Source organism: Micropterus dolomieu, linkage group LG23 (assembly GCF_021292245.1).
Source record: "Micropterus dolomieu isolate WLL.071019.BEF.003 ecotype Adirondacks linkage group LG23, ASM2129224v1, whole genome shotgun sequence".
Taxonomy (NCBI): domain Eukaryota; kingdom Metazoa; phylum Chordata; class Actinopteri; order Centrarchiformes; family Centrarchidae; genus Micropterus; species Micropterus dolomieu.
Genome location: NC_060172.1, coordinates 22,029,044 through 22,096,058, shown reverse-complemented (window position 1 = coordinate 22,096,058; position 67,015 = coordinate 22,029,044). Strand labels below are relative to the sequence as shown.

Genomic DNA, 67,015 nt, shown 5'->3' with positions numbered 1-67,015 from the left:
CTTTCTGACAGCAGCCCAGTATTTTGCCAGAGCATATTTGTTGTAATTGTTGTTTGAAATATGAGCTGCTTACATTAGCCAGCTGCCCTAAAACTCTCAGCTGGGGTTTCTCCTGTTTTGATAAAAGCGATCGCCCTCCCACTCTGCAGAGGACTCTGGTTCAGATGAGACCTCAGATCATAACGCCTTTAACACCGGGATATGGTGGCATCAAAAGAATCACCTCCCCAGGGTTTTCAGCTGTGTAACATGGTGTAACAGCTTCATCCCAGCAAACAAGACTGGATGGGAGACTACTTAAATCTTTAGCTTGGTATGTTAAAGTTTGGCCAACTGACTTCTAGGTATATCCTCACAGTCTGGATAGATACAATTACATGCCCATGCCAAGGCATATTTACAATTTTTCCCATTTTCTAATAAGCCACCTTTTATAAATGTTGTTATGAGCTGTAACTAATGGTTTCGTTAATAAATCATTCTCCTGTCTCTTATAAAACACAACTTGGCAACCCAAAAGTTGCTCTTATTAATGGCGGACTGGAGTTTATTTATGAACCCTTATTGTTGCCATTTGTTACAACTTACAAACAATAAAGTGGGCCTACTCGAAGGAGTAGATGACAGAAACTGGACATTTATGCATTACAAATAAAATACAATTGTCATTATTATAATAGTTTGCAAAACCAGATAGAATAGTCCTATTAATAGTATAGTGAAATAATCTTGTCAATTATTAGTTATTTAATTGACTCTATTTAATTGTCTTTTTGTTCAACTTTTCTGATGACTTTGATGTTGTTGTAATCGATTGCATTATCATTTTCAGGTATATTTGTCCTCAAGAGTCAAAAGGTATACTTTCCTTTAAGGAATATTTTCAGATATGAGGTTACAGGTTTCATTGAGGTGAAACAATGAAATGACATCCTTTCATCCTTCAATCCTGTTTTATTGAAACTTTAGGTTGTTCAAAGATGCAGTGCAACTCATACAATATATGCTTTCTTCCTTTCCCTCTCTGTTTTTCCTTCTCCTCCACCTCCTCCTCTTCAATCGTCAATTATTGGTTACAATCCTCCTGAGTTTCATGGTGACGGATTTGATGGGGTGAGGGACTCCGTTATGTCTCCATGTGTCCCACAAGATGTGCGTCCTTTGGCCCCTGTTCTGCTCTGCATCTGCAGGAGAGCCATTGAGGTTTGCCAGACCACACTGGTTGAACCACCAACCCGTCTGGTTGTGCTGAGTGCTGCAGCTCTCCACCGTGCGGTTGTCCATGGAGCAGAAAGGATTACAGCCGTCGTTGTCCACATCCGAGGCGCTGAAAGGAGCTGTGTCCTGGTTCTGCTTCTGCTCGTAGCCTCGAAATGCATCGCCTATGCAAAACAGAAATGCACACAGGTAGATGTCAACGTGAACATATAGGCTACGCAGTACATTTATAATTATTTTGCAAAACATTTGTTACTGAGGGTTAACTTGATTTATTAAGTTTTACCTGCGCTGCCCGCATATCTGCCCAGGTGTATACCGAAGAACTCGGTTTCGCTGTCCAGGCTGAAATCATCATATGATGCATAAGAGGTGATGTCATCAAGGGAAACCAGAGCGATGTGAAGTTGGAACCGAGTATCTTTCTGGTTTGTTATATAAAATACCTTCTTCAGACCCAACCAGTGTTCTCCTACACACACACACACACACACACACACACACACACACACACACACACACACACACACACACACACACATAAATAAATATGGAGATTGTGCCGTTACTATAATCAATGAAAAGTGCAAAATAAAACCTGAACATTTGCAGGGTTTGTTCAAAGTGAGACAGTTGTCAAGCACATCTTAAAATGTTCTCTTGGATTAAAGGAAGAACTTATCTGGCCTGCACAGAGCCCTAACCTCAACCCCATCCAACATCTATAGGATGAACTGTCAGGTGTGCCTTGACAGTTGACTGGGTTGTTCCAAACACCTCAACCTCCCCCTTATGTTGGTTTTAAAGCTTGGACAGACAGGAAGTATGCCTCTGTCGCTGTTTAAAGAAACTTCATACAACCTGCAAGGTTTCCAAAGCCATCAACATAATCAGCCCAAGGTCGTTTGAAGTCAGTCAATCCATCCGTCCTCCGTTGCATCACCGTCCATCCCCCTCCCATGTAGTCCATCTCGCAGAAAACCTGCAGCACATGTTGTGTTTTGAGGGATGACTGATGATTGAGCGACAGACTTTGAATGACTGAATCAATAATGTACCTCAAATGAAGAGTCGGTATTCTCTGGGTGGACGATATAAATGCCACTGGGGATCTTGGGGACTACTGATACAAGGTTGTCTTTGATGTCGCTGCAGTCCCGTCCTAATCAAAGCAAAACAAACCTCTTTTGCCATCAGGAAGAACATTAACATTCACTAAAGCAGCTACTGTTTAGTTGTCACTGAGGACAAATAACTTTCTAATAATTTTCTTATGATCTGGAGATAACAAAACTTTAACACAGGGGTAGGCAGGAACGTTTCTTAATGGTAATTTTGGTAAGGCTAATAGTGTTACTGGTTAGCTCAGTTGGTAGAGCACAAGACTCATATATGAGTCTTGTTTTATGGTTGCAAGCTTGACCCTCACTGAACACAAACCTTTTTCTATGTCTTTTTTTTCATAATCCTCTTCAACAAAGTTCTTATGAAGAGACTGTTTCACATGATCACAATAAAACACGTGCTGGACTGTGTGCGTCCCGGTGATCAAACTATGGACTTTTCATTTCCCCATCATTCCCAGGCAGAGGAAATTCCTGCGCTTCTCATTCAGTGGAATCCATTTAACTTCACACATTTCCTGACGGCTATTGCGCAACCTTTGAAAAAGCCGTCGGGAAATGTGTGATTGGATTCCCCTGAATCTCTTCATAACAACTTTGCTGAAGAGGATAATAAAAAACACACAAAAGAAGAAAAAAAACTAATTGAGAGAAGGAGTCAAAAACACAAGCCTTGGGTTATGAGTCCTGTGCTCTACCAACTGAGCTAACCAGTGACACTGACAAGACTTCTGAAATTATCCAAAAGAAAAGCACCTGCCCACCCATGTATTTAGCTATGGTTTGTTATCTCGAGATCACGAGAAAATTATCCCGCTATCATGGGAAAACAGAGTAAAAAAATATTTAAATGGAGGGCCGCTTAGAGCTTCCATAGAAATGCTCCTTTTTGGGCTGAGAATTTTCTCCTACTTCTTAGGCTGAAAAAAAACTTTAAAAACAGTCTTAAAAACAGGTCATGTTCTCATGAAAAGATGACATTTTGGAGATGCAGACGGGCAACAAATTAAAGGGGCACACCAACAATTTAATACTGCACTTTCATAAAGTTTGGAGACGTGCCGAGACACTTAACACACAGATCAGTTTAACCCGTAAAAACTTTATTGAAATGTCGTCTGTGTCTTTGGAGAAAATAACATATTTTCTCAGGTTGAGAAAATAACCCTGAGGATGTTACTTAAACTTTATGATAGAAAATCTGTGTTATAAACTGGAAGTGTTTGAAAGACATGGTTGTTTACCAGGCAGGGAGTGTCTAACAAAACGACACTACTGAGTTACATTATGGGACTTAAGGATCCATTGTTCCATCCGTCTCTAGAAGAACTGTCATCTTTAGTAAAATCTTCTGCAACTGTAGAGTAGACAATCCACTTCCTGTTTACACCAGCACCTGCATGCCCAGTGTGCGTAAATTGACCACTTGATGTGCGTTTTCAGTCGTTTTAATATAGACGGAGATCATTTCTGATGTGCAGCTAAAATGCTGGTGTGGACGGCAATTGTGTGGATGTAGCCTTATTTGTAAAGCAGGCTTTCGTTGTAAAGTCTCAAGGCCAATCAGAGATGATCCTAATGACATCATCTGGGTTATTTGTCAGACATCAGAATGCTCCTCCAGCTCCTCAACCACAGAAGACATTATACAACTGGACCTGTTCACACAGGCTGAGCTGAACGCCTCATGGCTAGTTAACCAACATTCATGTTCACATTTGGGGGAATGTGTGTCCCATGTATGTATTAATGTTGTGTCATCGCATGTGTTTGTGTGTGAGTTACCGTGGGACTGCACAGGTTTGATGGAGTACATCTCGGTGTTGCTTCTCTGAACCTCAGAGCTGAGCGTTTGTACTTTGGTCATCAGATCTGTGACCTGGGAACATAGTCGGCCAATCAGAAGCTTAGAGACTCTGTTACTAATAATAAAAAAGAAGACTCCATTTCACCTGACTGCTGAGGATGTCAAGGGCCCTCTGCTGCTCCTCTATCGCATCTCTGATCAGCTTCCGGGTGCTGCGTCCAAACGTCAACAAAGACTGCTGTAACTGGCCTACACACACACACACACACACACACACACACACACACACACACACACACACACAAACGCACACACATGAACATCCTGAGCAACAGATGATGAGAGATATAACAACAAGGAAAGAGAAAGATGTTTTTACCACAGATTGAATGTTTCTCATCTCGTAGCAACTTGACAGTGATGTCACACGGGATGGAGCATGTGTTCCAACCTTTAACCCCTCCCACAGGTTTCTGGTTTCTGGCAGGATCGTCAGGGAAGGCCTCAGTGACTAATTCTGATTGGTTTAAATGAGTGCTGTTTCCTGTGTCCTTGCAATCAAGGGAGAATTAGAGTGAGGGTTTAATCCGCAGATGGAAATCTGCAATTATATTATGTACAACTAGCCTGGGACTTCTGACTTCAGGCTTTTCAAAGAGCAAGACACAAATTTGTGACCAGTGTCTGTATCTGATCCTGACCTCTTTACCACGGGTGGATACATGAAAGCATTCAGTCTTATCTGGGGAGCAACAAACTTTTAGGTTAGACATCATGATGGGCACAAACACACACAGTGTATCTGTAATATCCTGTCTTTAAATCCTGTAAAAACACTGTGGTGGAGTGTAACATCTCCCTCTAATAAAGGAATTTTAGCTTGGAATGAAGTCCTTAACAGTTTTATATTCTTCTTTTTAAAATGTGTTTTGGTGAGCTTTTATTTTGATAGAATAGCTTAAGAGAGATAGGAAATATTGGAGAGACAGGGGCAGGACTTAGCCTTGTTTATGGGGCGCATGTTAGCACGAGCTAACTTCTGCCCCAAAAGATTAATATTCTTATAAAAAGCAAACACTTTTTAAACATAGTATGAATATTTATTTACCCCATTTGTATTCATCATCACAAACAGACCGTCATTTCTTGAACATTGAAATATTCTGTCTGTAGCCTACTACAGAATAGACAGAAATGACTTTATAAGATTTGAAGTTTTTGCAGATCAAACAGCCCAACACTATAAATCAGCTTCTTTTCAACCACTCACAACTAAAAATGCTTCAAACATCAGTGATAATAATGATGTCAATAATAATAATATGTATGTAACACTATGAAAGGGGCTTTTTTACATAACAAGTACTCCTGTTACTTTAAGTACATTTTGCTGATAATACTTTTACTTACCAAAAGTACCATTTTGAGTGTTTACTCGTTTACTCATACTGTATGGAGTACAGTGGAGTATTTTTTACTTTGAGGTATTCCTTACTCCCCCAGTTGATAAGATGTGGCTGGTTGTTTTCTACGTTTCACACAAAGCAGCTCCTACCCCACTCAAAATCTCGTATTTCACAAACCCCACAAAATAATTTCTAATAAACGTTTAAGCAACAAGCCAGGTGAAAACTTTCATGACATGCACATCATACATACTGTGGAGGAAAGCAGGTGAGGCAAAAGCAGCAACAGGACAGTTGTTGTCCACATCATGTCAGTTTCGTCTGACTGTGGTTATTTCCTCCAGGAGCGAGGGGGCTGAACTCTGTCTACTCCGTCATCAGCAGCCACTCCTTCATTTAGGCTTTACTTTTCCGCAGCGTCTGCTCTTTTCCCTCACATGTTCATCCTTCTTCCCGTCTCATCTGCATCTGCTCCTTCGTCTCACTTGTCAAACTGCACTTTCTCCTTGCTTCCTCTCTGACTGCCTCCCCTTTTCCACCTCCATGAGTCACTCCCACTCTTTCTTGTAAATCCCATGACAACATCCCCTGTAAGAGGAGGTCGAATGTGTAAATGGGTTTAGTGATTCTGACAATAGCTGAATCTGCGGATTCCAGGTTTATGGTAAAAAAGTGACTACCTTCCCCCTCAGTGTGTCTATTACCAGGTATAGTTTTTTTACAGGTTATATCCTGCCACCAGCATGAGAAACAGATGTGGAAAGGGAAATGGGCAGCTTGTTTTAATGTAGGAACACTTTCTCTCTGCTTGTGTCTTTGCGTATAGGAGCTGCAGCTAAAGGTGGTGTGGTGAAGTCAGGGTGTCTCTGCCTCTTGTGCTCATATTTCCCCCCTGTTACACACCTCTCCTCTCTCTCTCTCTCTCTCTCTCTCTGACCACTACCTCATACATCTGAAAACAGCCTCCCACAGGGTCAGACCAATTACTACCCTTAGTTGGGCAATAAAGGGCAACAGCACATTCCAGTCAGGGTCCAGCTGGAGCCAGCAGGCTGTCCTGTTGCTTCCCTGGAAAACTTTGCTGAAGGACCCAAAGAAAGGGTCCGCTGTTGTTATGAACTTGTGTGCATTTACAGCCATGGTCAGTTAGAGGAATGTGAAAAGCCTGGTCCCACAGCCTCAGGGCCCCCACATCTGTCTGTCCTATGTTACAGACTCTTGTAAATCAGTATGCGAATGACACACCACTACATCTGCCAGGCGAGATAATGAGAACATGCAGACAGTTCTCGTGTTCTTGCATGTAGGTACAATACATTCAAAATTGTCCGATAGTTAAAAGTAATAGTCTGTATGCTAAATATACCAGGGAAGCTGTTCCCCGTTTCCAGTCTTTATGTTAAGCTAAGCTAATCAGCTGCTGGGTGTAGTTTATGTTTATCAGACAGTTATAGGCTAAGGAAATAACCTTGTCTCCAAAAATGTTGAAGAGGGAAACAGCTAGCCTCTGTCCGAAGGTAACAAATCCACCTAACAGCACCTTTAAAGCTCATTAATTAACATGTTGTATCTGGTTTGTTCTGGCATCTAACTAACTCCCCATAAAACCATTTTTACAAGTGTCAGGGACCAAGCGGCAAGACACAGGTTTTTGGGTTGCAAAAATAAGAAAAGGCTAAGAAATAATTTAGTCAGTTCCTCAAAGAGGTCGACAAAACAGAACTCAACTCAAAATGCAGTAAACAGAACTTCAACAGAACTGAGTGAATTTACTGACCTCAACAAAGACCAGACTGACTTAACTGACAATACATGAGGGGAACATATAGACTGACTGGCCAAACCAGACTTCCCCCGGACCAGCAGCACAGAAGAAAAGAAATTATATTAATGCTTGAACTTGAAGATATCAGAACTTACGTGTTGACAATGCTAAATTAAATAAATGTGCACACTTAATCTAGTATTGATACTACATTTCAAAATCCAAATCGAACATAGCCTGAATGCCAAATCAATGGTTTAATTATAGAGTGCTGACTTAACTCAATCAGTAAAAAGGTCAAATTAAAGTGAAAGTGAATGTAAATTTTACATCACCTTGTGTTTGTCTGCTGGTGAGGCTGTGGGTGCTGCATGATGCTTTGTTTGTGGTGTGGATTGGCACCTGATAAGTCGCCTTTGTCATTGGTCTGGTTATGCCCTCTGATATGGTGGTGAAACAGCATTGATTGTGGAGATGGTTTTGAAGATGATTGTGTTCATAAATACAACAGAAAACTAAGACATGTTACAGGTGTTGAGGTATGACAGTGCCATCTACTGCGCTTTGGTTTGTATTACATTACAGTTATTCTTATAGTGACCTTTTGCATCTGAATTCTCCACACACAGAAACATGTGATGCTTTAGATACAATTACATACTGTCACATATTGTCGATGATGTTTAACAAGACAGTCCATACATTGCACTCCTCATACATTGATTTAGCTGTAGTACAATCGACCAGTACATTTTGTTGTAGACTAAAACACATGTCTAGAATGAAATGGAAGTTCAGAGTCAAAATCATATAATTTTCATCTTATATGGTAAATAAAAATGAATCTGAATGTACAGTGCTGATAAAAAGCACCATACCTAGATAAATAGACTCCAGCTAATACAAAGCTTGCAACAATAAAAAGGGCTCAAGTAACCACAGACACACACAAGCTGTATACTGAATATTTGGTTTCAATGTGGACAAGGCAGCTGCAAATATCTGCTTCCCTTGTCTTCACCTTTGCCTAATGCAACTCTTTAATGTATACAGATAGGAAGCATCGCCAGAAATGTATCAGTCATATTCAGGTAAATGTTTCTAACAAAACACTCCAGATGAGAATGATTTTTTGTAATTGGTTGAACCGACTATTTAAAACAGACTGAACATCAGATAAGATTTTTGTTGAAACATTTATTTAACACTAAAAAGTTGAAATTTTTAAATGTGCACACAAGCTTCAGTTTCAAGCAGAGCTCTTGTTACACTACACTCAAGGTAGCTAAATTTTGACAACACCCCCGAGAAGCATGTAAATCATGACAGTTGGCGAAGGAAAAAATAAATGTACAACCAACTGGTTTTAGTTCCTCAACATCCAGTTTTCACCTTAGTTTTTAAGCAGTTTTAAGTTTGTTAAAAACATCTGATTCTACACCATCTGACAGCAGATTAGATTAGATTAGATTCAACTTTATGTCATTGCGCAAAGTAAGTACCAGAACAACAAACACTTGTTTGTTTGTTTACGCCATTGTAAATAAGAACGTAAAAATAAAGAAAAAAATGCAGTTTAGCATCTTACCAGATGCAAACAGTTGCACATATAGAGATGTGCAAAATAAAGGTAAGCAAATATACTGGATGAAAAACATGATACTGGGGTAGAGATAATGAGAAGGGATGTAACCGTGATATATACAAGATAACAAATTCAATTCAATTCAGTTTTATTTCCATAGTGCCAATTAACAAATAACTTCACATAAATTATCTCATTATACTTTTCATTTAGAGCAGGTTTAAAGAGACAGAGAGAGGTAGGGAGAGAGGGGAAAAGAGAGCAGGAGGAACAAGAACACACTGTTGCATAATGCAAGTTCAACATAGAGACTATAATAATTGTAGCAAGGGGTGTTGAGCAGTAACACGGGGGCAGCAGGTGGCCTGCAACCACAGATCCAGACCCCACAGCTCCGAAACAGCTGCAGAAAGCAACAGAAGGAGAAGGGAGAGGGACAAGAAAGCACAAAACTAAGGGAGAGGAAAGAAGTCAAGTCATGCATTAATAGGATAAGAATGCAGACAGATGGAGAAGAGGAGGAGGAGAGAGGAGCTCAGTGCATCATGGGAAGTTTACCAGCCTTCTAGGCCTACAGCAGCATAACTAAGGGATGTTGAGGGCTCACCTGGGCCAACCATAACTATAAGCTTTATCAAAGAGGAAAGTCTTAAGCATACTCTTAAATGTGATGATAGTGTCTGCCTCCCAAACCCAAACTGGGACCTGGTTCCACAGGAGAGGAGCTTTACAGCTGAAGGCTCTGGCACCTATTCTAGTTTAGGAGACTCTGAGAACCACAAGTAATCCTGCATTCTGAGAGTGCAGTCTAGTAGCGTAATAATGTACGATGAGCTCTATAAGATATGATAGTGCCGAATCATTATGGTGTTTGTAGGTGACGAGAAGGATTTTAAATTATTTTCTGGATTTTACAGTGAGCTCGTGCAAAGAAACTAAAACAGGAGAAATATGATCCTAGTTCTCGTCAGTACATGTCCTGCAGTATTCTGGATCAGCTGGAGAGTCTTACAGGACTTGTTCCAGCAGCCTTATAATAAGGAATTGCAATAATCCATATTAGAAATAACAAATGATTGGACTAGTTCTTCTGCATCATTTTGAGGACATGTCCTGATCAAAGATGACTCTGAGATTCCTTACGTTGATGCTGGAGGCCAGGGCAATACCATCCAAGAAACTATATCTTTAGATAATGCATCTCGGAGTTGTTTGGAGTCAAGTACAATAATCCTAATCTTATTCTACCTAACAATGGAGATTTGTGGAGTATTTCCTAATAATATTGCCTGAAGGAAGCATATAAGTGAATAGAACTGGTCCAAGCACAGAACCTTGTGGAACTCCGTGACTAACTCTGGTGTGCATGGAAGATTCATCGTTTACATGTATTATAATCTGATATATAGGATGTGATGGCCATGGAGGCCGAATGCAGCACTAAGAAGAACAAGACAAAAACAGAGACAAGTCTTTTGTCTGATGCAATTTGCTACTCTAAATCCTGACTGAAAATCCTCAAATAAACTACTTCTAAAAGACATGCGACTGGTTGGCGATTGCTTTCTTAAGGATCTTAGAGAGAAAGGGAAGGTTGGATAGGTCCATAGTTAAGCTAAAATCCCTGGATCAAGAGTGGGCTTTTTAAGAAGATGTTAAATTACAGCTACTTTGAAGGTCTGTGGTAGCCTGTTAATAAAGATACATTGATCATGTCTGTGTGCTAACTAGCTGTGAGAAGCTGTGATTGAATAATAATCTATCACAGCTTCTTTTATAGCAGCTTAATTGGGATGGGGCCCAAGAGACAGGTTGATGTCAAAACAAGACAATACACAAAATGTATAGTACAAATGAACAGTATCTCCACTAGACGTTTAACTAAACTTCTGTGGGGTTGAACAATATTGGGCTGCACAGCATGAGTTATTAATCAGGCACAATCTGTAGGCACAATGAATAGGCACAATGTCAGCTTCTTCTAGTCCCTTTAAAAACCAATGACAAATCCGACCAAGTACTTAGATTCATAATTTACTTGGTAATATTAATTAGTAATAGTAATATTTTTTTCGTTGAGTGAAATCAATGCATTTGTCAAATCTTTTATTTTTATCATCCAATTAAATATCCATTTGCTATTTTAGAAGCATTTGGAAGACTCTCCATGTCCACTACAGCCCATATTAACTCTGATGTATTATAATAGCGAAATAATTGAATGACTTATTGGATGCAGGGCAGATAATAACACCAGTCCAGCCAGACATTTTTGTCTGAATTCAATCAGCTGAGCTCCAGCTCGCTGTGTGCATGTTTTCCACTAGAGGGCAGGACTCTGTGGCTGTGGCTGCATGGGACAAACAGGCTCCGGCTGGGTTGGCCTCTTCAGGGGCGGATGTTTTCTCAGTGCAACTTCCCAATCTCCCCACCTCCCCCCCACCTCTAAACCAGACCAGGCCCAGAGTCCGAAGACTGAGCCCAGCAAGCAGCCCAGTCTCATCTTTGACTGTCACCTCTGTCTACACTTAGCCCTCAGCCTCTGTCCTTCAGCAGGAGAAAACCAGACAAACTGGAAACTAAACAACGGCCAAAGACTTTTAAGTTAATTATAATATATCACTAATTACTAGCCATCTTCAGGGCTGAAAGTGACTTATTTGATACATTTGGAGCTGTGATGAAAACACGACTAACGTGTTACATAAGCCTTGTGTTGATGGTTTCTGTCTGTGCTTGGAGTGAAATATTTCCCCCTGCAACTGCGGTAGCTTTAAACCCTGCAACCCCGCCCCTCAGCACTATCACATGAATCTGGACTGAGCAGTGGATGTGAAAAAAGTTTGGAGGTCTCGCTGAGATCACTCCTCTCCAACTGGTTTCATACATGTTTTTTTTCCATTTGGGGAGGCTTTTAGTTGGAGGTCCACATCGGAAATCAGTGTCCGTCTGAGTGTTTCCTCGGCTGTGATTTCTCCAGTTTCTTTTTCTTTTCTTTTTTTTTTTTGTCCTGCAGGAATACAGAGAGAAACAGGGAGAGAGAGAGCGAAAGAGAGAGAGAGAGAGGGGGAAACGGTCTGGCTGCTTGAAGGTATGTGGGAGGCATGTAACGTGTTGCACGCTGCACAGATTGATTTTCGTCAGCGATCCGCGCTTTAAACGGCGCCCCTTAGACTTCTTTGCCCGATGATCGATTTTCTTTTCACAGCTGATTAACTTCCGAGATGTTACAGCTTGAAACAGACTCACAAGGACACAAAAGTTCAAATGGGGTGGGGGTTGGGGGGCGGGGGTGGGGGTCAAAAAGTATAAACATACGATCGTGATTCCAGCACTCGGGCGCATAGTCGTAACGGGCTTTACGTTTATTTTCTGATTGTGTTTGTGTGATTGAACTTTTCGACAGATTTGTTGCGACACCAAAACTTTGGCGACATGAGCGCGCACGGCGGCGCGCCTCCGGCCGGGCAACAGATCGTGCACGTCCGCGGGGACTCCCAGACGGAGCTGGAGGCCCTCTTCAGCGCTGTGATGAACCCCAGCAAGGCGGCCAGACAGCCGTCCTCTCTGCCCATGAGGATGAGGAACCTGCCGGACTCCTTCTTCAGGCAGCCAGACTCCCGGGGCCACTCCAGACAAGTACTAATAACTGCTGTTAACTACTAATAACTGCTGAACGACAGCTGCTTACCGCACCATGCTGGTTTTCAGTGCTAACCCTGGTGTGTTAAGGCAATCACGACAAACTACATGAACTGCACAGTGTTCAGTAACCCTGCAGCACAATACTACCTGCTGTTTCAGTGGTGTGGTATGAATAGATGTTTCTCATTAATATTGGGTCCACCTCATACACAAGAGAGACAAAAAAATGAACCATTCCAAGGAAGTCCTGAAACTATTAGTTAACTGATCAATTAGTTAATCACAGAGAATTAATATTTTTGATTAGGGCTGAAACCTTTCATTATTGATAAGTCTGCTGAATTGTTTTCTTGATTTGTCATTTATTTGTTTGGTCTATAAAATAGTGTAAAAACAAGTTCCCATTACAGTTTCCCACTGCCCAAGATTCAAATGGCCTGTTTTTATTCTACAGATGGTCCAAAATTCAAAAAGACAATTATTGACCATGTATGACAATGAAAAGCATCAAATCCACGTTTAAGAAGTTGGAATGGACGTTAAGCTATTTTTTATTGAAACCTTACTTTAACTTTTATCTGATTTATTAAAATAATTCCAAGTTATCTATATTTAGAACGTTTCTGAATCCAGCTTCTTAAATGTGAGAATTTGCTGCTTTATATCATTGCTGACGGGATGTCTTTGGGTTTTGACTGCTGAAGCTTTCCCCTTGTGGACTATGGTGGGCATTTCTGGCTGACAACCGATTTTAAAAACAATCAAGAGAATAACCGATAATGAAAAGAATTAACAGTTGCACCCCTCTCCTGTCTGTCCTCAGCGAACATTACAATATCCACAGAGGTAGTGTGTATTGCAGGGCTGCTTTTCTGGATTCTGAGTGTGTGAGTTTCAACCAGGTCCATTTATTTGTCGAGGCTATAAAAGATGTTGTGGATGTTCTAGTGAGGGTCTACTTTCGATCTCTTTCGATGCTCAAATACAGTTTTCCTGTATTGGCCATGTTGTTTTTTTATTAAAGGATACAGCTCAGTCATCCAAAATGCCTAATATTGCCTTGAAAACCCAACTGTAAAATCTGTAATCATCAGGCCTCTGTAGCCGCTTTTGTAATTGTGAGATGTTGCATTCACTCCCTAAATTGCAAAATTACTCATGGTGGGAAGTTGTGGAAAAAATGATGACGAAGAAGAACAGTGGTCATACGTACAACTTTATTAAGTCTGACTGAAAGACTTCATGTGATTATTTGCTATAACACATTACAAACCCTTACAAATCAGCACTTACTTACTTGAATTAACTTCTGTCTGTTTCATTAGAGACTGAACATTTTGCAAAATGGTTACTGTGGTTTCCCCAAGAAACACACTCTCTGGAGGTAATTATGATTATGAATTAGCATACAGCTGGGTCTTACAAGAAGAGGTTAAAGTATAGACATTCAAGCCACAGTGCGAGTAGGTTCTCGTATTTATCATGCCCAGGTGACATTCTGGGCTGATCTGCTTGAGACTTGAGAGTTTCATCAGGACCCCAACTGGTTGTTACAAACAAAGAAGCTTTTCAGATTGCATACATTTCTTGTTAAATGTTGTTTATTTACTTCATTAACAGCAAACACTCCTTGAATCTCTCTGTTAGATTTGTAGATGTGGCTCAAAGCTTATAATTCCCTGAAGTGTGTTGAACTTGGCTGACGCTAAAGGACTTTCAAATAATCTTGCCAACAATATTAATCTACGAGCAGTGAAAACTCCTCGGTAGAAGTAATAAAAATATCTTTTAAAGTAAAGCAACCAGCTTCACTGTTCTTCCTCTGAGTATTTGTTTTTTTTCACACCACTCTGGTAACCATCCCAACCTTTTCTTCCTGCTGGTTTATGTTTCTGATTGCTGTTTGTGGCTCGTCATGGCAGTTGTTAACCCTGCTTGTTTCTCGTCAGGCCAGTTCGGATGGAGGTGTGTGCGGCTCCCTCACTCCTCATCACGTCCGTGCCCATTCCTCCCCTGCCTCCCTCCCAGTCAACTCCCTCTCCACTCAAGCAGCAGATGCGACGCCGATCATAACTGACGACGTTCCACTCCCCCACGGCTGGGAGATGGCAAAAACGCCTACTGGCCAGCGTTACTTCCTCAAGTAAGATCTAACTGCTGTTAATCACTGCGTTTGATCTGCAGGTTACACAAAGCGTTTCTGATTAGAAAGACCCAAAGAGTCCGCCCCACCTTGTTCTAACATCTACATTTCTACATTGGCACTCATTATTTTCATTGTCTGTGATTCCTGATGACCAAATGGGTTCAATTAACAATCATATAAAACAGCAGCAAATCTGCATTTTTGCTTGATAAATGATCTAAAAGATAATTTAAATCACCAATATTGTTATATAATCTAATTGTTCTGATTAATCAACCAATCATTCTAGCACTAACACTATTTCAAATGCACCAGGAGTAGTTTTAGATTTTCCTACAGTTCTGTCCTGATACAGAAAATAGTAGATGTTACATCGTTCTTGAATATTTTTCTTTAGAAAGAATATAATTTAAAGTGAAGGAGAACCGTGAAGAGAGAAATGCAGCAGGGCTGAGAGAACCAGGACTCAAACTAATCAGGTACATGCAAACAGAAAAATGGTTCCAACTAGTTTTGCAACAGTGTGGTTTCAGACCGTTTCATGCACATGGCCTGACAGCTCACGCTCCTGTCAAAAGACTGCTGTAGTTTGACGTTTGCCTCTATGAGTTCACATCTGGTAGTACAGGTAAAGCAGGTCCGAAACAAAACGTGCCTCGTGCTTCTTATCCATCAGGTTGCAGCGGTTCAACAGATACAGATACGTTTAGACTTGTTCTGTGTTTGCAGTCACCTGGATAAGACAACCACTTGGCACGACCCCCGACTTTCGCAGCTTCAGTCGGCTGCAGCTCAGCATCCTATCTCTGGCACTCCGGTCCACGCCCACTCCCTCAGCAACCCAGCGCCCACTACGCAACCACAAAACATCAATCCAGAGACAGGTATCACTCTGCTCCCCCCCACCCCCTTTTCAACATCCAGTTTCTTTTTAAAGCCCAAACCTGCTTTACATAGTTCACCTTGGCATGACGCCAAGTCTTTGCTGGGTTTGATTTCTTCAAGTTCCCTTTTGGTCTCTAATTCCACAGCTCTGGTGACTTTGGAAAGAATTAACACATCCATAGTTGATATATTAGTGAGACCGTCCTACTGAATTGAGAGAAATCTTAATTCTCAGAAAAACAGCAGTGAAAGAAATTCAAACTAGTTTATTTATACAGTCTTATTTAGCTGCAAGTTTTATAAGTTGTCGGACCATTGTGGCCTTTAAATAAATTCCACTCATCAGAATTTTAAATGGTCAGTTCACCGAAATTACAAAAAACACCATCTTACTTCGGCTCTGTGGTAGTTTTTTTTTTCTTAGCTTTTATGAAACAGAATCAAGAAAGAGCTGAGTGTGAGGAGACGGGGATGGAGGATGACATGAAACATGAACCAGACCATGTAATGATGCAGTCACATGGTCAGCGTCTTAAAGAATAGGGTCACAATTTTTAAAGTCTGTCTGAAAACAATAGTCTAGTGCCCATATGAACAGGTTTTGCTTGCTGTAATAATTCCTCCTGTTCATACTGGATATTAATATATCCCTTACCAGTGCACTGCTAATGTAAGAGATGGGGGACAACATCCAGTCCTCAGTCTGTGCAAAATTTAATTCAAAAGTTTGGGGTTTCAGAAGTCAGAACAAGTAGATATCTTCTCAAGTTACATTTGTTTTAGTACAAAATTCCTCCTTTTTATTACTATCCCTACACTGCAGCTCAACAGGGACACTGGCTAGGGAAACATATATGGGAATTTTATACTAAAACGACTTCTTATATGAAAGAGGTCACTCGTAGTGATGAACCCACAGGAAGCTATCAGGAAGTGCCTTTAAGGTCTACGGAGCATTTTAGCATCTTTCAGCTCATTGTTTTCAATCCCACAACTTTGCTGTTTTGATTTTAGTGCCATCAGTCTTATCAACCTTATTTTTGACCGCAGCATGCAGCTGGTTTTGCAGGAAAAAAGCTCTAAAAACCCACTGTAAACACAGACAAACATCGTTAGCGACTAGCTGGTAAAAACAGAGCCAAAACAGAGTGAATATTAGACTCATATTGACCATGTCACAACTATGACTCCAAATGAATGATAATAATAATCCATATCTCCAGAACATCTAAATAGGCACCAATTTTGCCATAACAACTTTATAAGGTGTGCCAGTGTTGTGTTTACAGCTTATTTAAGCTGCCCCCAAGTGGCCAAAATATCAATTAATGCAGGTTTGTGTACACCTTTCATTGGAACGTCTTTCTACTGAAGAAATAGTCTCAATGAAAACCTTTCATAATGTGTTCTGTGGATTAACTAGAAAGTGTTTCTGTAAAGAGATGTTGCTGTGGAATTTTTATAATCTAATTTGGCTGAACAGACCCTTGAAAAATAAACCATTTTGAATCCCACGTCACAAAGAACTGACAGCATGGCATACTTTATATTCATTTACAGCAGTGTTTTACATCTCTTTACGTCTCCCACCCACCACATTCAGGCAAGATGCACATAGGTTAGTACATTTTGATTCTACATAATATACCTTACTGTAGCTGTTTACCCACTAACCTTCACTTCTATTCATAACAACTCTGCAAACTAGAAGCTACACAGACATTAAAGGACGTGGGCCAGATTCTAATTTTTACTCTCCATGCACTACATCCACCATTTGCCTTCTCACTGTGTACTTTCACTGCTGTTCAGGTCCACTGCCTGAAGGCTGGGAGCAGGCTGTGACTGCAGATGGAGAGGTGTACTACATCGATCACATAAATAAGACCACCGCATGGGTCGACCCGCGTCTAGGTAGCACACTATCAAATTTGTGTCTCCCTGAATTGACAATTCTTGTTTGTCAATGAGAAACACTTTTGTTCTAATGTCCACCATCACAAGTTGCTGTTTGGCAATGAAAATAAGAGAGATCGCAAAGTTTTTGCCAAGTTGTCCTCACATATGTCATTTGCTGAACTGTTTAACCTCCATGAAAATATTTTCTTAATTGTCAAAAAGATATTTTCTTATTTATCTTATTTTCCAGCCCAGAAGATGAACCCTGGCATCCTTGGCTTGGCACTGCAGCAAAGGCAGGAAAACGAAAGGCTCAGATGCAAACAACAAGGCCTCCCTCCACAACTCACACCACAGGTCAGAGATTAAATAAAATAGTACTTCACTTACATTTAAGTTATTTCTTTTGTCATGTTGTTGTATTATGTTGTATTATTCTGTGTAGTCATTTAACAGTGAAATCTTTGTTTCATGTAAACACAGTTTGAGTTTTACATGACGTGATACAAGTAGGTGTGTGTGTGTGTGTGTGTGTCTTGTACTGTAGGAGGCAGGAGGAAGGAACCAGATGCCCGGCGGGATGGACCATGACAGGAACGCACAGACGCTTGTTCCGTCTCTAGATGTCAGGATCAGAGGCTCAAACCACGAACCTACACTTAATGGGTGAGTTAATGTTTAACATTATTGTCATGTACTGCAGATCTCTTTTGTACTCCTTTTACTGAAGTTAAAGGAGTAACACGGTGTAGAAATCATCACTGAAAAGCTAATTTTCTTGAGAATTGAAAGTAATCTGAAGAGCGGCCTCTTTACAAGTGTTACACAAACAATTGCATGCTGTCTTGCATACTTTTTCTGCTGCCACCACCATACAGTTGGGATGAATGGAATTCCATTTGTGCAGCTCAAAGCATTTACTTTTGAAAGACTCAAAAGTGGTGTCCCAGTTACTCTGGATCAATGATCAATCTCACTGCGAGCAGTTATCATAAAAAAGATTTCTCTGTCAGAAAGTAGTTCAAGTAAAATCTATAGTGTTCAAAGAAGAATAATTATCACTTTTGTCCACCGTCATTACGCAGACATTTTACACTCCAGTTTTTAACAGTTAGTGAGCAGATATAATTTTATGTGTGTGTTCCGGTGCAGCGCTCACTCTCGCAACGAAAGCACTGACAGCGGTCTGAGCGTCAGCAGCTTACCCCGCACGTCGGACCACATGTTGAGCTCTGTGGATCACATGGACACTGGTAACACACACACACACACACACACACACACACACACACACACACACACACACACACACCAAAGTCAGAAAAACTGCCTTGGGGTGCCCACCATTTTCCTATCATCTTTAAACTTCATAAAAACTATAAATATGTGTATTTTGCTGAAATCAAAGGAAGGATGAATGTGTTGTCCAGATGTGACATCTGTTGATCTAAATGTACACTGTAGCCACTGGGAAGCAGTTTCTTGCAACCTTAGAGTGAATGTGTCTCAAATTTGGCCATAACGCCATGATATTGGCTTATTTAGCTTTAATACCTCAAATTATTTACATTAGAACTAAGAACTATGGTATGCTTTAGAAACTGGTTGTAAAATCTGACTTTTGTCCTGGCCTTCCAGTAATTACTGGCGTATCTCACTGGAAAACAAGTCATTTCCTATGACTTCCCCAAAGACAATGCAGAGTAATTTGTGTTCATTTATTTTGGAATCCACGAAAAACTGTGTAAAAGGGCTTCCCAAACGGGCAGCAATAACACAAAGAAAAAAGCAGGGGAGCTGTTGAATGCAGAAAAGTGAGAAACTCTTAATATGCTAATTATGTGCACAAATTACATTCATTACAGAATGAAGAAAGAACACTTTCCTATCTTTATTTTTGCACATATTTAGATTTTAGATACATTAAATTTTTTTTGCATTCATCCCCTCACTTCTGTATTTCTTTGAGTAAATTTATTTTTACATAAAAAAACAGAAGTGAGAGATGAAAAGCATGGAGTGTGCATTTTATTTATGTACATACACACTTCCTGCAGGGATATAAAACTTTACACATACTGGTCTATGTGCAGCTGTATTAAAGAGACAACAACATCCAATCCAAATTCCGTAATTTCTCCCAGCTCACAGCTTGGTCATTTTTATCTTCTTTTCTGACTTCTTCAGGTGACTCTGCCGACATCTCCGCGATGACCTTACAGGACTCGATGCCTGTGCTCCCGATGTCGGAGGGTGAAGAGCTAATGCCCTGCATCCCCGAGGGTCTCAGTTCAGACCTTCTGATGGACATGGAGACAGTTCTCTCTGGGTCGCACATGGACAGAGACAGCCTGCTCACCTGGCTATAGACACACCCAGCACACTGCCCAAACATGTTTTGACATCAAATCTTCGTACCGTGACTGAGAATTCTGGAGAATCAAAAGTGGAAGAGAACAACATAACTGAGAGAACGTGCTACTGTTGTGTGATGGATACCTAACACTACTCGCACCCTGAGGAAAGACAAAACTCTGACTCTCACAGAGGGTGGTAAGCTGCTGGTATTCTCCTCTTTTTGGGCCTGGTTTTACACAGATGCTCCTTTCTTTTTAGTCATCAACCTTATATGATGCTCTGCACGTCTCTGACAGAGTGCACCATAGCTAATTTTAGAGGACAGATTTATTTTATTATCCCTACCTGGGTAATAGTGTTTGCATAAAATGTTTAAAAACTGTGTCATGTCAATTAAGTTTGCATGTAGCAGTTACATAAATGCAAGGAGACTTGTTAAAATAACATAGAAGTTGTAGTAAAGTAACAAAGTATCATATCCACATCCCTTCATATAGCCTGTGGGATAAAAGAGCAGCATCTAGTGCTACTACCTCTAAGCAGCCTGTAATTTGTTATTTGTAATGCACATGCTCACAGTTGTCCAAACCAAGAGAGAGCAAGAGATGAATCAAAGAATGTACTTGGATAAACATTACATTGGTTGTCCCTGCTAAAAAAAAAAAAGAAAAAGAAAATCATTCATCAAAGCTCCTACCACTGCTACACAGAAACATCTGGGTGGAGAGGACGCACCCTTGTGGTAAACCTGTAGAAGAATAAGAACACTAACAAGAATCCTTTTCACTTTGAAATGTAAGACTCAAAAAAGACTTCAGGAAATCCCCGTTATACAGCCTTGCTATATATACATATATAAAAATCACTTATTTCAAATTACTCATTCAGGTTTTGTTAAATCTTTCATGGGATTGCATTTTATGGTTAAGTGTTCATTTTGTCCACTCCAGCATTGAATATAAGCTTCACAAATGTAGTATTTATTGGAGGTTTGTTTTATTGGATTGCATTAAATTGTACAGTTTTAATGTTATGTCCACCGCTTGTTTTAAGAAAGTCTCAGCCAAGTTTTTAAGTTTCATCTACGCTTTTCAGATGCACTTTTCTTACCATTTTCAGGCATCCATTGTTTTTCCAGACTCTTGAAACTTGCTTGAGTTATGTAATCACTCACTGTGAACATCAAGTCTGCAGTATTTCTTCATCATTGTGGCATGGTGCAAATTAATTTGAGGAGTTCATGCCGCATTACCACACAGTGATGACATAACACTGAAAGAAAATAATGAACACTTGATGTTGACTGTATCTTCATCAGGATGGTGTCTGAGGCTGTTTAGGGTTTCCTGTATATACAGTTCATTGATCAGTCATCACCATAGATACATGTATACAAAACCACATTATCATCATAATTATCTTAAAAAAACAATTTACAAAAATATTATTATTCTTTGTTGATACAAAAATTTCAAGAGGAATATAAATGAACATGCATACATTAGTGTATTGTTATAATAATCTGTTTTCTTGATAATAGTGAGTATTCTTTAGCAAATATAGTCTTTCATTTTAACCCATTAATGGGTAAAACGGTTGCATATGAATGTTTAAATACAATTCTGTGTCTTTTTTTTAACCTAATTCAAAGCACAGTAATCTCAAATCCCTTTTGTCATCTCACGAATTAAAAAAGTCAGTCTACGGAATTTCACAACAGAAGCAAGTTTTAAGATCCTGCTAATAGATTTTAAAGTTGTTTGGACATGTATGGATTAGATGCGTGGAACACTAGAAAAAATGTGTCAATTTCTAAAGCAGGGCAGCACAGTTTGCGAGATAGTTAGCGATGTAAAATGCATTTGATTTGTAAATAGTCTAAAACATGTCAAATCCCTTGTATAACCCTTTAAAAACAATCCTGGACGGTGCCATTAAGATCAAAGCTTGCTACCTTTCTGTAGAGTTATTATTTCTTCTGTCTGTGGCTCAAGCTGACCACTCTGAAAGAGTTGTTTTATGAAAATATTGTGCTTTGAAAATGGACTCTGGGCCCATTTAGAGAGTCATGGGATAAGTCAAGAACCCTCAGAAAAGCAACATACTAATTGCAGATGCTGTGTTCCTGGTCTGTTTAGTTCTAACTGCAAGTGCTATTACAGGATCTAATACAGAAGGCAGTCGTCACTAAGCGGAGCTCTTTATTCTGATTATTTAGTTAAGCTATATAATAAGTATATAATCTGTTTTTTTTATCCAGTTGTTGTTTTTGCAGTGTGTTTCATATTTTTTCTGAATTTGAAGCTGTTATTTTATTATTGATGAGAGCATTTCTTCTAACCAGCTTCCTTTTTATATACACAGTTCATTCACAACATCCCCAAATAGAGCCAAGTCACCTAATCTTTTTTTTAAATTAAAGTACCGTAAAGTAGCGCAACATACTGTTCATACACATAATGCAACACACTACCTAGCCTATTATTTATCTTAGCATGCATGACACTTGCTATGAATGTTACATATAATGATGTTTATTATCCTATTTACAGAGAGTTTGGAGGCAATCATGTGTTTTGTACGTTTTTATGCATGTGCTTTATATAAATATATTTCTTATTATTCTTACTGTAATCATTTTAAAGGAGTTTGTGTTTAATAAACGTTTAAATACACCTGGCAAGTAGTAATTTCTAGTTATGTGTCTGGTGTGGATTGTTTCATGGTATGACTGTAAAACTAAACCTCATTGCCTTTACTGGATGTGTTTGTATTTCTATTAGCCTAACATGTTAATTTAACTCCAGATTTGTGTTGTAAATGTAGTATGTTAGGTTGCATACTGCAGCATACATACTATCATACTGTAGTTTAAGTATACTGTTATAAAATGTTTTTTTGGTATATGCGAATACTAAATCAAACCAATGAAGAAATTACTTAATTTAATTTAGTGAATTGGATGTAGTACTAACCTCAACATAATTATCACACAATCACATGTACTGGTATACATATTTCATTATACATTTGAAAGCTTGTAGATCAGCCCTTGAACAACATTTTAGGCTGTAGGTGTTTCCAGGAGATGGAGTGTCTCTCTTTGTAACAATAAACTGAACTAAAGTCAAGCCTAAAAGCTTAGTTTTTGAGTACTCATGAATGTCCTGAACTCCACCCTTGAGGGGAAAAGGGTACTTTTTAGAAAAAAGTTACAGGTACTTTACATAAAATGGGTGGATACAATCAATCATCAATAGCTGGAAAAGGTCAGTAAAATGAACTCAGCACTCTCAGTTGACACATGATAAAGGGGAGTGGTTATGACAAAGGAAGTTAGGGGAAATACCAGAAAATACCAGATACTTAACTAAGCCATTGAAATAATGCCTTCACATGACTCGGGGTCCGACTTCAACAAGTCCTCTATGTAAGTGTCTTGTCTTGTTAGAATATTCCTTGTATCGTTTTTTTTTTTAACTTTATTAATCTTAAAAAAGTCATTTTTGACAGAATATTACTGTTGTTTCAATAGTTAAGAGAATTTCATATGTAGTTTATTATCAGTGGCTCTGTTTGTATTACATTGACAATATCTATTTACATCTTATTTTCATTTAACATTGGTGCCCTCGAATACAGGTAGGCTATACACGTGTGTTATGGTAATATTTGTATGCAATTATAATCTGATCATCTGTGTTTAAACACACAAATTGCAGTTTTACAGCTTTGTGTAGTTTGCTGGAGTTGTTTAATGTGATTTAACACAACAAATTGAGGTTTTCCTTTATTCTTATCGATGTGGACGTTTGGTAACAAGATAACGTTAATTCGTTGCTCACAGAAGACAAATCTGAATACCTGAATATAACGTAGATATATATATAATGAAGATCGTAACACATGTTTCGTTATAAAAAACACACTCTTGTTCATTAAATGTAAAGTTAGACCGGTCCACAATAAGGTGGTTTACTGTTGGTCTTCTTTTTCTATTCATAAAGATAGCTTCCGAGTTGTGTTTGCAGTGTTTGTTTTTTACCTCCTGACTTAGTTTCCCAGTAACGTTAAATGATGCAATAACAAAAGTATTAAAGCCACCTAACCTGCTGATTCTGACTTATATAAACACGGGGGCTGCTTTACCCCTGGGCTGCCAGTAACCAGCAGGGCTCTAAGACTCCAGGACAGGGACTGAGAATACCCGAGGGACTTACCTGAGGGATTTCTAACCTGTGTGTCAATGTTTCTGCGATGTTTTCGTTTCAGTGATAACCGGAAGCAGCAGGGGCGGCGGTGTGTCCCTGACGAGAGGCTTCCAGGATACTGGGACTTTCCGTAACGTTACCGACTGAATAGTGAAACAGTGAGTGTGTCACACACCAGTGGAAAGGATAAGTTGCTGTGCTGCCTTCATGTAATGTCTCGCATGTTTGTTTACTCATACTAGACAGCTAATATATTGTCTCCGGGCTGCCTCACAGATCAGCGAGCTCGACAGTTATTAGCTTTAGCAGGCTTGCTTGCACTAGCAAGCTAATGTCCTCTGATCAACTGGTTTCTGTGGGGTGTTGATTTGTCATGTCACTCGGCAATTTCTAGCTAGCTGTGTGTTTTAATGAATGCTTGACAGCTGAAACCAATTTAAAATCAATACTGTTCACTTATAAATATAAAACGACATAGCTAACGTTAGCTCATGAACACAACAAGAGCTAAAACAGGAAGTCCCTGGTAGAACAGGAAAGTACCTTCACTGTCGGGGAAACAGTGCCAGTGATTTATAACATATTAGCTGTTTTTCCGCTGAAAGATGTTTAATTCACTAGCTGGTCATGTGTTTACCATCTTTAGTCCCGAAAGGTTTAACTAAGATCAACTTGATTGGGAGTTTTGTTAAAGCGGCGATTTTCCTCATAAAAGTCAGTTTACTTGTTAATAGGAATAAGTTAACGTAACGTTACTGTCATTAGTTAGCCTGTGAAAATAGGTCTATGATGTTGTCTGTCTTTCTGGAAAAGTTTTATGAAGTCTTAGCAAATAACCCTGATGGTCATCGGGGAGATTTGCATAAAAAACAGTTTGCATAAAGTTTGAAAGAAGTGGGCATTCACCAGGTAACTTATTATTATTATTATTATTATTATTATTATTATCATAAACACATTAATGCTTGCGTTAATGATAGATTTAGTGTATATAGGCTTAGCTTTTGAACTGTTTGTGAGACAAAACAAGCAACTTTGTGGACTCCGGGAAATTGTGAAGACCATTTTTCACTACTTGAATATAATCAATATTTTAATACTAGAAAAAAATATTTTTACTGGTATGAACAGTAAGTTGTTTGTTGAAGTATGAACTTTGTAATAATTAAACAGTGAATGATTGCAAAATGATCCTCTTTCCAATAATATCACTTTAATTATGTTTACATATTCTGCATTGAAGTTCGATTTTATTTAATAGCAAAACAAATTCTCTGTCTTTTTGTTTTGGCACTGTGTTAAAACCTTAAGACATTTATCTTCAGAGAAAAACTCACATCCTGGAATCTTTTCCGGGTCTTTATATATTTATCATTCTTGGTTGGAATAAATTAAGTTGTATAGATTTGAACATTGCTGATTATAATCATGAACTTGACTTAATAGCGAAATTGGAACATATACAGACGGTGGCTTAAAGAGGTTAAAATCCTCCATGAAGGATTTCTACATGAACATAAATCAACATTGTTTCTTTCTTTCCACAGGTCCTGCTATCATTAAACTAAAGAGGGGTGTGCATTATCCTTACCAAAGGAGGATAACATTTTTCTTATTGGGTTTTTACTATTCAATCATGAACACTTAGACTCCTACAAAAGGGATGTTCGAGATGGGGGGAGGGGTTTGAGAGCACGTATCCCTTGGTCTGTGTGTGTGTGTGTGTGTGTGTGTGTGTGTGCTCGAGGCATTTGTTTAATTTATAATGTACATACACATAATCACATACCGTATGTTAAAATTGGTATGGTTAGATCATGTATTAGACATGTCTGTGCTAAATGTACAAGATGATAAAGTGTATACTGATCCTGGGTGATCAGACCACAGTGTAACATAATGATTATTGATTTGAGGATGCATTTTTATTACGCCGTTAAGTCCATCCTTTTTTACTGTACAGGATGTGTTTTGTTGGGACATATATCCCCGGGGACTGTAACTGAAAAGGAAATATTGAAGTTTCAGAGGTTACTCTACAAGGTACAGGTAAAATTGATCCAGGTGCAGGTTATATGCAGGGAATAGGATGTTTGACAAAAATAAATGACAAATGTGTCAGATACCTCGTGCAGATTGTATCCAATACTGTGTGATGATAGTGGTTGCTGGACTAGTAGGTTTTTTTTCTGCACTCTCTTGGTTTCAAAACTTAGCCAATCATCACTTTCTTTTTCTCTCTCTTGTCTTTTGATTTGAGTAAGAACCCACCAGCCCCCTATCGTCTATTTCACTATTTTCTGTCTCAGTGTGAGTGAATGTGTCTGTGTGAGAGAGAACACGACCTTGGGTTTTCTCAAACCTCTCTCCCTTTGAAGGACATCTCTTTTGCCTTAAAGTGCTCCACTTAAATACAAAAATGGAAACTCTTGTTCAACTCAAAAACAACCAATTTCTGATGGGGTTGTGTCGCAGCGGCCCTCCACCTGACCTTCAGTATGATAACACCTCAGGTACCAATCTCTCTTGTTCTTTCCACTTCATCAGATATATAATTAAGATTTGTTCACATTTCTTTTCGTGTCTAACCTCCTGATGTGTTCTAATCTAAGGAAATGTGTCGTTTTCATCCCCAGAGCTCTTCCGCATCTCTACATTTGCCCGATTCCCACCTTCGGGAGTAACAGAGCGAAGTCTGGCGAGGGCAGGTTGGTTCTACACCGGCGTGGGCGACCGCGTGCAGTGTTTCAGGTGTAATGTGACCGCAGAGGGCTGGCAGGCCGGAGACTGCCCAACAGAGAAACACAGGCAGCTCTCGCCTTCCTGTTCCTTCATCCAGAGCCTCCCATCTACAGCCAATCTGCTGTCCTCCTCTCACTCTGCCTTCTCCCCACTCCGCATTGCTCCGGCCATACCAGTAAGATCAAAAGTTTCTTTGAAAAAAAAAAAATAAGATACAGAATTTATAGAAGAACATTTCCACTACATCTTGGTTAGAACACCTAATGAAATTCTTTTTTTTGTCTTCTAGATTTCTGGTCCAGGCCCAGCCGTTCCTAACCCGACAGTAAGCCAAGGTGAAGATCCAGTCGGCTACCTAAATATGGGCTTCTCTGCTCCACCCCCCTCCAGCCCGCTTAGCTCTCGTGGTGTAGAGGACATGTCCCACCAGAGACCAACATGCCACAACCCCAGCATGCGCAGAGAGCAGGACCGCCTGGACTCCTTCCACCCCTGGACGCTCTCCATCATAACTCCTGCTGAGCTCGCCAAGGCGGGTTTCTACTACCTGGGCCAGGGCGACCGAGTGGCCTGCTTCAGCTGTGGAGGACAGGTGTGTAGCATTATTTTAGAGTTTCCATCAATTTAAGGAGATTGATTATCTTCTTTTCTCTCTGTTCATTTTGCTCTTCTTGTTCATGGTATAACTATTTTGTATCAGTAACTTAACCTGTTACTATACATTTGTTTGCTATGTTTATATCTGACCTATTCTGCATTAGGAACCTTGTTAACAGGTTTTGATAGGAGAACACAAAGAGGGTTTATTATACAATGACTCACTGACAGAAGTGGACAGCAGGCTACAATACATCCACCTTAAAACGACAGGTAGAACCATTCAGGTATGACAGTGTGTGTCAAGTTGTGACAGAAGTTTTTTTTTGTGTATGCAGTTGAGTAACTGGGAGCCAGGTGACAGAGCCGTATCCGAACATCAGAGGCATTATCCAAACTGTCGTTTTGTGAGGGGGGACAGAGCTGACAACGTGTCGCTGGCCGGAGCTGCGTCTGGAGGAGTAACTTCTCAACTGCCCGCAGGGGCCCCAGTGCTCAGTAATGTGTCCAACCCTGCCATGCACCAGAGCGACGAGCGGCTGCTCACTTTTGTCAACTGGCCGTCACGTATCCCTGTCCGGCCTGACCAGCTGGCTAAAGCTGGCTTCTACTACGTAGGTAAGGACAATATCAAAGAAACTCAGTTACTCAGTAACAGTGAGAAGGAGGTTAAATAAGGGTTAAATAAATAAAAATATATTCAAGTTAGTGTTGTAAATCAAGCTTTGATTTTATTAAAATGCACATTATAATTATATTTTGGTTAACTTTCTATGAAGCCCGTTAAAAAATAAGCTAAGTCTAATTAGATTTATCTTTTTATAGTAAATACTTGAGGATAGAGGGTCATTATTTTCTTTTCTAAAACAAAATTGGTTCTAAAATGTAAATCTTAAAGCTGTTATGTAAAATGTCCTGAAAGTCTTCAACAGAATTTGCTCATAATGTGCAGATGAAAGGTTGAAGTCATTTCTTGTCCCTTCCATGCAACAGTAAGAGTATTTCCCTCCCTGATAGGGGTTGTCCACTGCAGAGTGGTATTTGTCCAGTTCCTTTAAATTTGAGCTGGAAAGTCCTGATAGAAATCTCTTTAGGGACACCTGTTTATAAACACGAGCCAATGATCTCATGTTAATGCTAAATATAGCATTCAGTTGTGATCAGTTTGCTACTAAAGGATTCCAGCAGTAGAGGAAATGAGAGATGAGAAACCAATGTGTATTCAAATTGTTTTCAGTCATCTTTATGACTTTTCTTTCCCTAAAACCCCTGAAAACCATGTGTCGCACTGAAAGCCCTTTCTTTGCCCTCAAGGTCGTAACGATGATGTCAAGTGTTTCTGCTGCGATGGAGGCCTGCGATGCTGGGAGTCTGGAGACGATCCCTGGGTGGAACATGCTAAATGGTTTCCTCGGTAAATCCAGCTGTTTACATTTTTAATAATATAATAATTTGATGTCAGAATATGTTGACCAGAGCTCTTTGTACTGTAGAGAAAGACCGCCAAGACAAATATTCTGATTGTCTATTTACCTGTGTAGAAGATAGAAGTTTATGAATGTTTGCATGCATGTTCCTCTGGTTAATGGCAGGTGTGAATACTTGCTCCAGGAGAAGGGACAGGAGTTTGTTCACCAGATCCAGGCTCGCTTCCCTCGGCTGTTTGAGCAGGTGAGCAGAGAGTGAGAGTAAACATCAGTACTTGGTTCAAACATTTGGCACAGAGCAAATCATTTAAAAAAAAAAAGAAAAAAAAGCACATTTTTCTTTTTTCTCCCCAAAAGCTTTTAACGAATGGAGACGGCAGCTCCAGAGAGTTTGTGGATCCACCTGGTGAGTTTAAAACAATGTAAAAGTAAAGTTTTTCGGCCATTGGGAGGTACAAAAAAATTGTACTGTTTCTCAAATAGTTTTCTGTATACAGCAAACTATTTGAGCTGTGACTTTCTTATGTTGGCCAGACTTTTTGTTGTGTTCTTGTCTAAATGGAGCGTATTGAAATTGAATTAAACAAGATAAAGGGTTTAAAGAGTGCCGGACAGACTCATGTCATCACCCAGCCTTGAGTGTCTCCTCTCTCTTCCTCTCAGTGGTTCACCTCGGTCCAGGAGAGGAGCGATCTGAGGATGCTGTCATGATGAACACCCCCGTGATTAAGTCCGCATTAGAGATGGGCTTTGATCGCAGTCTAGTCAAGCAGACAGTCCAGAGCAAGATCCTGACCAGCGGAGAGAACTACAGGACAGTCCAGGAGCTGGTTTCAGACCTGCTGAGTGCCGAGGATCAGAAAAGGGAAGAGGAGCGAGAGATGATGGCAGAGGCGATGGCGTCAGGTACAGCTGGCAGGGAAAATAAGGTTGTCTCTGCAATGTGTTGTGAGCAGCCCTGAATGCCAATGTTGTACTATCGGCTGCTCTCAGCCCAGTGAACATTTGAAGACAATAAATTCCATTTGTATCTCTTTTATTTCAGATGGCTTCACCTTTGTAAAGAGACACCAGGCAGCGTTGATCCAACGTCTGAAGAGTGTTGAGCCAGTGTTGGAGCATTTAAGAGAGCAAAATGTGTTATGTAAGTTTCTCTCAGGCTTGAATAGCTGGGTCTTTTGAAGTGTTTTGTAACTCCACTAGTTGAAATAGGGTACTTTGGGGGTACAGGAATGAGACTCAACTATTTCTGACCAAAACTAAAAATTTAAGAAGATTCAACATTTTAGTAAATAAGAGCATTTTTCATAATTCAGCGACTACAATGAGGTAACTAAATGTGGATTTCCAGAATTAGTGGATCTGGGGTTTGTTGCATTAAATGAAGTAATGTCAAGAGTTTTCCCTTGAGCCCGTTGGGGCTGCAGTTAATGGGGAATAACTGTATATGGTTGTTTCAACAAGCAGTCGGTGTAATATTTAATAAGAATTGCAGATTTTATTTCAGTTTGTTCTGTTCTGTAGAAGGGTTATACGCTGCTCATCGAATTGAATAATTACTGACCATCATATTTTGATGATTTTAGCCCTCATCATGCAGCTGTAGCCTCTATCCTTCAGAAACCTCTTGACTGTAACTCTTCCTCCCTGTTAACCTGAAGCTACAGAGGAGTACGGCGGTCTCAAGGCTCAGACGTCAGCCCAGCAGCAGACTGCCAAGCTGATAGAGCTCGTGCTCACCAAAGGAAACGCTGCAGCTGAGGTCTTCCGAAACTGGATCCAGAAAAACGACGTCCACCTGCTCAGAGATCTCATGGGTATGTCTTTCCCACTGCACACTTTGACTGCACTTGCCACAGAACATGGTGTGTGCTCAAACTGCATACATTCAAGTAAAAAACCTTTGACCACTGAGGGTTTATCATGAAGTTGTTCAGTCTTAAAGGCAAAGCTTTAAATGAAAAAGTGAGAGGACTTGAAACATTAAGGCTAAGATATCTCTTAAGAGGTGCGAAGTACATGTTTTTATTTAGAGTATATTTATTGTTTCGATTGTGCATTAACAAAAACCTGAGTTAATGACATTATGTTTTTCATTTCATTTTCAGCCCAATCAAACGAAGCTGCATCACCAAGCCAAGATCTTTCAGGTATTAAGACACACCTGAGCCTCGCGCAGAACTTCTTATCCCGCCAATTTAATGTTTTGTGCTTAATTGTTGTTGGATACTGTGGGTCATTAGTTGGTCACTGTCACTATTTAAAGTTAACTTGATACTGAGATTTCTGAGACTTCCAGTAGCTTTTAGCCAACATTAAGGGGAAGTCGTTGAATCCATTTTGGATTTTAAGACAGAAAAATTAATCTATTTTTTCCCCTTGCAGACCTCCCCATGGAGGAGCAGCTGCGGCGCCTGCAGGAGGAGCGTACCTGCAAGGTGTGCATGGATAAAGAAGTCAACATAGTATTTATCCCATGTGGACACCTTGTGGTGTGCAAAGAGTGTGCGCCATCACTGCGAAAGTGCCCAATCTGCAGAGGCCTGGTCAAAGGCACGGTCCGAACCTTCCTGTCATAACCAGGAGGTTTTGAGCCGCTTTGCCTCAGTGTCCTGACTATGTGATTTGAATGTAAGCAATATGATATAAATTTCTATTTATTGGAAAGAGCAGGATGTTTTGCATCTTTTTTTCCTACAGCGTATATCTAGGTAACTACATACGGCTCACAGACAAAACCTTAACTGAACCCAATTAAGTTTTGTTTAGTAAAAGGCTTTGACTTTAATATCAGAGTATAGTCTAAATCTGCTTCATATGAAAAGTGCCCCGAGATGACTTGTGCGCAATATAAATGAGTTTTCAACACCTCAGCCGGCTTTTCTTAGGGCTGGTATGTTCAAGATCAGAATCCTAAATATTTAAGTAATAAACATGTCAGTTTAATGGTCTAATTATTTTTTTTGTCAGAGGTATCAAAGTGACGGTCATTTAGCCTTTAGCATAAATCATGATTACATAAGCAACACAACTCTTATTGTGACATCGTGTTTGTTCATCTGTAAACAATATGGTGCAGAAAATGTCAAACCTGAACAGTGGTCACAAGTAGACCTACTGAATGAAAGACTGTTAAACATTATCTTTATCAAATGTAACATTATGAATTTTGTCTTTTGCATATCCTGACTTAAGTGTATTAAAATCCTAATCATTCAATATTAACTAAATGTAAGGCGTTCTCATTTTCCTGTATAAAACCTATCAAGTCAAACAAGCATCAAACTGAAAGTAACTTTAGTGAATTGCTGTACAGCCTCCATCTTCAGTCAACAGCATTGTATTTTACAGAAAACATGGAAATGTTAAAACCTTCATAAAGTTTAACGTAAGTTAACTTGTAGTCCTTTCTCAGTCTCGCCAGTGACATTTGGTGATACTACTGCATTTTCCCCAGAGTCTTCACACCAGACTATGGCAACTGTCAGTTAAATGTTCTACACTATTCAGTGAATGTAAAAACAGATGAATAAACTTTGTACCAGCATGTGCTCCATTTCTGCCACCAAGCATGCTTTTTCCATCAAGTCCAATGTACCAGTTACCTACTATTACCATACAAGTTCCAGTTCTGCAAGCACATCTACCTGCTATAGGAACTTTTATCAGCAAGGCTATTCCTTCTCACAAGATGCCAACATTACACAATTAGCAGTTAAGACATTTAAACTTACAAGCTTCTACAGGTCACCAGAACATTTGGTGGCCAACCATTCAGCACAAGTAGTTCAAGAAATCATCTATCTAAATAATTGCTACTCATAACAGGAAAAGCAGACCTCCATTTGTCAAACTGACAAAATTCAAGCTTGATTCCAGTTTATGTACATTGTTATCTACAAACAAGACGGACGCCTGATTTGTTTTGTACAAAACTAAAAAGTAAAAAAAGTAAAAGTTTTAAACCTGCATGTTCAAAGACCAAAAACAGGTCTTGTCCAACTCAATACATTAACACTCAAGGTTATTAAGCTTATCCAGTCAGCTTCTCAATCTCACTGGATGCCCTGATGCGTTCTGGCAAACACCTTTTGGGAGGAGAAATTGATGTTTTAAAACAATTCTGTCAAACATACAGTCTGAATGAATTACTTTTAGAAAAAAGGTTCTTGGATGATGTTGCACCCATTTTTACTTTATAAAGAGAAGGTTTCTTTAAAGGTTTGAAGGTTTTCTTTAAAAAAAAAAAAAATTTTTTTTAGTTCGAATTAACAGCTGACAAATCTTGTGTCCTGAAAAATGTCAAGTGTTGATAATTCAGGCATCAGTGGTAAAAGCATGTGTAATCTCTAATTTACTGTATGTATTCATGTGTAAAGACAACTCACACCAATCAGATTTAGTTTATACAAATATTTATTCTTCCACAAGTCTCTTCTGCCATAGTTTAGATGATGCCAATCTGTAAAGATGAAGAGGAAATGAATTACACATGTTCATCAACAGAGTGAATACATGAGTACCAGCACTGTCTGGCATCAGTGGTTCCTTTGAATGCATCATAGACATTCAGATTGAATAAAAGTTTACATCACTTGCACAGGACTGAGCTTCTAAACGCAAATACAACCATTATGTTTAACTGGATTAGCCTTTAAGACGAAACACAAAAGACTCACCTTGTTTGCAACATCCAACGCGTCGTAATCTGGTGCGAGACGAACGTACGCCTTCTTCTCACCGTCAGGCCTTAACACGGGTCAGAAGAAAAACATGCAAGATAAAGCAATAAAAAAGGTAGCAAATAAAAACTGCGCTATTAAGTTTATATTTACAATGGAGACTCGAGTGCCGTTTGAGGACCTATAAACTTAACACCAGGTGTATTTTCTGTACAGGTATGTTAAGTCCTGCAAACTACTACTGTGCCCATTAAGAGTCCAAAAGATGCGATTGCAGTGAGCTAATATATCACTGTTATGAACGGTATTTTAAGAAGGGAGTGCATAAAGTAGTCTCAGCCATGCAATGCAGGTTCCAACAGGACAACTAGAAAGTGGCACTCTGCCCAGCCTGGAAGAAGATTTCTACCTGATCAGCGTGTTGACTTTGGCGACGTCGATGTCGTACAGCTTCTTGACAGCGTGTTTGATCTGGTGTTTGTTTGCCTTGACGTCCACAATAAACACAAGTGTGTTGTTGTCCTCAATCTTCTTCATGGCGGACTCTGTTGTCAAGGGGAACTTGATGATGGCATAATGATCCAACCTACAAGGGGAAGGGAAAAAAAACACAAACACATTAAGCCAAAATATATATTACCTGACAAACACGTCTGTTCATTGTTCTTCACTACAAACAATTGTTTACATTTGGTGCATCAGTAATTTATAAAGCTGGAATCATGTTTTTCATACTTTGATCGCTATTTACCATCATATGCACCAGATTTAATCATTTCTAATTAATTTTATAAGCAGCGTGCCGTCACTGTAACTCACTTGTTCCTGCGAGGAGCACTCTTGCGAGGATACTTGGGCTGCCTGCGGAGACGCAGGGTTTTAGGGCGACGGAAGGTGGGAGAAGTCCTCATTTTCTTCTTCCTCTGGCTGTGAACACCTTTCAGCACAGCCTTTTTGGCCTTCAGGGCCTTTGACTTGGCCTCAGTCTTGGCAGGGACAGCTAAGATAGAGAAATATTACTTGTTAGACCATCAGATGTTCATGCTCCTCCAGTTAGTAACTTAGTAAGGAGCCGCTTTGGGGAATGTTTCAAAACAACACCAATAAATCCCTTTCTACTTCAAATATTTGACATGTTGAACATAAGTTTATTCAGTACAATGATCCCTTAGATCAGGTTTATAACTTTGATAGCGTTATTTAGCTTTAAATTCTGGTCTGGAAAAGCTACATTTACGTTGACATGCTTACACAAGTTACAGTTGACATCAGTCTACCTCAAAAGGGATCATTAGTACCACTTAAGCACATTTTCCAGGACAAATGACAAATTAAGATACACACGTTTCCAATCATATAGCTTATTCTGCGTTTGGAAATACTAAGTGTGCATTCAACGTTACTCTATACCAATAAACCACAGCATGGGAAAACCTACACTCACTCCTGACACATGACTAGCATGGTAGTACCAAACATCCCTAAAGACAATCAAGTTATAGACTCAGTTATGTACAACCAACAAAATGGCCAACGTTTCCGACATTTTCTTTTGTTTTCTATTAACATTAACACCAACTTTCACGTGTAGCTTATGCAACGTTTCAAACACCGCTCCGGTGTTCACAGTGCTAACGTCACATAGCAGCTAACCCATTAACTTGTTAAATCGTACCTATTAACGTCAACTAGGTAAGACATGTCCATATTACACTGTGTAGGAAGGACAGGACAGGTTCATAGCGGTTACTAGACCGCGTTTTGATCAACAGTGCCAAAGCTAACATGCTAATATTAGCTTAGCATCACGTTCCAGCGTGCCGGGGACAGTGTGCGTTATCTTCGTATTTAGACAATTGGCAGCAATATCCTAGATTATTTAAACCACTGGCCATTTAGTCTAACATTTCGCACATAAATACCTAACCTTGGAAGCGTCATCTATCTAAATTCAACGAGTTATTCATACAAAATCATCAGACTAACTAACCTTCCTTCTTCGCCTTCGGTGCCATGTTAAGAAAGGAAGACTGACCGGGGTTTCCTGCAGTATAATGCATGGGCGAGATCTCACAGCCGATGTATCGCGATAGTTAAGAAAGCTGAAATGCGCCCAAGCTGTAGGTGAGGACGACAACACACTCTCTTTGAGATATTTGTTTTGTTTTGGTTGAAAATTGCTCTTAACACTTGATCTGCAACTATTTATATATAGCACCACATTTAGTAATGTTAAAACTTAATTAAAGCTTATAATTATTTGTTAGATATAGTACTTAGATATGCACACAATGTATTTGTTTTGTATTATTTTTTTAGTTTCGTGAAAAATAGCTTGCCAATCTTTCTAACATTAACTTGCTACGTACAGGTTAGCTTTCTTCACTTCAGATTGCCATAAGTTTTTTTTCACCATTTTGAAAAAGTGAATCATCATGAGCTATAAATATTATTATATGACTAAACTATAATGAACAGCATTAAATGTAAATTGTTTAAAATGGAGTTTGCTTCTGCTGCTAGGTTCAGACAACCTTTGTTGCCCTTAAGCTAAAAAGTTTTTCCTTTTCCCACAATTCCCTAAATGAGCCGTAACAATGTACCACTTTGCCATAGGAAATATATAATTTATCTTCCCTGTGCTGTAGTAAAACTAAAAAGTAGGACTTTGCTACATGACCCTTTAAATGCAGCTGTCAATGAGTTACAACTTCTATTAAGCCAACATGTAAAGTAGAATTTATCCTTTCTACAGAGTCTGAATATTAGTATAATCAGGTGTAGTGGATTAAGGCCAAGTAATTAATCATGTATTAAAAATCTTAAGGGAATTGGTCTCCCCATCTTTCACACAACTGCCTTCAATTAGTTTTATTAACTTGTTAATTCAACAAAATCATTCAAATCACTCATTACAACTTTATTTTTCTTGAAGAATGTTTGTGAAAATATATTCTGTCAATCTCATGTGTTGCAGATGAGCAAATGTAACAGAAATAGAAACAAATAATATAAAACTGTTTATTTTATACCATAACACATACCAAAAATGTGAAAATTAGCAGTAAGTCAGACTGCAAGATGTAAAGAAATATCCACGTCGATCTTCATAGCAGTCTGTTCATACAGCTCTCCTCTATTCCTCTTGTGGCTTATTTTTCTTCCCCTTTTTCCTGGAGGAGAGAGTTGGAAAAAAAATTGACCAACATCCTCAACTTGTGCCAGATCTTAAACCTTTTTATCCCAAAATGAATTCATCCAATTTGTTAATTTGACGTCTAATTTACAGGTTGAAAAGTACTGTCTACTTGAAATCCATTAATCAATGTTTTAACATGACTTAAAAATAACAATTTATTTATTATTATTATATTATTATAGCATCTTTCAAATTTCAGATGGCATATATGTTTATTTGTAGAAAAAGACAATTAGGGTGAAACTTAGCTCATTTAGCATGCTTTACCAACTATCTAATGTCTTTTAAATCTATCACTCCAGTGCGCCAAAGTCAGACATGTTTCAATAATAATTTACACATTGTGGCATTAAGAATAATTTATTTTTGTTGTATTGTGCCAAAAACACATAAGGGAGAAAAAAAAACAGTTTACGGAGATGTCATAAACTTTGGAAACTAATTGTACAGGAAAGTCTATCCATTATGAGGACAACCCCAGCCACACACACACACACCTTCCTTACTTTTTTAACTTGGCTCCAGAGTAATTTGAGCCCATCTTCTGAGACGCCTTCTTGTGTTTTTCTGTTCCCCCTTCTTTCTGTGTTTTATTTCTTCTCTTCATCCTCGGTCCTTTTGTCTTCTTCTCTCCTTTCTGCTGCTGCACTGCTGTTTGAGATCCACTTTCTCCTTTCTGCTCTCCACCCACTGCCTGCTTCTCTCCTTTCTGTCCTTTATTTGGTCCTTTGGCTTTTTTCTTCATTAGGAAGCGAGGAGTTGTGCAAATGGTGCTTCTCACGGGAGGCTTCTTCTCAAGTCTCCGCTTCACTTTACTAAACACAAACAAATACAGATGGACTGTTAAAACCATATAACCAAAACTGATCAACTTGACAAGAAATAAAAGAGCGAACATGTATTTAAATGCATTGATTATTGTGGAACTTCATTATCATCATCCATCTCCTTTACCTGTGTATCTTCTTGAAGCCAGTCATGTAGTCGGGTACAGGACAGCCAGCTTGTTTTATGACATTAGCGATACTGTTAGAAAGAGATGCAAAGAGAAATATACTTAGAGAAAATGTGTAAATTGTAGAACATATCACAGAAAAACATAGGTAAAGGGATGTCTCGTTTAAAATACATGCAACATGGTTAGGGAAAAAAGTGAACCAAAACTAACACATATAGCCCAAGACATTGTACTGTGCTTCAGACAAATTGTTTTCTTTTTAGAAAGTTGACAGCAGAGACGTCCAGGAAACAAGCAAGGTTCAAAGCGTGGATGCTGCAGGTATGTGGGATGTCAACAACCTTAAACATGCTTCACCTTATATTTTCTGTTTGATGACCACAGCTGGACCTTCATATAAACAAACTACTCTCCCAGAATTGTTCAAACAAAAACAAGCTGTACATAACTATCTGCAAAGAAAGTCATTAAGGTTCATGTATCCACGTACCTGCGGAGTAGTGGCTTGTCATTTTCTGTGAAGAAGGTGATGGCCTTCCCCTGATGTCCGGCCCTACCAGTCCGACCTGAGGCACAGCAAACAGGATGATAAATTAGGGAACTGATGAGCAGACAGGGAGAAAAAGATGTGAAATATGACAACATTGACTATATGTAAAAACGAACCAATTCGGTGGATGTACTCCACAGAGCTGGTGGGGAAGTCATAGTTCAGTACAAGGTTGACTCCTTTGAAGTCGATTCCTCTGGCTAGCAGAGCTGTGCAGATCAATACCCAAATCTTACCGGAGCGAAAACTGTTGACTACGTTATCCCTCTGAATTTGAAAAGCCACAGAGGAAAAGGATAAATACAACGTTGCACTTCAGGAAGGAACCATAACACAGTGTGCAGCCGGTGTGTACCTGCTGCTGTGTGCGGTCTGCGTGGATCACGTCTACATTGATACCTTCATACACCAACTCATGGAAAAGCTCCCGTGCTCGTTCTATAGACTGCACAAACACCAGCATGGGAGGCAGGAAACCCTGAAAATGGCAAAGGGGTCAGCCTTTCATTCATTCTTAGGGCTTATATTCTTATAGCTTATATTCATCCACAAGTTATTTTATGTCTTCTTTATTACTGTGACTGTGTTAATAGGTTTATCATATTCAAACTTTGTTAAGGCAAAAAAACCCCATGGTTGCAGGATGATCTAGTTAAGAAAATAATTAAACACAGTTCATTCTTTACAAGCTTGAGAGGTTGCCTGTCTGGAGTTTCCTTACTTTTTTGATAATGTCCCTCATGGCCACCAGTTTGCCGTTCTCTGTCCCAACAAACAGCAGCTCCTGGTCCACCGTTTCAACTGCCGCATTCCTGAGAAGATGATATATTCACTTTTCTTTGTTTCTTTTTCAAGAACAAGACAAAATAAATCCACCAAAGTAAGGAGTTTTACAAGTAGATTATTACCTGTGTCCAATGTTGACAGACACCAGGTTGTCAAGGTTCAGACGGCACCACTGTTCCACATCTGATGTGCAGGTGGCGCTGAAGAACGCCCTGCGCACCTTTGAACCAGAGCAAGCCAGAAAAACTGTGGCGAGCTGCTCCCTGAAGCCTGTCTTACCGCCCTCAAACAGCTTATCGGACTCATCGACAACTAGCCACTCCACACTGAACACCGACAGAAGACGACAATCAATCTCTCAGTTTTATTTGTGTTATTTTTGCTTTTATATAACAGTCGACAATGGAGACAGAAAGAAACAAGAGGAGACAGGAGTATGACGTGCAACAAAATGTCCCCGGCCAGAATCAAACAGTGGCTGTGGTTATATGGTATGAGTCTCAACCACAAGGGCGGTCTCGTCCTGTACCACCAAGCCAGATTAATGGGTTAGCCAGCTACCTTTGAGCTTTTCAGGTATCACAAAGCTGGCATACTTTTAACCATGGAAAACCCAGAGTTAACAGAGCCAACAAGCTACCCGATACCAGTTCAGGATGATGAATGTTTGGCTCAGTCAAGCCATGTAACCGAATGAGACTGGATGTGAATAATGCAGGATAAAAAAATATATAAAACAACCTGTAATTGTTTACAAAACTTCACAGGGCGCCTTTGAGAAAAAGAAATTTCAGAGAGCAACAGATTCAGTCTTACCTGCTGAGGTCAAGAGCTGGAGGATCCTGCTTGAGAAGGAAGACGAGTCTGTTTGGAGTACTGACGAGGATATCTGCACAGAGAAAAGGTAAAGGCAATTCATATTTCAAATTTATATTCTACTCGCCAGTGAACACATTTTCCATTTCTTACCATATTTTTTGTTCGACTGTGGTCCATATTTCTTGGCTGCCAGGGAGGCTTTGTCTATGATGTGAACTCTAAATCCTACTCCCTCTGACAGGCGGAGCAGCTCTCTGTAGGTCTAAACACAAAACAGAAATACATCACTTAAGCAGTAGCTGATACTCCAACTGTATTCCATAGGGATTAAAACCTGGAAGCTCGTGTCTTCAAGTCTCCTTCCTTGACATCAATAAATATGCCGTCTATCATGATATTAAAAAAAATTGCACTGCTTGAAAATGGACAGTGAAACTGGAATTTACCCTTTTTTTAGAAGTATTTCAAAAGCACTCTTGGAGAAATGTGACTTAGTAATTGATTTGTAATGATAAAGCTAGGGTAGGCAATTTATTTCAGAAGTATATTTTGTTATATTTTCTGATGTTCTGACACAAATATCAAAGATATCCGGTATCTGTGGCTGTGCTGCAGGACTATAATTAGGGCTGGGCAGTAAAACAATAATGATAGTTATCGCAATATAATTTTCCTCAATAACAATATAACAAATGTTCAATATATAGTCAATAAAAGTTTGATTTAATTAATTTGAATCATGAAGGAACTAGCACTTAATTTTTCTATTAAGATATTTCTTTTGTTGAGGAAAAGGGACTGAAAAAAGATTTACTAATCATATTCTTTTGAAAAAACATGCTATCATAATAGTTTTGAATGTTCTACCTCAGATTTGTGAAGTGATCCACTGTTTGGCATTAAGTGTTTGTCACGTTCTGACCATAAAGAAAAGTTTAACCACACAATTAACCATCTGGTTTCTTCAGTTTTCACTCAGGAGCAAAAATCTGCCTTTAAACTTAAAGGAAATAATAATTTGACATTTAACATGACAATTGTCGATATCGGATAGTATCAATTTTTCTTTTATCGTGATAACATTTTTGGCTATATTGCCAAGCCCTAACTGTAATAAGCACAGCCAATCGGTTCATTTGCAAAAAATCAATTAATACTGCTTTAAAAACATTCCATAACACAATAAAAAACTAATATAAGACCTAAACCTTTTAATAAAAAAACCTCACCTCAACTGCTAATAAAAATGGCCATTATAGCAAACAGGCCCGTGTGTGTGTGTGTGTCGTGTACCTGACTGGCCAGTTCTCTGGTCGGGGAGATGATCACAGCTCTGAAGCCCAGGTTGGCCGGCTGCTGCAGGTGGGCGAGCAGCGGGAGACAGAAAGCCAAAGTCTTTCCTGATCCTGTGGGAGCGCAGGCCAGGAGCTCCCGGCCCTGACAGAGAAACCAGTCACACGGAGAGCATCACAAAACCACTGTCTGGACGCTGTTTGACAACCACTGAATGTGTGTGTGTGTCTGTACTCACATGCATCATGAGCGGGATCGCCTGCATCTGTACTGGTGTCGGAGAGTTCAGCCCTGCGTCTTTGAGGTTTTGAATGACGCGCTGGTTAAGACGATACTCGGACTGCAGCTCCTCAAACGTGCACACTGGGTCGGGTACATCGCAGCCATGCACATTTATACGGTGTTGAGAGCGAATACGATTCACCTTAAATGAAAATAAAGGGATTTTACATAATTTAAGTGGTAAGTATAATTTTAACATCTGTCAGAATCAAATGAAATCCCTTTAGAAATTTTTGTGTGTGCTAGGAGGTTGTGCATCTCTGAGGACCTTTTCCTGATGAAGATGCTTCAGCCTCTTCAGTGTGGATTTCTCCTTCCCATCACTCGGCAGGTTTTGGATCTTTCTGTCCAATGAGGAGGTCCAGGTGATGCCGTTTCCCTCTACGTCTTTCAGAGGTATGCCACCAGCTTCAGTCAGACAGAAGACAGCGAACAGCAGTGAGTCTCACATGGACAGCTGCATCACATTAATTTTAAATGGATAAAACTACAGTATATGTAAGTTTGTATTACAATATTAATATATATTTTCATATAATGTGTTTTCTGGAAATTCAATTGAGAAAGAGTTTAGGGATAAAATAGTAAGACAAAAGTAGCATTGTCATAAAGTAGTGCTGCTCATTGATCTGCAACATTACACACACCTGAAATAGCAATATTAATAAGAGCCAACATTCATAAAACCACATATAATGCAGAAACAACATCACCTTATTATACAATTCACAATGATACTTCACAAAGATAAAACTTTTGTTTTTTTAAGTTGGACAGAGTGAATGGGTTTTTTTTATTAATAAACAACTACTACTGGTGATTGATGGTCATGGACATAGACTATGTCAATGTAGATGTTGTCAATGACATGTTTTCTGTGTCTGATACAGACCGACAGAAAGTTGATGTCTTGTTAGTAAATTTTTTTTTTAAATGTATCACACAGGTCCCGGATATCCAAATAGCGGGAAACTTCAAAACATCTGGAAATAACCTCAGTCAGCTGCCAATCAGTTGGATATGCCTTACAGGTGAGCAGCAAACATCCAGATCCTTTACCTTCCACCTGGTTTCTTTTCGTCTTTTTCTTTTTTGTCCTCACGTCTCTCTCTTCATCCTTTTGCTTTCTTTTGCCTCCTGCGCCACAATACTCCACCTCATACTTCTCTCCTTCCTCCTCCTCCTCCTCCTCCTCCTGTCCTACGGAGCTGTTCTGGGCTCCATTGGTTGGTCCTGTGCCAAAGTAATCGATCACAGGGAGACGATCTGAGGACGCTTTCTCTTCCTGAGACCTGGCAACCTGTGAAATAGGATAGGAGAATAGTCACTATCAGTTTAAAATACTTATTGCTCTACCAGTCATCTAATGAAAAGCGATATTAAGGCGCTGAACTCCCCAAAATCTCCTAGAAACAATCATTGCATCACAGTTTCACGCTAACACAAATCGGGGTTAGCCAAAATAGATAAGCGGTGGCTCGTGCTGCTGTTATCACTTGCTGTTTGTGTCCACTGTATCATCAGCTACACGTTATGTTTACCTTAAACCTGGCAGCGTCTTGACCAAACCTCTTCAGGTCAAATTTAGCTCCTGCTCCGAGTTTCCGAAACAACTCGAAGGCATCCATACCTACAGCAGCGTGGTCTGTGCGCATCAAGGCATCACTAATCAAAATCCGGACCATCCACCGGCGGCTCTTCCCCTCCTCCCTTAACTCTGGTGCCCCCTGTTGGCTGTATCTAACACCGACAAGCGCGTTGTTGACAACGAAAAAGACATGACATTCCAGTTTTTTCCAGTGGTGGAAGTACATCATCAAAATTAAAAGGAATGAACACTTGAAATATATCAGTCTGTGTGGAATGAATGTATACATTATACACGTTTCACTTTTTGAATGGAATTACGGAAATAAATCAACTTTCTAATTTCTTTCTAATTATACGACCAGCACCTGTACATGTACTCAGGTACTTCACTCAAAGGTCAAATTTAGTATGGATGTTAGGACATATCCCTATCAGGGATCCCAGCAGGATACATTTCAGAGAGAAATGCATTTTACTCCATTATTTTATGACTTTAGAATAGTTACTTTACAGATTCAGATCAATAATAGTAAATGTAATCAACAAATAAAGGATATTGTTATATAAATAAGACTTTTATTGAGCCACAGGGGAGGATTCACAAGCTACACACACACACACACATATATATATATATATATACACATATATATATACACACACACACACACACACACACACACACACACATATATATATAATAATAGGGTTAGCCCCACCTATACCAGCTGCAATCTGCTGATCAATAATTACGTATAATCCAATAATATAATAAACACTGAAATGGGCCATTCTGCTAAATGAATACTTATTTAGTAGTGTAAGTATTTTTTGAGGACCTTTACTTGCATTTCTGCACTGTAGTATTGCTACTTTTACTTAAGAAAACGATTGTGTCGCTTGTGCAACTGTTGCATCCATGATATATCACACACAATCAGACCACCAGCGCATTCAAATGGTAAATGTAACTGAAAACATTTAGTAATAATAATTCTAAGTCCTATATATTATCCTCATATATGCTTTATAATGGGAACCTAGTAAGAACTCATCGTTGCAATTATATATTTTGTTAAAACTGTTAGAGCTGAAACATCTTGTCAGTCTCTTACACTTCCTTGTCACCACATCAAATACCGCAAATCCACTGTAAACTACTGGTAAAATCCCATTTATGGCGGCATCTACTTCAGATTTTGGTTCTAAAAACTGTTTGGACTATTTTAACCCAAGGCTGTTGCCCACTTGGTAATCCAGCCGCCTTGCAACTAACGTAATCTTTTCAGTCACTGGTGTTTGAGTGTTTATATTTCTGATAATTCAGATGGAAATACTGTACTTTTTATTCCTTGACATTTATCTCACTACAGTGACTGGTAACATAATGTTTGCATGTGAAACAGAAATAAAACACTGCTCAAAATCAGTGCTATAAATCTAAGGTCAACTTCAGGATAACAGCATGTTGCTAGACAGTAACTCTGAAACCAGGCTGTGGGAAATTACTGTATTTATTGTTTTGAACATCTACCACACTGTGCAGATGTCCAGTTTGTCAGTCCAGTCAGCGTCATGATTGCTGTGTTGACACAGACAAAGTAGTGTACCTCATAATCTGAATTATGGCTGGGCAATATCACTAATGTTTTAAAAAATATTTTTCAAACATCAACATATGTCTCGATATGGCAGATTTTTGTAAATGACAAAACAATCAAATTCATGTACAATGCAATCAACCATGTTCCACTGTTATGCATCACCTCAGACATAACTCTCCACAAATGTAAAACAATAAATAATTAACTTAATTTGTTAAACAATGATACAATATGTTGATGTCGACACAATATGAATACACTGAACAGTCATTAAATGATAAATTATCAACCAGCTCTAATATTAATTTGGTTGGTCTATACATTTGTTCTCAAAATGTAATTTCTCTACATGTCATTGTTTATCACAAGTTAATCCACAGAAGAGTGCAAGTGTAATTTGACAGATAAAAAGATATAAAAAAGCACTGCCAGCTTCAAAATGTATTAATGTACATAATCCTAGATGGCCTTGAGAATTTCAAGGCAGTCTTGTGGTTCCTTGTGATGTCCTTAGATTACATTATGGCAAAGCTGGTTACAGAATCTTTGCCTCTGGTCATCAGTTAGTTTGTGGTTGGATGTTTCTTCTCCGACTGTCAGCTCGCTCTGATCTGTTCAACCTTAAAGACCAGTGTGATCTTAGTTTTCTGAAAGCCACCGCTGCAGCTGGAAAGAGACTCCTTACAGCTCTTCACAGGTCCTTAACAAATCCTCCAGGAAATTAACCACCACCACCACCTCTTTACCTCTCTCCTCCTCTCCCCGTCCCTCCTCTTCAGCCTTCAACACCTTCAGTCTGATCAGGGTCTGCTGCAGACCTCCGATTCTCTGCTGAGGGGTGAAACCATCCCCCCCTGTGTCTTTCTCTCCCTGTGCCCCCTCTCCTCCTCCATCCTCTGCTCTGAGATATTTGATCAAATGCTCTTTGATGCCCCTCCCCTCCTCCCCGGCCAGCGATGCCCCGAGTGCAGGCATGTCCTGTGACTGGCTGACGCTGAGCAGGTGTAGGAGAGCTTGTGAGAGTGTGTGTCGCAGGCTGGCACTATAGCGGTACTCTAAGAAGTCGTTTGTGTCTTCGCTGTTCTCCAGGGCCGTGGCCAGGGAACGCCACACGCAGCTGAAGCGCTTCGTGTCCCCGTAGCAGCCGCGGTGGGCGGGGACTGCCAGGGCAGCGGCAGACTTGATCCGCACCTTGAAGTTCTTACAGGAAGTGACGACATGGCAGAGAGAGGAGAACGCATCGCTAGACCACGGGGCCGAGTCTGATGGGAAATTAAAAAAAAAAAAAAAAAAGGAGAAATGAATGGTCAAGTTTGAAGAGAGAGCAACATTAAAATAAAATTCAGATCAATCACTGATGGGTACACTTAACAAACCCCGTATGTGATGTAAAACTGAGGGGGAGTGCATTTAAAAAAAAAAAAAAAAAAAAAAAACTTTAAACCATTGTTTCAGCAATTCAATAGCAGCAATTAGGTCCATTTCCCAAAATATCAAACTATTCCTTTAAATTCTGATTGGAAGCAAGATCACAGAGCCAGACTGATAACCCATTCTGACCCAAACCTGGGAAAATGCCCTGGCAATAAATACTTACTGAGCGGCAGGGCAGGGTTTCTGAAAGCATTTCCCAATGCATAGCAAGCATTCCATCGGACCTTCATAGTGGCTTCTGATTGGACAGTTTTAACCAGAGCACGGACTGCGTCTTCCAGCGGGCGCTGGAACGCAGACCGGGTCAGCTGACTGTGACGCAGGAAATGAAGCAGATTCCCGAGTGCACGCACTGCGTTAGACTTCACCTGGGGTGGGGGGGAACAAGTTTAGAGAGGTTAGAGTCAATCAAAGACTATAAAATTATGTGGCAGAACAAAATGTGGCAAGACAGATCTGAATGTTTGTGTTTCGCTATGCTCTCACTCTGTCTTTGTCGGCCGATGCTCGGGTGGCTGCCTGCAACATCTTGAGCAGCAGCATGTCTGATAACTCTTCTTGGAAGTCCACACCTACACTCTCCCTGATAAGGGGAATGGAGATAAACAGATTAAAAAAACCAATATATTATATACCTTGAAAACTATACTGGTTTTATCCAAAACAGTTAAAAACATATTAGTAAACATAAGTGGATCCATGCTTTAATGGTTTTAAGATCAGATTTCTTTACTGTACCATTATAAATAGCAAGCATTCACTCAGCACATTGTATCCATGTTTTCTTACATGTTAACTATAAGAGTGTCTGTGAGGTTGCCTAGGGACCAGGCAGCCTTGGCACGGACATTTGGAGAGCGATCATCTAGGGCAGCAAGGATAGTGTTTGCTGTGTCTGCCACGAACATCACATCCTGAAAAGGGAGGGAGAGACAGAAATAAACACAATCTGTTAGGGTGAGAAACGTGCTGCACGGTGCTCAGTATGCTCACAGGTGCTGGTTCTACCTCTCTCAGACAGGGGAACAGTATGTAGACTCCCAACGCCCTGACAGCTGCAGTCTTCACCAGATAGTTTTCACTGTAGGTAAGCCCCAGCAGCATGGTGATGCACATCAGCTGGGTCTTGTCCTTTAAAGCAAAATTAAACATCACACAAATAAGACCAATGAAGCTCAGTCTCAGCTATGAAGAAAGTGTTCAATCGTAGGGGAACTCACGGGCAGCTGTGCGAAGGCCTGTGGCAGGATGGTGGAGAGCGTGTCGCAGGCGCTCGTCTGCAGCGTGGGATGCTGTTCGTTCTGCAGTGCTCCGTTCAGCGGACCACTCAAGACTTCTGACCAAAACAGCACCACCTATATCATGCCCACATAATGCATGTATGAAATGAAAACACAGTTGTCTATAGTAGTGTTACTTTCGTCAGACGAAAGTAAACAAATATATTAGTCAGTTCCCACCCCCCCCCAGTGTGTTCATTCTGCTGTAGTTTTTTTTCTTGATGGTTAATGACTAAAACACTTTTGATTTCCTTTTGACTAAAACACCCAGACTTTTAGTCAATTGAAATTTTTTTTTTTTTTTTTTTTTTTTTAGTAGTATACAGTGGACTAAATATGACAAAAACTAACAAGGACATTTGACACAGGACTAAGACTAAATTTTAAAATGGCTGACAAAATTAACACTAGTCTATAGTATAGAGACAGTTTGTACTTACTTGACTCATAGGGACTTGTGAGCTCTCTGGCACGTTGTTCTCTGCTCTGTACTGCTGGATTATTCCTGTCCCCAACTCCTCTAGTAACTAAATAAAAGACAAAGACATATATTTTCTTATGTCATTTCTAATTATTCATTTTCAAAAATGGTCCTTTAAACCATCTGTAATGTGGAAGCTTGGAAGACAAGCAAGCACACACAAACCATGAGTGGTGTGAAGGTCACTTACAGATGGGCACTGAGAGAAACTACAAGGTGTTACCTTTGCTCCGTGCAGTTGTATGGAGGGGTCTGTCTCCCCGAGACAGCGAGCGCTCACGTGCCCGATCTCACACAGACATGCTTGGGCTAGAGAGAAATACCCACGCACCAGGTGGGACATGACCTGAAACACACAGGATGCATTAAAAATAATAATAAAATACACCTTCTGCAATGTCTCGTCTCTTCCCGTCTCACCTATCATCTCTCACCTGTAGAGCTTCTAGTCGGACAGGGGAGGGCTCTAAAGCGGCGCCTTCTCCTGTCCCCGCTCCCTCGCCATCTGATTGGTCCTCTCTGGGCTGAGTCACCAGCAACACACACAGCTGCAGCAGCCATGGCGGGGCGCTGTCCTCCTCCACCGGCGTGCGGGGAACGCGGGGGGAGTGTGTGCGTGAGCTCTGCTGGGAGGGTGTGAATGGTGCATGAGAGGGCGAGGACACGCCGTCTCTTTGTCTCCAGCTGAGAGCAGAGTCCTGCGGCGAGAAAGAGCCAGAACTGCTGCCCTCCGGCTGTCGGAGGAGGAGCTGCACCTCAGGGAGAGGAGCCTGAGTCGTCACCAGGGCCCCATAAAGTGTCAAGACTGACACTCGGACATTCACGTCTAAAGACAGAAAGCAGTTGTATTAAAAGACGCATGTTTTACTGCAATCACTGTGTGCGCTGACAAAATACAGACCTCTGTGGCGCACATAGGGACGCAGCTGCTTCCAGAGCGGGCCGAGCAGACCAGGTCTGAGACGGTGGTAGGGAGCGTTCGCCACCAGGTAGGCCAGACACTAACAGACAGGAGAGGTGGGGAAAATCTCTCAATACATTAAAACACAACTTGTTTCATGCTCATTCTCTTTTATGAACTGAATTTAAGAGGTGTACGTTTTAGCCAGCCCATCTTTTTTTGGTCCAGAATGAAATATTGTCTGCCATGAAAGTTGGCACAGATATTCATCCTTATGACTTTGGTGATCTCCCGACTTTCATTTAGCACCCCCAGAAGGTCAAACTTTCTGTCTCAGGGTTCAGGCTTGGGCTGAGGGCATGTTATCATACCTTTATGACCTGTGTGAGGGTCTGAGGCGAGGTCTCAGCCAGCAGAGCCAGACTGAGAGAGCGGTGCAGTTCTCTGACGGCAGTGGCCAGCGAGAAGGAGAAAGGGGTGTAAGATGTACGAGGAGACGCCGTATCTTCAGCCACGGCCAGGAACTGACGGGAGCCATCCAGCATGGCCGACAACACCTGAAGTGCGCTAGCACGCACCTGGAAGGAGAGAAAAGAGATGCTACAGCCATACGTGCTGAGGAGGATTGTAACATGAGTGAGGGTAATGTTGTACCTTTGGCGAGGGGTCCTTCAGTATAATTGTGAGAAGAGTTAGAGGCGGCGGTCCCCCAATCGGAGAGTCAGGGATAAAGGAGGACCAGTACCCGTACAGAGTCCTCTTCTCTACACCTTTCATCACCGCTAGAAGACAGTGCAGTGCTGCCTGACGCACCCGACCGTGGTAAAGCCTGAAAGAGAAAAATACTGCTGTGTATATATATATATATCCTAGATTTCTCACTCATACATGCAGGAAGTGTTGAAGTATTACAAACTGAGGAAAAGCACCCAATCCATTCACTTTGTCAACATGTAAATCTTTTAATGCTGTGACGCCCCGTAGGGTCATGTGTGGGCGTGGCCAATCTCTATCTCTTGCAGGCGAAGAGCTGAGAGTGATTGCAGTAACTCTGGGCACCTGGACTGTTGCCGCGTTCCAGACCGGTCGGAACTGGGAAATTTCCAAATTGAAATTTCCAACTTCCGACCTTAAAGTGTTTCAGTTGCATGGTGGTGCAGGACGCTAAATTTAAACAATAAACATGGCTGACTGTGACAACCTTATGTCTCTTTGGCAAGTTTATGCACAGTTACACCCTCAGCAGTGCACCTGGTGTAAATTAGAAGGATGGCCATTTTATTAAAAACAAGTGACAAATATACGTTAGGCTACTCGTTAAATGTGTATCCTTCTAGCTACATCAGTTGGTAATCCTGAAAAGTCTGCAAAAGTTGTTGGCTATATTTCCAAATGTTTTCATATTTCTGGCCATTTTAACATATTCCTGAATAACTTTTGGGCAGAAAAGATGTCTTTCAGAGATTGTTTACTGTAACCAGCAACCTAATAACACTGACAACATATTTCTACATCAATTTACATGCAGAAAAAAAGTTTTACTTTTTGATACTAGTATGTATTCTTTTAATTTAATACTTTAATTTGCCTTTTAGTTTATCGTTTACCATTTACAATGTGTGCTTCCATGGGAGCTGACACTGTTGTGTGACGTCATTCGGCTGCTACTCGTGAAGTCGGGGTACATATTTTTTCTCCGAGTTCACAAGTAGAAAATACGACTTCAAGTGGTGTTCCAGGATAGTTTTTCTAGTTTGGAGGTTGGAAATTTCCCAGTTCCGAGTTGCCTGGAATGCAACCTAATTACCCTGTAGAGTATTTTTAATGCCTTACTCATTCTTAAGGCTGATGCTGCTGGACTGAGGTCACACACCTCCATGCTAACTTACAGCCCTCTGTTTCCCTCCACAGGTTCCAACTTTGCTTTGGTTTCTGGACATGCTGTTTTAGTTGTAGTTATTGTTTCTTGCACATTACAACACCCTTACACACATTTTCCATGCATCCATCATGCTGCCCTGACATGACTGAAACCACTGATGTTCATACCCCATACTTTATCACCTTTACATTGGTACAAGTATTAATTTGGCTTATTGAGAGTTAAATAAATATATTTTGTTAAACATTTACCATGGTGTGTCTCCCTTTTGTTGTGGCCTGTTGAGCCAGGTCATAACAATGCATAAAGTTAGTTTTGTTCCTCAAATGTAACTTTTTTCAAGACATTAGCTTGTAGTAATGAAATGCATGCAAAGGAAAATAGCTTCAGCTTTAAGTAAAAGAAAAAACACACATGCTTGTACTAACAAAAAAAAGATAGTGGTAACATGCGAGGACATGAGCAGTGTCTCTCTTTACCTTAATTTACTCTGTGCATTGCCTTCTGGGTCGGAAAACTCAGAGTCAGAGCTGGTTCTTTTCCAGGAGGGGTAGAGAGAAGGGGCAGAGGGTTTAGACCAGGACTCCCCCTCGACTCTGCCTCCCTCTCTCCCCCCTTTCTCAAGTGCAGACACTGCCTCTCGTTCATCTTCCTCTCCATCGTCCCCTCTGCTCTCCTCTGTGCTCATCTTCTTCCCCTTTCCTCTGGGTTTCCTCTTTTTATTCTGAAGTAAGACGTGAAAAACATTTAAACCAAAAATGTGTTTCATCACTGATATTGAAAGTCCTTACTACAACTTATACCAACAAAAGTGAAGGCTTATCTTACCCCTGAGGTCTTGCCTGGCACAGCGGCATCCTTTGGTGCTTCTGAGGGTTTTGGTGGTTCCGTGGGTTTCAGTGCAGAGAGACCCTCGTAGTGAGGAAGAGGCGCTGGGTAAAGCACAGGCGGCCACTCGACACTCACACCAGGAACTCCCTGGAACATGAGTCTCTACAAAAAACATTATATAAACTCATTTAAACTGTCATGTAGTGTTTATGCAGGAAAAAGGACATAAAATGATAATACAATAAAATAATCGGTAAATGTGTTACAATTTTGCACCTTAAGTGAGGCCAGTACAGACCCAAGCTCCTCTCCTCCACCAAACTTCCACTTCCCACCTGAGAGGCAACACTGGAGTCCCTTCAGTGTTGCCTGGATCACCTGCACAGTAAATACAAGGGCAGGCATTGGTCAACTATGATTACATGTATTTTTCCCCCCATTGAACTCTTTCTACACAACCAACTTATTTTCCGTAATTATCCGTACCATGCAGTAGAAGAGCTCATCGGTGTTGGGAGGTCTGGGTGACTGCAGTGTTTTCAGGAAGACGCTGAAAGATACACTTCTGTATTGATCATCCAAAGGTGGCTGACCAGGGATCCTGGAGAAGAACAAGCCAGCCATTACAACCAAGGTTAAAAGAATGAATAAATTGTCAGCACAACACTGAGATTACATCACCTTGACATGGCATACTTTTAAGAAAGCATTTGTATTTTTTGTTTTTTTAAACACATCCAGCAGTTATGGAGCAACATGCTCTTATTGGCACAGACGGGGGAGTGGTGGACTATGTTGCAGCAGCAGTTTGGTGAAGTCTCTATGGAGGTTTTGCGATTTTTTGCCATGACTTTGGGGCCTCATTGGAACCCACTGTAACAGTTATAAATCCATGCTGAAAACAGCTGCAGCCCTCTGCAAAACTACAAGCTTTTCAGTGCTTCAAATAAAATCCTTAAAATCTCTCTTGACATGCAAAGTAAATGCAATTTCCAGACAAGGTCTTACAGTCTAAACATTATAAGGGACAGGGTGACATGTTGGTGTTAGCTGTTATGTTATAATGTCACTGTGTTAAGGCTGTTATATTCAGCTAGGGCAGAAAGCTCTGTTTATCGTACTCACTGTGTTTTCCACGATGTCAGTGAATGTGTGATATGCCTAGAAGCCTGTCAATCGTTTATTTTCTAGATTTAATGGGGACGGATGTTGCTGTTGTTCCTGCTAGTCTTGGGGAGTGTGTGTGTGTTAGCAGAGGGGCACAGAGTTGACAACATGAGGGTGTTAGCGTGTGTAGTACACTGCTGACAGCCAGGTTTGGTTTTTTTGGAGATGGCTACAGCCCACAGTAGCCTGTATTTTGTTCTGTAATAAAGTGCGAGCGAACCCAGCTATCGTCTTGTAGCTTCTTGTTGAGGGACGGTACAATATCTAATTTCCCCTCTTGTAATGTGCATCTCAATGGGGATATTGAAAGTTGATGTTCAACTATGAAAACATCCAGATTAGTTTGCTTGCTTCACCTCCGCTGCACCCAAAATGTCCATATTCATTTGTTCTGGCTCCAACATTGAGAGTGATGAACCCGAACTCAAAGAAATTAGATCGGACAAACAGTGACCTACCTGAGACAGATGTTGGCCATACAGGTAAGAGCAACACGGCGTAATTCCAAATTTGCCTGAGATGGGGAACTATACAGCAGGAGGACTCCATCTTCACCCAACAAGTTGCTGAGGTGCTATGAATGAGAAAAATCTCATTGTAAATATTTCACAGTTATCATATATTACAATACACTTCCACAGGGCTTGTATAAATACCTACATGGTGGCACTGAGGTCCATTCCCATACACTATTGTGGAGAGTGCCAGGAGGATATCCGAGTGTGTCCACGTACTGCACACTTTCAGCGCACTGGCGGTATAGTTCACCAACACATCCAATGTCTTCTCATCCATTATCACCTAAAGAAACAGTGAGTAAGTAAGAAAAAGCAGGACATGGCCAGCTTGAAAGTGCAGTGTTACATTTCAGTTGATTACATACACAGTCATGGTCAGTACATGAGTGGATGTGTAGTATAATCTCGACTTCTGGTCCTAAAGGCTGTGTGTTACCTTTAGCTGATTGAGCAGATGATGCACCAGCTGGCAGAGTTTGATGACTAGATGTTCTTGACTCAGTGGCACAAGACAACTGACGTGTTTCAACAAACTGCACACGTCCTGCAATGGAAAATAAGTAGAGCAACAGTAAAACAAAACAATCCTTGATGTCACATATGTTGAAGGAGTTTGGCTTTCCTATTTGCATCCTTTTTTGAAGTAAATTTTAAGTGCGTTTACTGCCAGAGCAAGACTTGACTTAAAGGGTTCTTTATAAGTTGCTCTCACAGGGAGGCTGCTAGTGGCTCTGATATGGGTGGTTGTTTCCATGTTGGTCGCTTTGATGTTGTGAGGGCATATGTTGGCTGCTACGGTGTTTTGTGTGGCCTCTAGGTGGTTGATAGGGTGTATATACACAGATTAAAGTAATGTTGTCCTCCGCAGAATGTTTTCACTTAGGACAAAATCAAATTTTACCTGACCTTTGATCACACTACTTGCTTTCATTTGCTTGTTGTTTTCAGGCATAGGCAGTTACTGATGCAAGAGAGTTAAATAAATTGCATTTTTATGAGTACATCTTCAGTGTTCAGGCATCTTTAACGGGTTGGGCTACTCAGTCACACCCACTTGAGTTTGCTCTGAAGTACCAATTCATCCGGACCCAGCTCCTACCGGCACAATTCATGGTTTCAAACAGAAACATTAGGCATATAACGTTATAGGTCAAAACGATTACCTCTGGTCGGATGTTGATACTGGGCTCGAAGGTTTTGTTGTAGTTTTCGGAAAGGAGCTGGTCGAACAGCAGGTTGAGCTCCTCTCTGAGCTGGTCCGAGTCTGCTCGCAGGGCTCTGAGCCTCGCGGCGCAGCGGGAAAACTGTTTCTCGGCGTCCGACAGTGAGCCGAGCTGCCAGCCGTCCGTACGGAGCGGCGTGAACGGGGCGGCCTCCGCGGACAGAGCCACAGCGGGGAAAACGGGGACATCGCTGCGCCTCACATGAGCCTGTGGTGACAACCCGGTTTGAGCAGCCATACTTTTGCACTCGGAAGTATTTTATTTGCTTGGTGGTTCTCGCCCTTCTTTTCAAGCTTCACATCTGAATGTCAGGCTCATGACTGCCCCCTGCTGTGTAAACCAGACACACAACACCTAGAGCTCAGTTACCAGTCACTCAGTACCCAGTTTCATCCTTTCCCTCACTAGTGGTGGAAGAAGTATCCTTTAATTAAGTAAAAGTAGGCCTACTGAAAAATACAGTCAGGAAAATATACTTAAAGTATTAAAAGTAGTCTACTCAATGCAGAAAAATGTCACCTGTGCCTTTATCATATATCATTAGAAAAGTATAAATTATGCATTAATATAAAAGCAGGATTTTATTGTTGTAATAGGTAAGAGTCGAGCTCATGTTTAACTACAGTATTTTGTATTGGACTGCAACTAATGATTGCTTTCATTATGGATTAATGTGATGATTCTTTTCTCAATTAATCAATTAATTGTTTGGTTTGAAAACAAATAGTGAGAAATGCCATCAGTTACCCAGAGCCCAAACTGACACCTTCACAATGCTTTTTTTTTGTCCAACCAAGAGTCCTAACCTCAAAATTATTATAAATAAATTAAAATAATGACAGTGATGAATCAACTATTCGTTTTATCTGTACTTTGGTACCTTTATTAACTCAACATATGTTTTGAAAGCAAACATTTTAATTTGTAAAGTAACTAAAGCTGTCAGATAAGAGATTAATGAGAGTAGTGGAGTAGAAATAGAAGTGTCATGAAAAGAAAATACTCACTTGAGTACAGTAAATATACTTAATTACATTCCACCACTGCAAACTGTAATAAATTACATTTAATTAAACAATATAACAATGTCAAAATACAGCATTACAAGAGAAAGTTCAGAGGGTTAAAATAAGTATCAAAAGATTAAACAATTTTTACAATTGTCCCTTTTACATATTTATGTAATATCTGCAGCATATAAGTGACCAAAAAAATCATGTTTTGTAAATCACCAGATAGAAGGAGCATAAATTAAGAATTCAAAGTAGATTATAAAATCAAGAAGAGGATCTGTATTGTACCATGTGTTAAAATGTCTTGTTAAAAACCAATGTAACATGTTGAGGTTTGGTCATGTTTGGTTTTCTTGACTCATGTCTTCTAAAACAGAATATGAAGAAGAGACAAAAGCCAACTGAAGTGAACACTTTTATCCAAAAAAAGATCCAGTAACTTCAAAATAAGATCTATATTGTCGGTTGCAATATATAATAAAGTCATAAATGCAGATCATCACCAAAGACAGTAGATCACATCACTGAATGACATGGATTTGATTTCTGAAGATCGATTGTGTGTCCTATCATGGTCAGTATGTTGTAGCTAGTTTCAGGGGGAGCAACAAAGGAGGTTTTCTGTGTTTTCTGAAAATTGTTTCCTCTTACATTTAATCTTTTATACATATTCTTTTTAAATTATTATTATTATTACTATTAGTGTTTATGTTGTACATATCTATATATTGTTTTTCATCCTTAACCTTTTCTCTCACTATTAACTTCTCTTTATCAATATACTCTTTATATTAGTCTGTCCACATTTACTAGGGTTTAGGTCAGAGCTGTAGTATTGTTTCCGCGTTTCCCTCTCCTCTCCTTGAATGTTCATTCAAGGCCGGGAGAGGATCTCTGTTCCCCAAAACATAGAAACCTAGACTGTGTAAATGATTATGCATCCCTTTGCTCAGGGCCAGACGCCCGAAGCTGCCCTAAGCAGCAGGTCTCTGGACCAGCTGTATACGTGTTGTAGTACTTCTGTGTTTTCTCTTCTATTAATAAATTCTTCAAAGACAACTGTTTGTTGTAACTCAATTATTTGCTCAATCTCTCACCAGCAATATACAAATCAGAAACAGAAGAACATTGTTTCACACTCACATGCTTGTGATGCGCTGATGCCAGTGTGTTCCAGTATTTTTTTAATGTAAAAAACAAAGAGTCCCATAACACATACTAATAAAGGAATACTACCCTGTCACCTTGAAAAAGACTTTAAAACCCCCTTTTCACATTTGTAGGGTAGTATAGTATAAAGTACTATAAACAAAGTCACATATACCTGGAAAGTGTACTGTTTTGTTAATGTTATACTTCCCTCTGCTGGATATTTCTAGTCCCATGTTTCCTTGAACACTTCAAACACAATTATAGAAACTAATTCACCTCAGAAGCCTTCCAGTGTTATACAAGTCTCAATTTTCTCTCAGCTTTTATTATTCAACAGCTTTATTTATTCCCAGTGAATAAACACATTTGCCACCAAACTTAAATCATACAAACAATACACAGATGGATATTTTGTGGACACAAGCAGAGGAAGTGACCACATCTGCCCGTTCTGAAAAGGCAGTATGTACCCTCCCTCCAACAAAATTTGTCCTGGAGTATGTAAAACCAGTCTGGAAGAAAAAAAACAAAAACAAACCTAGACTTGCTTGCCTGACAGGACATCAAGACATGTGGTCATAGTACATGCAAGTGAAACAGATTCAAGGCACGCATACACACATTTTGAACCAATTTACAGTCTCAAAGTTGTTTTGTGCTCAACATGTTGAAAATAATCACAATACCAAACTGCACCCTAAATTACATTGCAGAGATATACACAGCAGTAACATTGTGAATAATCACAACTAAAATGAAACAGGAATGTTGAAGCATGTACAAAACCTTACATCTTAGATCGTATTTTTTATTAAGTGTAAGCAACAGTCATGGCATTTTTATTCTATCTCAGTTGACACTGAAAATTAAACGGCATTTCAAAGAAAACTCTGTTGCTCATTTTAATGTCATGAAAATAAGTTATTATACAACATACCCATATGAAACAATGTACAAGGCCCGCGCATCACTGCACTGAGAAAATAATACCCGGAAATTATGAGGTCGTGGCAAGTCTGTCAGATGAGCAAATGCTGACTGAGAGCTGGTATAGGCAAGACATTTTCTATGAACAGCACATCACCAGTCCAGGCATCACTAAAGCGCCATCCGCCGATGGTGGTTGTGTTGTAAGTGGCAAACAATAACAGACTGAAGCAAGCATGAAACCAGGAGGTAAGCATGTCTGCAGAAATGTGGTAGCAAATGTACAGCGTGGCACAAAAGTGTTAAGGGCTGAATTAAAAGTAGTTTTATGAGGGCATGTTTAGATTTCAGCCGGACTTGAAAAGTAGAATGGCCACCTGGCCCAGGTAGAAGTAGATGAAATGCTTCGTCTCATGCGTCACGTAGCTGCCAAAGTTCCTCCCAACAATGCAATGCCACGTGGGGTTGTACTTCTTGTCAAACTCCTGCAGGGGATACAACCATTATTAGCATATCACAAATAAGGCAATTTACAACAGGTTCCAATAAATGTCACATTTGCAGCAGTTTGAGATTAATCTTAAGTACTTTTTTGACATAGGCGGCAATATCCTTCTCAATGTTGTACTTCTCCATAGCCTGCATGGCACAGTCCACTGCATCCTGCTGCATGTCATCAGACATGTCAGCATTCTTTATCACTGCCTTCTTGTCAGACATGGTGGCTTTTTTTGACTGCGCAGGAGAAAAAAAAAAACAAATCACGTTCAAAGACATTTTCAGAGACATAGTTCTTACTAGTTCAGCAACACTGAGCCTCGTCATCCCACAACTACAACACTGCTGCCGCCACTACTTAAGTGTCACTGCCTGTAGTTATGAGTCTGGCTGTTTGAATTGATCATTTACAAATAACAGCTAAATGAGGCTGGCACATTATCCAATCAATTGAGTTGGAGGCCTCATGGAAGTTATGTGGAAAAACCTTCAGATGTACACTGACACAGTTGATCTGGAGCATACAGTCACAAAGACAAATAAGTGGGTTTATCAATCAGACACAATGGGTTTGCAGCATGACAACTCTGCTACATTGTTGAAAGAGATGCACCTGCAGTGTGAAGCTGACAGCATTTTAACTTTAGCTTCCTGCTGCTGGTAAAGTAACACTTGTCCCTCGCCATTTCTACACCTATTCAACAACAACAACTTTCTCCTATAATATAACTCAAGCTGCCAGGTTTGCAAACAATGCAAAACAAAATAAAGTAGGAGCATTGCACAGCTTCTAAGGACAAATACAAGGCGAGATTAGCATGCCCGCAACAGCAGCCTCGGCGTCCAGCCTCACCTGCGCACAATGAAAAGGTTTTAACACACAGAGCGACACACACACTATCAAACGCATTAAACTCTTACCGTCTCACAGCGAAGTTATAATGTCTAGAGGTGTTCGTTAAGGGAAGCTGCAGTGTTCTTCTTTCATTTATGCAAGGAGAGCGTGCGTCTCTGCTCCGCCCTCCAAATCACAGCCTCCCTCTTATTGGCTGGAGTGAAGCCTCCACCCTGGTGACAGCGTTCTTTCACTTGCGGACAGTGCCTGCATCTTATTTCAACCCAGAATGCACCGTTTTCACTTCCCTTCCCTCCCCTCCCCTCCTCTCCAGTCAGAGGGAGTGATCGATCCAGGTGATCAGGTCGATCGATGGTATTGATCTGCATAATTTAAGAGAGCTTGCATGCATTAAGATCTAGTTTGCACCCCAACGGGGGGGGGGGGGGGGGGGGGGGGGGCAGGAGCTGAATATTTTGATATCAACTGTAAATAGACAAAAGAGAAGTGAACCAGTGCAGAAAAAATCCTTTTGTGGATTTTCATCCAAACTAAATTTAAAGTAAGCATGATGAGGTAGGGTGATTTGGACTTTTGGTCTAATGGGACAGTTTCACTACACAGGGTTTATTTTCTGGCCTAATGAGTGAAAATAACTCGTTTTGCTGTGGGTTACATACAGTACATTCTTGCATTTTTGAGTAATTGGTATAACATGAACTAATCTAAAGTAAGGCATAACATAGTACCAGTCAGATAGTGTAAGTCTAAAGCTGTTTTCAATTTTCAGCTTGTCTGTAATTGTGTGTCCCGTCCTCTGATTGGAATATATTAGATGGACAGAGTAATCTATGAATTTCTATGAACTTGAAAAAGAAGAACAAAGCTTTGAGATACTGGAGATTATACTTAAATTAAAACTCTTCTTTTGCAGCAAAAGACTGGCCTCAACTTTTCTTGTTTCCTCCCAGCCCTCCCTCTTCCCCCCAACTGGTTGCCCACTATTTGCCACTCTGTTTAGGTGCATGGATCCATCCTGCCCCTACCAGCTTTCCTCCTGGTTTTGATCCGAGCTTTACTCCTCTTAATTTATTTATTTTTTTAATTTGAAAAACAATCACTCATCAGGATGCCATCAGTGATTGCATCTCTGAGGACCCATACAAAAATATGCATTTTCTTTTGATTGTTTGAAAGCCAATTTAGTTTTTCCGGTTTTGATGGACAGGGCCAGAGGCCAGGATCCTCTCCCGGTAAAATGCTTCCATGCTTCTGCTCCATGTGTCCATCCTGAAGCATAATCCTTATCTGATCCTGAATCATGATCCGGCTCTGGACTGGGGAGACAATGAGCCCAGTCCAACCCTTAAGAATACCAGCAGAACCAAAGAGAAGGACGCAAGTTAGAATCACACCTTCGGAAATACTTCAAAAATGTCAATAAATGTATTTAAGAGGGAGTTTACTTTGAGAGAAACAAAGATGTGGTGGACGTGTTTTATAAATATGGGGAGATACCCCAGGTAAGGTCAATATCCAACACCCGTGCTGCACCTCGAAGGACAGCTCTGCGGGGAATAGTTGCACAAAACCCGGGACAGTCTGCTAACTAACGGTAACGGCACCGACAAAACAGTATGACTAAGCGGACAAGCAATAGTTTGAACTTTAAAGAGTTAGCAATATTTTTAACGGTTGTACTCGCTCAACTACACAATGTTCCTCGTATGTGTACACATACCTGGCAATAAAGCTGATTCTGATTCTGATGTTAACCTGGCACTAGTTTTGTATCTGTTAATGAACGTTTCGTTCATTTGAACGAATCTTTTTTTTTTTTTTGACTCAGGAGAAACGAGTAGTCTCAGTGAGTAATTCGTTCATTTTCACGCATGCGTGAATAGTCAGACTCTTATGTTCACTCGTCACACGGCAGCTGCATGGGCTCCTCAGCACAGGAAACAGAAATGATTAGTTCGCAATTTACAACTTTGGGTCTTTGTATTTGAGTTGGTCAATTGTCACATGACAGTTCAGCCACTGGGCTGTAGAGCAGACATGAATGATTCGTTCACCACACACCGCATTCGGCAGGCTGACTCTGCTGGAGAATGAGGCAAGTCAGTTGTCAGGTAAGCAGTCACTCGACTGACATTAAATAGCTATTTTGTTAATTATGTGACATTTAATAAAGCATAATGTTATCACAGCGCAGTGATGTTGTGCTGGAGTGTTTTTTTTTTGTTTGTTTTTTTTTTAAGAACTTCATGGCTTTATCCAGATCATTATTAAGTGTGTTGAATTTTAATAATAGTGTTTATTCAAATAGTGTCAAGCTTATTACGTCAAAATATTCCCAGCAAATCTTTTTTTAGCAAACATTGTGAAAATGGACAGGTTTAGCCAGGGCAGTGGCTATTGAATATTGACATATTTCTGTGGATTTTACATGGTTTGAATCTGGTTGTGGCGCTTTATTGAAAAATGAGAGAGAATGATTTTGTCAACTGAAGCAAACCAGGCAGTCTTCGGTGTTTGAGAACTGCGCTGTTTTTTTTTTTTTTGTTGTTTTTTTTTTACATCGCCCTGTAGCGGGTTACAGCTCCGCAATAACTAGTTAAAATGAAATAAGTTACAAAAAAATAAAATAAGTTCATTTTACTCAACAAGATTCAAAGATCTGATTCAGTAAAAACACTAATTTTTCTCATCACTACCTGGCACTGAGACTATCCACCGGTCTTTAGTTAGCCCCACTGATCAATCAGATAGCCTAGACCCCAACGTCATCACGTAATATACAAACGTGCTACTGCAGGATGCACAAGGCTGATGACAGATGTCGGCCTCAGGTTTGGGTGACACAATTTAGGAGAAATACACAGAAAGGACGACAGAAAAACGTAACCTAATTTATTGAAAGTTTTATTAAAAGAGAATAAAGCTTTAAGATACTGGAGATTATACTTGAGAAAACCAGAAATCATCCTCCTCAGGAAAAGACTGACCTAAAAAAAGGAGATACAAACCACAGTCCTCCCTCTCCCCTCCCTCCTCCACTGTTAATGGTTGCCCACTGTTTACCACTCTCCTTAGCGTGTGGATCCATCCTGCACCTCCCAGCCCTCCTCCTGGTTTTGCTCTTCTTTTTTGTATAATTAAAAAAAAAGAAAAATAATCGCTTGTCACAGTGCCGCCAGTAACTGTGCCTCTGAGGTCCCATACAAAATGGAAAAAAAAAAAAGATAAGAATTTGGATTATTTGAAAGCCAATTTAGTTTGATTATTTCACTACAATGTGTTTTCCCGTTTTGATGGACTTATGTGGACAGGGCCGGGGGTCAGGATCCTCTCCCGGTAAAATGCTCCCATGCTCCTGCTCCATGTATCCATCCTGAAGCCTATTCCTAATCTGATCCTGAATCCTGATCCGGCTCCGGTATGGGGAGACAATGAGCCCAGTCCAAACCTTCAGAATACCAGCAGAACCAAAGAGAAGGAGGCAAGTTAGAATCACACCTTCGGAAATACTTCAAAAAAAAAAAAAAAAAAAAAAAAGTCAATAAATGCATCTGAGAGGGAGTTTACTTTGAGAGAAACAAGGGACACCATCTACAGTCAATCCCAAAAAAACTAAGATTTACTTTGGATACTAAAAGATGAGCAAAAGCAAAAAACACAAGCTTTGGGTCTCCAAATACAACTTGTTACACCTGAAAACATTCAACAGCACTCTATTGTCAAGTGTACGTTAAAAAGAAAAAAAAAAAAAAAAAACTGAACAGCCTTATAAAGCAGATTTCACAGTTGACAAGGCACAGCCATCATACCATTGGCGCCATATTTGACTCCTCCTCCTCCTGTTTATCTTAATATGAACTGTTTCCTCTCTTCCCATCCTATCCTGTTCCTCTGAACTCTACAGAGAGACACACAAGAAAGTCAAAAGGACAGTAGTATATGCTTAAAAGAAGGAAAATCTTTCCAAACAAAACTAAATAAAGCATACAACGAGGACAATTAGTAGAAGAAAAGTAAAAGAAGGAGCAGAGATGGCTAGCAGAAAAACAATGATGAGAAGGGATAAAAGAAAGAACAGTCAGAAGGGGCCATGTACACAGACCAGACTTATCTGTTCTGCAAAAAATGAAAACTAACAAAAACTCAAAAACTGCAACAAAAATTGGGGGAACACACAAGACGGTTTAAACGGGGGAACACATCTGATGATGATCCGTGGTGGGTATACAGGATCTGTTGAGTGACGTGAAGATTTCCTCTCCGGCTCTGAATCACACCACTGCTTTAGCTGAAGTGAATCTAGGTGCGGGAGCGAGAGCGGGAGCGGGAGCGAGAGACTGAACGCCGGGGACGTGGAGACCCTCTGCTGCGACGTGGGGAGTAGCTGCGCGACGCACTCTTGCTTCGGCTGCGGCTCCTGCTGCGGCTCCGAGAGCGAGAACGGCCATAGCTGGGGCTCCGAGGACCGTCGGTCTTCACACGAATGTAGGCCGTCTCTCCCTGAAACACAATCAAACAGATTACTAAGCATGTGTAAGTTGCTACCTAAGACTGAAGTAGAAGGAAACACCTGCAGTCACAATACATGTTTTGGGAAACATCAGTGCTTAAAATTGCATTGTATAATTAGTGTACTTATAAATGCAGGTCCAGTTTCTTGACCTACAAAACATCTACAGATGGGTAACTAATTAAATTAAAAGGAAAAAAACCAAAACAACATGAATTGTCTGTTTGGAATCAGGCCACCACGAGGCTCCCAAACAGCTTCAGTGCTGGTTGCCAAGTCTGTGGAACTTCTGGAGGGATGACCACCATTCCTCCACAAGATAGATTATTTATTTATCTATCTCTCTCTCTCTCTCTCTCTCTCTCTCTCTCTCTCTATATATATATACACCCCGCCCCCCCCCCAACCTTTTAATCAGGTAACCTCAGAGATCAAGAGAGACTCGAGTACAGCAGATAAAAAGATAAACACACTGACATAAAGTGACATGGAGTGACACAGACATCACTAAATAGATTTTAAGATTAAGATTTATAGAATTTGGTTTTAGTAATGGTGATCGAGAGCATTGTCTCACACGTTAGTCCAAAATCTTCCATAGGTGTGAAACTGGGTTGAGATCTGGTGACTGTAAAGGCCTTAGAATTTTGTTCACGTCATTTTAAAAAACTCAAACCATTCAGTGAGGCTCGGTGCTCCCAAGTGTCTGCAGTCAATATGTTTCTCCATTCTTTAAATTCAGGTTTTCCCAGTTTGTATATTGTGGTTCATTTTGGCTACTTCTGCCCTGACCTTATTTTCTAGAACTAAAGCAATTATGTTTTAGCAGCTTATCCAATATTTTGAAATAACCTGATAATCACTAGTCTGAGATTATTGCTATAACCAGAAGTGTGTGTATTTACTGTAAAATAAAGACAGAAAGGAACAGTAATATTATCTGTTTCCTGTTTCTTAAAAATCATCAACCATTAGAAACGCCAACGCTTGGACCAAATAAGCCAATCAGCGAAGATTTTTCCAGAGCAATTTTTTATTAAGTTGGCCTGAGGCTGTAGCCCTTTACGTACCTCATGAGAGCGAAACTTGGTGTTATCCAATTTACGGACAGCGTAGGTCATATCTTCTTTGCGTACAAACTCCACTACCCCGGTTCCATCACGGTACACATCAGCGTAACATACATCGCCTGCATCTCGCATATGATCCTTCAGGTCCTGCCAGCTTCCACTGGGAGGAAGACCTGAAAAGAGAAGGGGGCGTAAGACTCATACATTCATCTATAGACTTGAAGGTAAAAAGATAAACAAAACTTGCAGAGTGGGGATCACATCACCTACCTGACACAACAACCCTGTTCTCTGAGCGTCGGGAGGGGGGGCCATTCCTTCCTCTTGGGGGTCCCATTGCTCCGCCGCCGCCACCACCACCACCCCCCCCTCCCCTTCCACTTCTAGGGAACTCGACGCGGAGGCGGTAGCCATCATAGTCGTAACCATCCCGTCCGTAAACAGCATCCTCAGAATCCCTGTGAAAGTCAACAGTCACCAATCATCAAACTCACAATCACTGCTTTATCAGTTAAGAAACCCAGATATCAGTTGGGCAAATGTCGTGTTTTGGTCATAACGTGTCATCTTACAATTACTTTTACAAAACATCTATATTGTGATTCTTAGTTGGGAAAACATGAAACATGCTTGGTAAAGTGACTCTTTAATTAGAGGCACAGCAGAATCAATTATATATGTTTATCTAAACATAAGAACGAGGGGGAGCTGTTGAATGAATTGCTGTTGAATGAAGTGTCTGTGCGCACATTAGGCATAATGTGCGCACAGACACTTGAAGTAATACAGAACACACAAAGCAGCTTCTCTGGATAGGAAGGTTTAGCACTGAAGACTGTTAAAACACTTAAATTAGAAAACATAATTTGATACTGCTTATTTATTATTTAAAGCATGACAGAGAAATACAGTGTTTTAAATCTTTTGTAAATCCTATGTAGGGTCTTGTTCAAACTATGATATTTGTAGTTGTTGTTTTGATAGTCTGAAGAAAGAGACTAACATTAGTCATCCATCACTTAGTCTTGATCTAAACTAAATAAAGCTAGTGGAGTAAAAACGTACAGTCTGACATAGTAAATTAGTTCAAAATGCACAAAGGCGTTTAAATGTTAATAAGGCTGCATCTAACTATTATTTATTATCCATTCATCTGTTCATTAAAGTCTCAATTGACTGATTATTAATTGTAAAACTGCCCAAAGCAGTGCAGTAATCCAAAACACAAAGAATAAATCAATTTACTACAAGGAGACAAGAAATGGCCTCAAGTGTTCAGACTTCAGAAACTGAAACAAGTGACTTTAATGACTAGTCGACTATCAAAATAGTTGCCAATTCATTTTTTGGAGATCAACTAATCGATGAATCATTGCCGCTCAAAATGCTAACGTGCCACCTGTGGTTTTGCAGCACGCTGGTTTGCACACAAAGCGTCTGCGGGAGGACGGAGTTTTGGCGCAACCAACACACCGAGCTTCACATATTCATTGGGCATAACGTTGCCCTACCTAGCTAAAACACTGAACACTAAAGCGCACTGAACAACAACCCTCACCTCGGGTCCTCGAACTGCACGAAGGCAAATGGTGGTCCTCCTCTTCGGTTTTTCAGATCAATATCACGAATGGCTCCATATTTGTAAAACAAGTCTTCAACGTCCTTTGAGCGGATGTCAGGGGGGAGATTCCCGACGTATATGCGACAGTCGTTGCTCCCTGATGGTCCCCTAATCACACTTTCACCAGACATGTTAGCACAAACCTAGCTAACGTTAGCTGCAAGCTACAACAGTTAAGGAAGTGATCGTTAGCAAGCTGGCTAACAGGTCAGAATACACGATAAAATGGCGCTCGTGTAGTTCACTGAATATTAGGTACCGTCGACGAATTACAAATCAGCTACTAAGCTGCAGCTGAAATCGTTCGGAGTAAATGTAACAACAATCAAATTTACAAAAGCTAAAAGTTACACGCTGCGACTCAAAGCCCTCCACCGACAAAGCGCTCTTCTTCTGCGATTTGATTGATCACAGACGATCGCAGCTTGCTATAAATGTGCACACCGCCACCTATTGTCCGGGAGTGAGACTCACATCCTACAGACTTAGCTGAAAAGTTCATTCTTTGCATTGGAAACCGCAGTTCTCAAAACAATCTCACCTTACGGTCCATTTAGGAGCTGTTCGGGAGCTTTCAATCATATCAAATGATCTTAATCAGTGTACAGAAATTAAAATTTTAACATCTACAAATTCTGCTAATGCAAATTATGTGATAGGATTGAAAACTCCAAAACAGCTACTAAATGGTGCTTGAAGGAAGATTGTTATGTCAACAGTAGTAATAATAATAATAACAACAATAACTTAAACTCATATACCGCCTTTCATGAAACCCAAGAATACTTTACAGAACTGACAATATGTGACACAACAACAAATCTTTTAAAAAAAGCTACTGGTGAATCATCAATTAGGGAGTTTCCAGGCTGTGGTGAACAGATGATTATTGAGGAGTTTTTAAACATGTCCAGGGATGAAGCGTTGTGGATATCTGCAGGAAATATGTATTTTATCCACATCATCCTTTTTTTTCGTGTGAATATATCTACGATATATTGAGGCTGCATTGGGATCACATTGCTCATGCCACATTCAGGAGATTGGTCAGTGACCTAGATGTACTGTAAACA

At 40.2% G+C, this 67,015-nt stretch overlaps 8 protein-coding genes, 3 long non-coding RNA genes and 1 other non-coding gene across 22 annotated transcripts; 3 read left to right on the top strand and 9 right to left on the bottom strand.

Annotated features, from left to right (window-relative positions):
* Positions 1-934: 934 nt before the first annotated feature.
* Positions 935-6,028, bottom strand: angptl5 (angiopoietin-like 5). Its single transcript, XM_046041073.1, has 8 exons — positions 5,809-6,028; positions 4,529-4,700; positions 4,295-4,398; positions 4,128-4,221; positions 2,277-2,380; positions 2,080-2,200; positions 1,505-1,690; positions 935-1,382 (listed from the first exon to the last, which is right to left on the bottom strand). The coding sequence occupies exons 1-8, from the start codon at positions 5,863-5,865 to the stop codon at positions 1,063-1,065; spliced, it is 1,158 nt and encodes a 385-aa protein (XP_045897029.1). The 5' UTR covers positions 5,866-6,028; the 3' UTR covers positions 935-1,062.
* A 5,712-nt stretch (positions 6,029-11,740) lies between these two features.
* LOC123963427 (transcriptional coactivator YAP1-like) lies at positions 11,741-22,969 on the top strand. 3 transcript variants are annotated; one of them, XM_046040282.1, is made up of 9 exons: positions 11,741-11,996; positions 12,312-12,544; positions 14,500-14,693; positions 15,426-15,580; positions 17,394-17,495; positions 17,731-17,837; positions 18,028-18,146; positions 18,633-18,733; positions 19,668-22,969. In XM_046040282.1, the coding sequence occupies exons 2-9, from the start codon at positions 12,341-12,343 to the stop codon at positions 19,847-19,849; spliced, it is 1,164 nt and encodes a 387-aa protein (XP_045896238.1). In that variant the 5' UTR covers positions 11,741-11,996; positions 12,312-12,340; the 3' UTR covers positions 19,850-22,969. The 3 variants fall into 3 exon arrangements, with proteins under 3 accessions (XP_045896238.1, XP_045896240.1, XP_045896239.1); XM_046040284.1 differs by lacking the exon at positions 17,394-17,495 and having other exon boundaries at positions 11,744-11,996; XM_046040283.1 differs by lacking the exon at positions 11,741-11,996 and having other exon boundaries at positions 12,236-12,544.
* LOC123963431 lies at positions 19,350-24,566 on the bottom strand. Of its 2 annotated transcripts, XR_006823170.1 has the most exons (3): positions 24,059-24,566; positions 20,949-21,110; positions 19,350-19,912 (listed from the first exon to the last, which is right to left on the bottom strand). It is a non-coding gene; the product is annotated as an uncharacterized LOC123963431 (long non-coding RNA). The 2 variants fall into 2 exon arrangements; XR_006823169.1 differs by lacking the exon at positions 20,949-21,110.
* Positions 24,009-32,371, top strand: birc2 (baculoviral IAP repeat containing 2). Its single transcript, XM_046040281.1, has 13 exons — positions 24,009-24,207; positions 25,597-26,562; positions 26,686-26,966; positions 27,081-27,383; positions 27,727-28,006; positions 28,703-28,802; positions 28,981-29,059; positions 29,173-29,221; positions 29,479-29,721; positions 29,861-29,959; positions 30,477-30,632; positions 30,924-30,965; positions 31,201-32,371. Exons 2-13 carry the CDS (start codon positions 26,469-26,471, stop codon positions 31,392-31,394), a joined length of 1,920 nt encoding a protein of 639 aa, XP_045896237.1. The 5' UTR covers positions 24,009-24,207; positions 25,597-26,468; the 3' UTR covers positions 31,395-32,371.
* Positions 32,372-33,213: 842 nt separating this feature from the next.
* rpl23a (ribosomal protein L23a) lies at positions 33,214-35,594 on the bottom strand. 2 transcript variants are annotated; one of them, XM_046040285.1, is made up of 5 exons: positions 35,488-35,594; positions 34,317-34,497; positions 33,907-34,083; positions 33,495-33,564; positions 33,214-33,277 (listed from the first exon to the last, which is right to left on the bottom strand). In XM_046040285.1, the coding sequence occupies exons 1-5, from the start codon at positions 35,555-35,557 to the stop codon at positions 33,263-33,265; spliced, it is 513 nt and encodes a 170-aa protein (XP_045896241.1). In that variant the 5' UTR covers positions 35,558-35,594; the 3' UTR covers positions 33,214-33,262. The 2 variants fall into 2 exon arrangements, with proteins under 2 accessions (XP_045896241.1, XP_045896242.1); XM_046040286.1 differs by lacking the exon at positions 35,488-35,594 and adding an exon at positions 35,420-35,453.
* Positions 34,190-34,261, bottom strand: LOC123964009. Its single transcript, XR_006823312.1, has one exon. It is a non-coding gene; the product is annotated as a small nucleolar RNA Z17 (small nucleolar RNA).
* Positions 35,595-35,599: 5 nt separating the features above from the next.
* LOC123963430 lies at positions 35,600-47,551 on the top strand. Of its 4 annotated transcripts, none has more exons than XR_006823165.1 (6): positions 35,600-35,621; positions 37,918-37,975; positions 39,758-39,894; positions 41,716-41,822; positions 42,331-42,415; positions 45,668-47,551. It is a non-coding gene; the product is annotated as an uncharacterized LOC123963430 (long non-coding RNA). The 4 variants fall into 4 exon arrangements; XR_006823168.1 differs by having other exon boundaries at positions 41,634-41,822; XR_006823167.1 differs by having other exon boundaries at positions 41,631-41,780.
* Positions 36,505-43,083, bottom strand: ddx52 (DEAD (Asp-Glu-Ala-Asp) box polypeptide 52). 2 transcript variants are annotated; one of them, XM_046040280.1, is made up of 15 exons: positions 42,926-43,083; positions 42,444-42,684; positions 41,653-41,792; positions 41,341-41,526; positions 41,103-41,246; positions 39,960-40,071; positions 39,807-39,879; positions 39,113-39,316; positions 38,926-39,016; positions 38,560-38,682; positions 38,321-38,471; positions 38,145-38,220; positions 37,651-37,722; positions 37,194-37,511; positions 36,505-36,670 (listed from the first exon to the last, which is right to left on the bottom strand). In XM_046040280.1, the coding sequence occupies exons 1-14, from the start codon at positions 43,067-43,069 to the stop codon at positions 37,199-37,201; spliced, it is 2,070 nt and encodes a 689-aa protein (XP_045896236.1). In that variant the 5' UTR covers positions 43,070-43,083; the 3' UTR covers positions 36,505-36,670; positions 37,194-37,198. The 2 variants fall into 2 exon arrangements, with proteins under 2 accessions (XP_045896236.1, XP_045896235.1); XM_046040279.1 differs by having other exon boundaries at positions 37,203-37,511.
* heatr6 (HEAT repeat containing 6) lies at positions 44,471-54,543 on the bottom strand. The gene is made up of 20 exons (XM_046040278.1): positions 54,236-54,543; positions 53,509-53,616; positions 53,215-53,355; positions 53,013-53,128; positions 51,874-51,988; positions 51,664-51,765; positions 51,385-51,549; positions 51,036-51,280; positions 49,329-49,503; positions 49,046-49,252; positions 48,675-48,774; positions 48,208-48,599; positions 47,997-48,119; positions 47,733-47,819; positions 47,233-47,367; positions 47,021-47,143; positions 46,802-46,926; positions 46,499-46,595; positions 46,176-46,380; positions 44,471-45,840 (listed from the first exon to the last, which is right to left on the bottom strand). Exons 1-20 carry the CDS (start codon positions 54,530-54,532, stop codon positions 45,260-45,262), a joined length of 3,639 nt encoding a protein of 1,212 aa, XP_045896234.1. The 5' UTR covers positions 54,533-54,543; the 3' UTR covers positions 44,471-45,259.
* A 2,222-nt stretch (positions 54,544-56,765) lies between these two features.
* On the bottom strand, positions 56,766-58,963 carry dynll2b (dynein, light chain, LC8-type 2b). The gene is made up of 3 exons (XM_046041063.1): positions 58,807-58,963; positions 57,976-58,122; positions 56,766-57,872 (listed from the first exon to the last, which is right to left on the bottom strand). Exons 2-3 carry the CDS (start codon positions 58,105-58,107, stop codon positions 57,735-57,737), a joined length of 270 nt encoding a protein of 89 aa, XP_045897019.1. The 5' UTR covers positions 58,108-58,122; positions 58,807-58,963; the 3' UTR covers positions 56,766-57,734.
* A 694-nt stretch (positions 58,964-59,657) lies between these two features.
* LOC123963814 lies at positions 59,658-60,573 on the bottom strand. Its single transcript, XR_006823262.1, has 3 exons — positions 60,462-60,573; positions 60,187-60,288; positions 59,658-60,085 (listed from the first exon to the last, which is right to left on the bottom strand). It is a non-coding gene; the product is annotated as an uncharacterized LOC123963814 (long non-coding RNA).
* A 1,056-nt stretch (positions 60,574-61,629) lies between these two features.
* Positions 61,630-66,353, bottom strand: srsf1b (serine and arginine rich splicing factor 1b). 3 transcript variants are annotated; one of them, XR_006823264.1, is made up of 6 exons: positions 65,880-66,353; positions 64,592-64,779; positions 64,322-64,494; positions 62,918-63,241; positions 62,551-62,639; positions 61,630-62,189 (listed from the first exon to the last, which is right to left on the bottom strand). XR_006823264.1 is itself a non-coding variant. In XM_046040883.1 (4 exons), the coding sequence occupies exons 1-4, from the start codon at positions 66,071-66,073 to the stop codon at positions 63,041-63,043; spliced, it is 756 nt and encodes a 251-aa protein (XP_045896839.1). In that variant the 5' UTR covers positions 66,074-66,353; the 3' UTR covers positions 61,630-63,040. The 3 variants fall into 3 exon arrangements, 1 of the variants encoding a protein (XP_045896839.1); XR_006823263.1 differs by having other exon boundaries at positions 62,551-63,241; XM_046040883.1 differs by having other exon boundaries at positions 61,630-63,241.
* Between the last annotated feature and the right edge of the window lie 662 nt (positions 66,354-67,015).

Excerpts from the sequence above, each read along its gene's own strand:
- angptl5 (XM_046041073.1), bottom strand. The coding sequence starts at position 5,865 with ATGATGTGGACAACAACTGTCCTGTTGCTGCTTTTGCCTCACCTGCTT. Across the intron at positions 1,691-2,079 it reads TGGCTTTGGAAACCTTGCAG|GAGAACACTGGTTGGGTCTG; the intron begins GTTGTATGAAGT and ends GTGTGTGTGTAG. Across the intron at positions 1,383-1,504 it reads CAGATATGCGGGCAGCGCAG|GCGATGCATTTCGAGGCTAC; the intron begins GTAAAACTTAAT and ends TGTTTTGCATAG.
- LOC123963427 (XM_046040282.1), top strand. The coding sequence starts at position 12,341 with ATGAGCGCGCACGGCGGCGCGCCTCCGGCCGGGCAACAGATCGTGCAC. Across the intron at positions 17,496-17,730 it reads ATGGGTCGACCCGCGTCTAG|CCCAGAAGATGAACCCTGGC; the intron begins GTAGCACACTAT and ends CTTATTTTCCAG. Across the intron at positions 18,734-19,667 it reads TGTGGATCACATGGACACTG|GTGACTCTGCCGACATCTCC; the intron begins GTAACACACACA and ends TGACTTCTTCAG.
- birc2 (XM_046040281.1), top strand. The coding sequence starts at position 26,469 with ATGGAAACTCTTGTTCAACTCAAAAACAACCAATTTCTGATGGGGTTG. Across the intron at positions 26,967-27,080 it reads GCATTGCTCCGGCCATACCA|ATTTCTGGTCCAGGCCCAGC; the intron begins GTAAGATCAAAA and ends TTTGTCTTCTAG. Across the intron at positions 28,007-28,702 it reads AGCTGGCTTCTACTACGTAG|GTCGTAACGATGATGTCAAG; the intron begins GTAAGGACAATA and ends TTTGCCCTCAAG.
- rpl23a (XM_046040285.1), bottom strand. The coding sequence starts at position 35,557 with ATGCATTATACTGCAGGAAACCCCGGTCAGTCTTCCTTTCTTAACATG. Across the intron at positions 34,498-35,487 it reads ACCGAAGGCGAAGAAGGAAG|CTGTCCCTGCCAAGACTGAG; the intron begins GTTAGTTAGTCT and ends TCTCTATCTTAG. Across the intron at positions 34,084-34,316 it reads AGTGCTCCTCGCAGGAACAA|GTTGGATCATTATGCCATCA; the intron begins GTGAGTTACAGT and ends TTCCCCTTGTAG.
- ddx52 (XM_046040279.1), bottom strand. The coding sequence starts at position 43,069 with ATGGTCCGGATTTTGATTAGTGATGCCTTGATGCGCACAGACCACGCT. Across the intron at positions 41,247-41,340 it reads CGATCCCGCTCATGATGCAT|GGCCGGGAGCTCCTGGCCTG; the intron begins GTGAGTACAGAC and ends TTTCTCTGTCAG. Across the intron at positions 40,072-41,102 it reads CCAGAGAACTGGCCAGTCAG|ACCTACAGAGAGCTGCTCCG; the intron begins GTACACGACACA and ends TTTTGTGTTTAG.
- heatr6 (XM_046040278.1), bottom strand. The coding sequence starts at position 54,532 with ATGGCTGCTCAAACCGGGTTGTCACCACAGGCTCATGTGAGGCGCAGC. Across the intron at positions 48,120-48,207 it reads TCCGACTAGAAGCTCTACAG|GTCATGTCCCACCTGGTGCG; the intron begins GTGAGAGATGAT and ends TGTGTGTTTCAG. Across the intron at positions 46,596-46,801 it reads GACACTCTTATAGTTAACAT|GGAGAGTGTAGGTGTGGACT; the intron begins GTAAGAAAACAT and ends TCCCCTTATCAG.
- dynll2b (XM_046041063.1), bottom strand. The coding sequence starts at position 58,107 with ATGTCTGACAAGAAGGCAGTGATAAAGAATGCTGACATGTCTGATGAC. Across the intron at positions 57,873-57,975 it reads TTGCCGCCTATGTCAAAAAA|GAGTTTGACAAGAAGTACAA; the intron begins GTACTTAAGATT and ends TATCCCCTGCAG.
- srsf1b (XM_046040883.1), bottom strand. The coding sequence starts at position 66,073 with ATGTCTGGTGAAAGTGTGATTAGGGGACCATCAGGGAGCAACGACTGT. Across the intron at positions 64,495-64,591 it reads GAACAGGGTTGTTGTGTCAG|GTCTTCCTCCCAGTGGAAGC; the intron begins GTAGGTGATGTG and ends TTCTCTTTTCAG. Across the intron at positions 63,242-64,321 it reads CCAAGTTTCGCTCTCATGAG|GGAGAGACGGCCTACATTCG; the intron begins GTACGTAAAGGG and ends ATTGTGTTTCAG.